Source organism: Macaca thibetana, chromosome 16, assembly GCF_024542745.1.
Source record: "Macaca thibetana thibetana isolate TM-01 chromosome 16, ASM2454274v1, whole genome shotgun sequence".
In the NCBI taxonomy this organism is placed as follows: domain Eukaryota; kingdom Metazoa; phylum Chordata; class Mammalia; order Primates; family Cercopithecidae; genus Macaca; species Macaca thibetana.
This window is the reverse complement of record NC_065593.1, coordinates 44,904,300-44,972,558: the sequence shown is the minus strand read 5'-3', so window position 1 is coordinate 44,972,558 and position 68,259 is coordinate 44,904,300. Positions and strand designations below refer to the sequence as shown.

General features: G+C 55.4%; 3 protein-coding genes and 1 pseudogene across 6 annotated transcripts in view; 1 reads left to right on the top strand and 3 right to left on the bottom strand.

The window, feature by feature from the left end:
* The window catches only part of PPP1R9B (protein phosphatase 1 regulatory subunit 9B), a 17,524-nt gene extending 13,614 nt beyond the window's left edge, over window positions 1-3,910 (bottom strand). Inside the window, exon 1 of the mRNA XM_050765658.1 lies at window positions 2,139-3,910. Within this exon, the coding sequence (XP_050621615.1) occupies window positions 2,139-3,512 (1,374 nt within the window). The 5' untranslated portion in view covers window positions 3,513-3,910. The remainder of the gene's footprint in view (window positions 1-2,138) is intronic.
* A 14,852-nt stretch (window positions 3,911-18,762) lies between these two features.
* Window positions 18,763-31,103, top strand: SGCA (sarcoglycan alpha). Of its 2 annotated transcripts, XM_050765677.1 has the most exons (10): window positions 18,763-18,835; window positions 21,429-21,548; window positions 21,643-21,797; window positions 22,007-22,079; window positions 22,433-22,631; window positions 23,150-23,312; window positions 24,207-24,415; window positions 24,704-24,730; window positions 30,432-30,624; window positions 30,887-31,103. In XM_050765677.1, exons 1-9 carry the CDS (start codon window positions 18,799-18,801, stop codon window positions 30,610-30,612), a joined length of 1,164 nt encoding a protein of 387 aa, XP_050621634.1. In that variant the 5' UTR covers window positions 18,763-18,798; the 3' UTR covers window positions 30,613-30,624; window positions 30,887-31,103. The 2 variants fall into 2 exon arrangements, with proteins under 2 accessions (XP_050621634.1, XP_050621636.1); XM_050765679.1 differs by lacking the exon at window positions 21,429-21,548 and having other exon boundaries at window positions 18,777-18,835.
* Window positions 25,601-26,565, bottom strand: LOC126939899 (putative spermatid-specific linker histone H1-like protein; annotated as a pseudogene).
* An 8,082-nt stretch (window positions 31,104-39,185) lies between the features above and the next one.
* On the bottom strand, window positions 39,186-56,804 carry COL1A1 (collagen type I alpha 1 chain). Of its 3 annotated transcripts, XM_050765654.1 has the most exons (51): window positions 56,563-56,793; window positions 54,878-55,072; window positions 54,668-54,702; window positions 54,530-54,565; window positions 54,337-54,438; window positions 53,543-53,614; window positions 53,271-53,315; window positions 53,056-53,109; window positions 52,839-52,892; window positions 52,287-52,340; window positions 52,117-52,170; window positions 51,725-51,778; window positions 51,592-51,636; window positions 51,423-51,476; window positions 51,264-51,308; window positions 51,032-51,085; window positions 50,676-50,774; window positions 50,543-50,587; window positions 50,344-50,442; window positions 50,165-50,218; window positions 49,849-49,956; window positions 49,701-49,754; window positions 49,477-49,575; window positions 49,258-49,311; window positions 49,072-49,170; window positions 48,084-48,137; window positions 47,852-47,905; window positions 47,695-47,748; window positions 47,530-47,583; window positions 47,021-47,065; window positions 46,829-46,927; window positions 46,419-46,526; window positions 45,853-45,960; window positions 45,579-45,632; window positions 45,363-45,416; window positions 45,038-45,145; window positions 44,897-44,950; window positions 44,718-44,771; window positions 44,416-44,577; window positions 44,207-44,314; window positions 43,942-44,049; window positions 43,781-43,834; window positions 43,569-43,676; window positions 43,136-43,189; window positions 42,944-43,051; window positions 42,553-42,606; window positions 42,083-42,190; window positions 41,708-41,990; window positions 41,385-41,575; window positions 40,849-41,091; window positions 39,186-40,719 (listed from the first exon to the last, which is right to left on the bottom strand). In XM_050765654.1, exons 1-51 carry the CDS (start codon window positions 56,663-56,665, stop codon window positions 40,573-40,575), a joined length of 4,395 nt encoding a protein of 1,464 aa, XP_050621611.1. In that variant the 5' UTR covers window positions 56,666-56,793; the 3' UTR covers window positions 39,186-40,572. The 3 variants fall into 3 exon arrangements, with proteins under 3 accessions (XP_050621611.1, XP_050621610.1, XP_050621612.1); XM_050765653.1 differs by having other exon boundaries at window positions 54,530-54,702; window positions 56,563-56,804; XM_050765655.1 differs by lacking the exons at window positions 49,701-49,754; window positions 49,849-49,956; window positions 50,165-50,218; ... (5 more) ...; window positions 51,423-51,476; window positions 51,592-51,636 and having other exon boundaries at window positions 54,530-54,702.
* Window positions 56,805-68,259: the final 11,455 nt, after the last annotated feature.

Here is a 68,259-nt window from a genome sequence, read left to right as displayed (position 1 = left end):
AACCAACCCCTCCCTGACAAACAGGGTCACACATACCCACTGTGACCTCTAAAACACACCCTCACAGCCTGTCCTGGGCTGCACCCTGCCCTCTTCTCTCAGCCTATCAAATCCTGTTCCCTTTCTGGTTCTGCCCCCTGCAGGAATCCCAGGCCTGGGCTCAGAAGCCCCAGACCACCTCCTACCCCTCCTCGGGTTGCCCACCATGATATGCCGGTCTAACAGAGGGCCCTACGTGAAGTCCCACCTCCCCCAGGCCAATCTGGAATTAGGTTCTCTGCCCTCAGCAGAGGCCTCCACCTCCAGAAGGGGAACAACTGGGTCATCCATGGGGCCCGGGACCCTGGACTTGGCATCAAGGCAGGGGCAGGAAGAAGAAAAAGTGGGGCCCCTGTGCCAGGGTGGGGAGGAGGAAATCCCCAGTGAGGCTGAAAGCCAGCCACACCGGGCCCGCCACACACCCTGGCTCTCACACAGGGCGGGCCAGCTCCAGAGTCACCAGGGAGCCGGGAAGCACTGCTCCAAATCATGTGCTATTTTTTACCAAAAAATCAGGGTAAGGCGTCAAATATAGACAGTCAGAGGCCCAGACCACACTCCATCTCCGAGGGCATCCGGCTGCTCGAAGAATTAGTGGGGGTGGGGTGGGGGGATCCAGACTCTGCTTCAGAGTCCCAAGAAACAGTACAGTCCCCCATTTTCTTCAGAACCCCACTGCCTTCAGGAGGGGAAAGCGGTTGGGAGAGGACCCCCCAGGACCCAGCCTAGGGGAGGGACTGGCCTGGGAGGGGAAGAGCAGCCACTCACTTTTAACCTTTCAGGCCTCCTGCTGGGGTGGGAGGTGGGAGAGAGGCAGAGAGAGGCTAATATTCCGGTCGAGTGAGAGGAAAGTTGGGCAGCTTCAGAGTCCAGGAGTAGTTATGGAAACGGCAAGCAAAAAGATGGTGGTTTGGCTAGGGAAGGGTAAAGGCCGGGCAGGGTCCAGGCCAAGGAGAGTCCAGGGACCTGGACACTTCCATGGGGCGGACCTGGGGCCGGGTGCAGCTGAGCCTGGGGTGGTGAGAAAGAACCCTGCAGGCTGAATGTGCCAGCCAAGAGTGGAGGGTGGTGGGAAGTGGGGGGAGGGGTGGCCTGGGGTTTTTGATTCCCCCCAGGGGATGTCCCCTCCCCATCGGCGCTGTTCTGAGGGCCTCCAAGCTCTGGCATAACCCACAAACCAACCACCAATAGTGGCAGCGGGGATGAGACTCCCAAAGGGGCAGCTCCCATCCCTCTTTCAGGGCTCCTAGAGAATGTGGCAAGAACACTTGGGGCCTGCCAAGGCCCTGGGAGTCTGTCCTATTGAGCAGCCAAGAGCAAAGGCATGCCCATTACTGCCAGGCACCCAGGGGGATCCTAGCCCCACCTCCTCCCCTCCATGCCTGCAGAAGGCCTCTCCCCATCAAGGACCACACAAAGTGCCCCTCCCTGTGCAACCAGGATGGGGCAGCTGGCCTGCAGGGACCCCCAGGGAACACGGCGCCAGCCAGTCACATGGCCACAGACCAGCTCACCCTCACGATCTGCTTCCCTCTTTCACTTCTGCAAACTTGGGGTGGGGTGCAAACAGAATGGAGGAAGGGCTGCCGTCCCCTGCAGCTTCGTTTTGAGAAGTTCCTGGCTTTCCCCTTTCTCACCCCATCCAGCTCCCATACAGGAGGAGAGCACCCCTAGCCCCCCTCTACCCAGTGAAGGGCAAATATCTCTCCTGAGGACACACACACCCCTTTCACGCTACCCAAGCCCCAGCCTCTGGCAGCCTCTGGAGTAAGGAATGTCTGGGCGAGGAAGGCAAAGCAGGTGTCCCAGAACCTGCGTGGGGCAGGACGGGTTCTGCGAAGTGGCGGGGCGGGGCGGGGCAGCAGGCGGAGGAACCTGAGGGCAGGTCGGGGCAGGCCACCCCCCTCGCACACCTGAAAATCCCTCTCTGACAAACAGCTGGAACTCCCCCACGCCCCCCTGAGGGTGGGAACTTCTGGGAAGGGGGCTGGGTGGCAGGGGCTGACTCAGCCTGCCAAACCCGGCTGGCTGGCGAGCCGGGGGCGGCCGCGTGCACGTGGCAGGGGCGGCGCGGGGGCGGGGAGGGGGGGCTCACTTACTTGGATGGGCGCCGTGCTGAAATGGATCTTCCGGCTCGGGGCTGGGTCCTCCTCCTCCGACAGCCCCGGGATCTCCACGCACCCCGACTCGGGCTCGTAGGGGGGCTCCCCATCCTCCTCGTCTTCTTCGTCGTCCTCCTCTAGGGCACTGCCCCCAGAGTCCTCCCCGAGCCCACTGTAGGCGCTCACGTCCACCAAGTCCGCCTCCGAGAAGTCCTCCTTCTTGGATTCATCTACTTCCTCAGGGGCCACGTCCGGGGCCCGGCCATTGCCCACCCCCCTCTCTGGCGGCGCTACCGCCGCCGCCTCCTTCTCCGGGGCCACTTGGGCCTTTGGCTGCTCGGGCGCGGGGCTGGCTGCGGTTGCCGCGGTGCTGCCATTCTCCAGGGCCGCGTGGACCGTAACCTCGGCCTGGATCACCTCCCCGGGCGCCGACTCGGCCTCCGACTCCCCGCTCTCCTCCACCTCCACCGGCTTAATCTTGCGCACCTCCCGGGGCTTGGGGGGCGGCCGGGCAGGGGCCACTCGGTGCTGCGGGGGCTGCTGCCCTCCGGGGCAGCGCTCTTTCTCCGCCGGAGCATCCCCCGACGGGGCGGGCGGCGGCGGCGGCGGCGGGGGCTGGAACACCCGGGACCGCTTGCTGACCAGCTTCGAGTTGACCTGGGGAGCCCCTGCGGCCCTGGGGAGCCCGGGCCCGCGGTGGAGGCCGGTCCTCGAGTCGGCCTTCTCGAAGACGGCGCTGAGCTGGCTGACCGTCGGCGACACGGCGTCAGCGTCCAGCTTGTCCAGCGCCTCAGTGCTGCCGTTGAAGCGCACCACGACGTCCAGCTTCCGGTCCTGCAGGCCGGCGCGCTCCTGCCTCAGCAGCCGCCGCGCCGCGGCCTCCTTGTCGCCGCCTGCGGCCGCCGGGGCGCTCCGTTCGAACAGCTTCCGCGTCTCCTGCAGCCGGGACGGCGGGTGCGGCGGCGGCGCAGGCTGCGCGGAGGGCGCGGGCTTGGAGTCGAAGCGGCTCACGCGCTCCGACACGCTGGTGCCCAGCTTCAGCAGGGCGCTGTGGTCCACGTTCTCGTTCAGGCTGCTGGCCCGCGGCAGCGACAGGCGCACGCCGCGATCGGACGCCCGCGGGGCCTCGGCCAGGCCCGCGCCGCCGCCCGCCTCGCCCGAGGGCCCCGCCGTCGTGCCCATCTGCAGGAACATACTTTTGATGCGGTGGACGTTGGAGCCATATTTCTTGTGGTGGGCCCCCTTGGGTGCCTCGTCGGGCCCGGGCGCGTCGGGCGGCTTCAGCGCCTGGATGCCCGCCTCGTAGGCGCTGCGGTGCGGGGAGGCGCTCCGGAGGGGACCCCCGGGCCCCCGTGGCTCCGTCTTCATCATGGTGGGGGGAGCCGGGTTCGCATCCCCTTGCTCCCCGCTCCCCCCCTTCAACAGGCGGCTGGCCAAGTCGGGACCACCGCCCCCTCCCCCCGATAAAAGAAACCCCAGAAGGCCTTTTTTAGGGTCCCCCCAAAACCGCTGCCAAAAACAGTTAATCCCGCTTTTTTAAAAAAATGAAAAAAAAAAAAATCTCCAAGCGCCCTGTGTGTGGGTCGCCTCCCCCAGTCAAGCTGCCGAAGACAGCCAGCCCCGCTTCAAAAGCCCAAGCGGCCTGGTACGGTCGCCCCCACCCAAATTAGCAAAGCGGCGTCTGGGGCCGGTGGGAGCGCGCGCCCTGCCCGCGAAGCAGCCGCGGCGTCGCCGGCTCACATCGTCCGAGGCGGTGTCAGTGGGGCTGGCAGCCCGGGCGTCCCCCAGTCCGGCCGGAGGCCTCGGCTCTCGGGGGGCCCGGCACCCCAGCGCCCATGGCTGCTCTGCCGGCCCGGGCCGCTCCGCCGCCGCGCCTCCCTCCCTCCCTCCCTCCCCCCCGTGCCCCGAGCCTCGGTCTTTCTCTGGCTCTGCCCGAGCGGCGGCTGCCGGAGACCGAGCGGCTGCCCTTCTCGCCGCCGCCGCTGGGGGACTGGCACCTCTGGGTCCTAAAGGGATCGGATTTCCGGGGCCGGAGCCTGTGAGCCCTCCCCTTCCCCTCCACCCGAACGGATCCCCTCCCCTCCCCAGCCTTCGCTGAGAGCCTTCCTCTGCCCCCGGACATTGGCCAGCCGTCTTCAACCCTTCCATCACAACCTCTGACTGCGGCTTATCACAACCCACAGAACCGCACCCCCATGAAATATTGGGCGGAGGCAGTACATCCACGATGGTCTCAATGTGAGGGGAGGGGGGTCTGTGGGGAGGGGCAGAGGTTCATTCTTCAGGGTCCTCGGAGCTAGCTCTTCGGTGTGCTTCAAGGCTTTAGCATCAGAATCGCTGGGCGCTTGGTAAAAATACAGATTTCTGAGCTCTCCCTCGAACCTTGTGTAGGAGAATCTCAGAGGCTGAACCCAGGAATCTGCATTTTAACACTTCACTACAGGGACTCTTTGGCACCCTTGGAGGTGTGAAACCTTGGCCCAGTGCTGGTGACCTTTCGATGGTGGGGGAGGGGTCGTGAAGAAAGGAGGTGGACCCCGTCATCCAAGTAGCAGGGGATCATCAAAACTGCCCCTTTAGACGTCTGGAGAGGATGTCCTGTCGCCTGTCTGCTGTGCACCCGTCTTCAGGCCCCTACCCTGGCACTCCTGCCTCTCAAACCGGAAGGAAGGGTTTGGGAGCAGGAATTCTAGAGGCCTGGGGCCAAAGTTTTCCCAGTGAGAGCTCTAACTTGGGTCTCTGATTTAAAGGATCCTGGCGACTGTGTTCCGGTGGGGGTGGGGGGTGGGGAGGGTGACAGTGACCTACACATCCCCTGTCCTGGCAACCCAGAAAGCTGTTTGATGCTCTCTGCACCCCCCGCATACACACCTAAGGTGCTGGTGCTTCCTGGGCCCTGGGTGTGAGGGTCCACCCTCTGGACAGGTCCAGGTGAGCGGGTTCAGTCCACACATCCCAGAAACTGGTGAACACAATGGGCCCTAGGACCCAGAGAACAACTCAGGCACAAAGCCTCCCCCCACTCCCAGCTGCTTCCTGCATCTCAGGCCTTTCTGCGGCCTCTGCCTCCTCCCCCGCCCTCTTCCCCTCCATCCTCTTCCTCCTTTTCCTAATCTCCCACTCTCTCCCCCCTGGCCTGGAAGGGCTGGCAAAGGGAGCCCTCTTACCGCTCCACTGCAGGGGTGTGTGTGGGTTTTGTGGGATATTAACGCGTTACCATGTGCAAAAGAGCTTAGAGTACAGCGTGGGGGATGGGGTGTGGGGAAGCCGCCTGGGAACCCTGGATATTGGGATCGGGAGGGGCCAGGAACGGCAGGACTGATCCTGAGGCTGGTGCTAAGGAGGAGGGAAGAGCTAGGTTGTGAGCTGGAGCTGGAAATGAACCCAGACCTCAGACTTTCCAAATGCCACCTGCATCTTTGCCCAGCTGTCCAGGAAAATTCCCCCTCCGCAGTTGTGCACTTTGGGATGGGCAGGGTGAAGAAGCCTCTTTCCTAACCCTTCTTAGAAGGCCTTGTCAGGAGCAAGCTTTGGGACTTGGATTTCCAAACTCAAGATGGGGTCTTGAAAACCCCTCCCCACAGGCCCCCCAACCCCAATATAGAAGTCCAGAGAAGACAGAAACCTCACCCAGCTGGGGTTTGGAAGTTTGGACAATGTCCTCAGAAGCTCTTGTGTGGATTGGAGGAGGGCGCAGGCCCCTGTGTTCTGCCCAGAATCTCCCACACCCTTGGTGGTGAGTCATCTTAACTGGTCCCAGCACAAGGGGTCTGTGCCCACGCTTCTGGCCAGGTGGGGAAGCCCCCAGTTTCTGAGGGTGGGAGGAGGAGCTGAGGCCCAGCTGCTAGGCCCAGAGACCCTCGGACCTCCAGCATTTCCGGTAGCAGCTTAGAGCAAACTGGAATTACGGGGATTCTCTTGGGTCTCCCTTGTCCAAAGGTTTATGAGTCTCTGGACAAACCCCTTTAACAAATCCCTCTAGGGGGTTTGGCTTCAAGAGGGTGGAGCTAGCCAGAGCTTGGGGGACTGAGGCTAATCAGTGGGATTATTATTTCATGGGCTCCTGGTTAGCAGAGCAACACCCCGGCCAGAATTCCCAAAGATGCTTTTATGGAGCAATAAGTGCTTCACCGTCACTTGTTCTCTGGTGTCAGGCACCAAGCTGGCTGGCCTGTGAGATGGGTGAAGAATGGGGTATCATTCCCTCCATCCCTTCTCTGCCTGTCTGGAGCAGTAATGGCACCTGATAGGAACAAGGAGGGTTTGAGAGGGTTACCATCCAAACTGAAGGCTTTAAATCGAATTTTCATTTACTGGGCTGTCATCTTCACCTGCTTCCTCCGGTGAGGAAGCACTCCAGGATAATTTCACCATCCTTTCTCTTTCCTTTGTCTTCATGGAAGAGACTTTGATGGCCAAGTTGCCTGGTGGTCTTTGGATGGAAGTTCCTTCCTTACGTTTGCCTTGGCATAGCGTGGTTGACCTAGGAGCCAGGCTGCCAGCGTTCAAATCTTGGTTCCACTGCTTACTGGCTGTGTGACCTTGGACAAGTCACTTATCCTCCTCTGTGCTCTGGGAGGATAAAAGAAGGCCCAGAAAGAGACAGAGTGGCTCAGACACGGAAGAGAGGGTGTGGGGGAGGAGATGCCTTTCCCAGCCCGTGCTAAAAAGGCCAGAGGCTGCAATAGGCAGAGATAATTCACCCCCAACTCTCCTCCTGGTAACCGCCCCCGCCATGGCTTTCCCACACACCCCCAAATCTGATGAGGGCCCTTGGGAAGATGCTCTGTTAGGATTCTTCCCCAAGGCTTGCTAGTTTTAAACACCAGGTGTAACTGCAAAGATGGTGATGAAGGCAGGGAGAGGCCTGATGAGTGATAAGTCCCGAGCCCTCAGCGCCCTGGGCACAGGCCCAGGCTGGGTGCCAAGGCTGGCTTCTCTTTCCAGCCCTGGGGCCTTGAGACTCAGCTTCTAAAAGCGGTTTTTCCTTGGCCACGGTCATCTAAGCAGAGGCTGGCCTAGACCCTGCACTTGGATCCTTGTGTGGTGAGCCAGTGGTCCCCACCCAGTTGCTCTCCCTCATGGGTTGTCCTCTGCCAGGGATTTGGGCTGCTTCTAGGATGCTGGAAAGGTATGCTTGTGTGTGTACACCTCAAATCCAGGATGTCAGTGTTGGAGGGGCCTTTAGTGACCCTTGGCTGACTTCTTCACAGGGAGAATGACGAAAGCTGAGGAGTGACATACCTAGTTTTAGAGGAAACAGACCAGGCTAGGGTTCATGAGGTCTGAATTGAGTCCTAGCTGCCCTCATTTGCTGAATGACTGTGGATTGGTCATGTCCCCTCCCAAAGCCTAAGTTTCCTCAAAAAACTCAACTTGACTGTCTCCTGAGCATAGATAACCGTAGGTGTCCCCTCACTTTTGTGCATGGAGCACAGCAGAACACAGGCCTTGAAGTCAGGCCATCTTTGTTAGAATCTCCAACTTGCCATTCCCCGGCTAAGGGACTTCAACAAATTCCTTCTATAAGATGGAGATAATATACCAACTTCATAGAGTTGTCGTGAAGAATAAATGGGTCCTCAATGCATAAGGCACTAAAAGGGGGCTCAGAGTGTTGGCTGTTACTGATTGCAGGGTATGCAGGCACATGTAGGGGTGTGCGCCTGCATGCATGTGCGGGCAGGTGTGGCTTAGGATGTGTATTTCTATGTGTGTCTTCACAGGACTTTGGGGCTCTCTTTTTTTAAGGTTCATTATGTGAAATTCTGAAATATAAACACCCCTTGCCTACAGCTTCTCCAAATCTTTGGGGGTCACTCTTGGGTTGACCTCTCTTCTCTACTTCCCAAAGGGTTTTTCACTCCTGCCTGTGGGTGCCTCAAGCCCCTCATTGTCCCTGCAGGGAGAGGGGTCCCTTAGGGTGCTCTCACAGCCAGGAGACTGCCTTGCTGCTGGTTCCCTGTGCTGTACCCGGTTTCTTTCTATCACTCTCCACACTTGCTCCAGTGGCTCTTGGAAAGTTCAGATACATCTTGGAGACTGGGGAGGAAGACTCGGTAGGAGGAGTCAGGGTGTGTGTGTTGGGGGGCGGGGGAAGGGGTGGGACAGAGGAAAGATTTCTCCAAATCATCAGTTGCTTTAAAAGAAAGCCTATATTTAGTTGGGCTTAGAGGGCCTGTAAATATGTATTTTGCAAGGCAGACAGCCCGTAGCCGTGGGAGCTCCAGAGATATGCAGGGAGGTCAAAGAAAAAAAAATAATCAGAAAGATTAGGCAATATATTTTGTCATCAGCAAATTCAAAGAACTCTTTCTACTGCCTGCTCTCACTGCTAATAATACACATTTCTGTGTTTGGATGGTTCCTGTGTTTCATCTGCTCTCCAGATCTTGTGCAGTGGGTGCCTGAGAAGGCGACTGGCTCTCGGAGACACCTTTTCCTGCCAGCCTTTGCCTCATCTGCCCTGGGTCAAGGGAAACAGCATCCCGCCATCTCCATCCCCACTAGCCCGCCAGGCTCTGCCTGGCACAGGTGCAGCCTCCAGAACACCAGCTCTCAGGTCTCCCACACTCAGTGCCCAGTACGCAGGTGGCTTTGGGGTGAGGTGTGGGGTAAGAAATCCTGCACTTCAGGGCAGTTCTACTTCAGAGACCTCTTTTTTCTACAAAAATGTTCATTTATTATTCTTACTTTTTTACTTTTACTTTGAAAGTTTCTTTAACAGTAAGAAGCCTTCAAAGAACCATGTGACAGAATTTACAAATGCTAGCAATGTGTCATTTTTGCTTTGGGTTTTTACATATAAAATAGAATATTTGGCTGGGCCCGGTGGCTCACGCCTGTAATCCCAGCAGTTTGGGAGGCCGAGGGGGCCAGATCACAAGGTCAGGAGATCGAGACCATCCTGGCTAACACAGTGAAACCCAGTCTCTACTAAAAGTGCAAAAAAAATTTGCTGGGCATGGTGGCAGGCGCCTGTAGTCCCAGCTACTCGGGAGGCTGAGGCAGGAGAATGGCATGAACCTGGGAGGCGGAGCTTGCAGTGGGCCGAGATCGCACCACTACACTCCAGCCTGGGCAACAGAGCTAGACTCTGTCTCAAAAAAAAAAAAATTGTCAAGCCCCCTCTTCTTTCTCCCCAGTTCCATTGTCCACCTCCCCCAACACTGGCACACTTGGAATACAGCTTTTCTAGACCATAATTTTTGCATTACTATATTTTAATTGTAGCAAACTAGAGATATAAAATTCACCATTTTATGTGTACAGGTCATTGGCATTAAGTATAACCACATTGTTGTGCAACCACCACCACCATCCATCTCTAGAACTTACTTTCATCTTCCGGAGCTGAAACTCCATACCCATATAAGTCCCCATTCCCCTCTTCTGCCTCTCGGGTTCAAGCAATTCTCCTGCCGGAGCCTCCTGAGTAGCTAGGATTACAGGCCTGTGCCACCATGCCCGGCTAATTTTTGTATTTTTAGTAGAGGCAGGGTTTCATCATGTTGGCCACACTGGTCTCGAACTCCTGACCTCAAGTAATCTGCCCACCTCAGCCTCCCAAAGTGCTGGGATTACAGGCATGAGCCACTGTGCCTGGCCTAGAATCATGTATTTTAAAACTTTATGTAACAAGGGCAGGTACAGGGTCTCATGCCTATAATCTCAGCACTTTGGGAGGCTGAGGTGGGAGGATCACTCGAGGCCAGGATTTCAAGCCCATCCTGGGCAACATGGCAAGACCCCGTCTCTACAAAAAAATAAAAAAGTAGCCAGGTGTGCACTTATAGTCCTGACTACTCAGGAGACTGAAGTGGGAGAATCACTTGAGCCCAGGAGTTCCAGGCTGCAGTGAGCTATGACTGTACTTCTGCACTCCAGCCTGGGTGACAAAGCAAGACCCTGAAAAAAAAAAAAAAAATTTATGCAATGGCCATCGTACTATGTGTACCATTTTTCCAGTCAACATGATTTTTACAATGTAGCCACATTTGTTCATTTGATTTGTTCATTTTAACTTCTGTTGGTTATTTTATCAGGAGAATAAGCCACAATGTATTTATCAATTGGGTGTTTAGGTTTCTATGTTTTGCTATTATAGCTATTTATTTATTTATTTATTTATTTTTGAGATGGAGTCTCGCTCTGTCTCTCAGGCTGGAGTACAATGGCGCAATCTTGGCTCACTGCAACCTCTGCCTCCCAGGTTCAAGCGATTCTCCTACCTCAGCCCCCCGAGTAGCAGGGATTACAGGCACTTGCCACTGTGCCCAGCTAATTTTTGTATTTTTCGCAGAGACGGGGTTTCACCATGTTGGCCAGGCTGGTCTCAAACTCCTGAGCTCAAGTGATCTGCCCGCCTCGGCCTCCCATAAAGTGCTGGGATTCCAGGCATGAGCCATTGTGCCTGGCCTGTTTTGCTATTATATAAACAGGGCTTCAATTAACATGCTTGGACTTTTCTCTGAACCCATTATTAGGGCATATACTTAGAATTAGAAAGCTAGGCTTGTGGGGCAGGCACACTTTGAAGTTGACTAGTACTGCCAAACTGCTCTCTACAGTGGCTGAACCAATTGATCCTTTCACCACCAGCGTTTGTATAAGACATCCTGTTTGACCACTCCTTGCCAACTTTTGCTCTTGTTAGACTTATGTTTGCCAATCTGATGGGCATGAAGTGGCATCTCATTTGCAGCTGCATTCCCTGCCTATGAGGTTGAGCATCTTATTCTCATTGACCATGTGGGTTTCCTCCAGGCAAATCACTTATGTTCATATCCTTTGCTATCCTATTGTAGTTTTTGGTGCAAGTTACAACAGAAAGCCCAACTAGAAGGGGTTTAAGCAAAAAGGAATGTTTATTAGCTCACATAACAAGAAGTCCTGGGGGTGGTTAATTCAGAGGCCCCGCTGTGACATCAAGGACCAGGTTCTTTTTGTCTTTTTCCAACACCCTCTCATTGTGTTGATTTGTCTCTTAGACCGGCCCCCTCGTGGTCCCAAGATGGCTGCCTTTCTTGTGCAGACAACAACGTCAGAGACAGAAGAAACTGGATGCTTTCTTATTAGTCTCTTTTCCAGGGGTCCCCAGCAGGAGACCTTCCAGAATTGCATAAACGTTCACACCTAAACTAATCATTGACCTGAGGAACTAAATTATCATGCTATATTTAGACCAATCATCATTCACCTGATGGGGCTGAGGAAGGCCAAGCCTCCCACAAAGTCCAAACCCCTGAATCAGAATGCGGTTCTGATTATCAAGGAAGAAGGAAGGGATGCTATTTGGAGTGGCACAAAAAATGTCTGTCCTTACTACTTGATGAGTACCGTGAAGGAAAAAAGATAGGCCAGGTGTGGATGCTCACACCTGTAATCTTGGCATTTTGGGAGGCCAAGATGGGAAGATTGCTTGAGCCCAGGAGTTTGAGACAAGGCTGAGCAACATGGTGAAACCCCATCTCTACCAAAAAAAAATACATATATATTTTATATATTACTTATTATATATATTAAATATATATGTTTTAGACACACACACACACATATATATATAAGCTGGGCATGGTGGCATGTGCCTGTAGTCACAGCTACTTGGGAGGCTGATGTGGAAGGATCACTTGAGCCTGGAGGGGCAGAGGTTGCAGTGAGCCGAGGTTGTGTCACTGCATTCCAGCCTGGGTGACAGTGCGAGACCCTGTTTCAAAAAAAAAGAAGAAGAAGAAATAAAAATAAAATAAAACTTCTGTCTTTTCCATATTGACTCCTAGGAAGTCTTTTTTTCTTTATTTCTTTCTTTTTAAGATAGAGTTTTGCTCTTGTTGCCCAGGCTAGAGTGCGATGGCGCAATCTTGGCTCACTATAACCTCTGCCTCCCAGGTTCAAGTGATTCTCCTGCCTCAGCCTCCCACATAGCTGGGATTACAGGTGCACACCACCATGCCCAGCTAATTTTGTAGATTCCTAGGAGGTCTTTATATTATGAATGCTAACCCTTTATCTGTTGTGTATGCTGTCACCATTGCCACCCAGGCTGCTCCTTGTCTCTTAACTTTATTCGTAATGTCATTTTCATAGCAGAGGGCTTTTGGGGGGTAATGTAATAAAAATCGGCCGATCTTTTTTGAGTGTGTCTCTTGTCTAAGAAATGCTTTCCTACCCTTAGGTCTCCTACATTTTCTCCTAATGATTTTAAAGTTTTGTTTTTCACTTTTAGGTCTTTAATCCATCTAGAATTCATATTTATGGATGGTGTGAAGATTTTTCATAGGAAAAGCCAATTGTCACAACACGTTTTATTGAAGCCTATTTTCTCTCACTGAGTTGCAGTGCTGCCACTATCATAAATCACATTCCCACATATACTTGGATCTGTTTCTGGGCGCTCTATTCTATTGATCCCTTTGTCTAGCCCGACACCAATACCACATTGTTTTAATTATTATCGCTTTCAAAAAAGTCTTGGTATTTGTTAGGGCCAGGTCTGTTTCCTTATTCTTTTTCAGAATTGTCTACTTTTTTCTTGGGTCTTTGCTCTTCTCTATGAATTTTAGAATCAGTTTGCCTAGCTCTGTGAAAAATCCTGTTGGGATATTTATTGGACCTGCAATGAATCAACAGATTAATGTGGAGAGAATCGGCTTCATAACATTGAGGCGTCTCATCCCTAACCTAATACTTCTCTACGGCTCTCCATTTATTACTATTGTAGCCTATGTTTTACTTCCTAAATATCTTGCGATGTATTTTGTAATTTTTTTCTGGGTTCTGTACAATTTTAATTTTATTGTGAATGATTTATTTTTGAAAAGATACTATGATTTCTAATAAATTATTGCTAGTGCATAGAAACACTGCTGAATTTTATATGGTTTTTTGCATTTGGATGTTGACCTTTGTCCAGCATGACTTCACTTAATCACTCTAATAATATGCCTGTAGAATCTCTTGATTTTCTGCATAAATAATCATTCAGTCTACAGAAGATGTCAGAGACATTTGCCTCTTATTTTCCTAATCCTTCTTTTTTTAAACTTTTTTTTGAGATGGAGCCTCGCTCTGTCACCCAGGCTGGAGTGCAATGGCACGCTCTCAGCTCACTGCAACCTCTGCCTCCCGGGTTCAATAGACTTTCCTGCCTCAGCCTCCTGATTACCTGGGATTACAGGCGCCCACCACCACGTCGGGCTAATTATTTTTAGAAGAGATGGGGTTTCCACCGTGTTGGCCAGGCTGGTCTGGAACTCCTGATCTCGGGATCTGCCCACCTCGGCCTCCCAAAGTGCTGGGATTACAGGCGTGAGCCACCGTGCCTGGCCTTATTTTCCCAATCCTTCTATCAGTGAATGGTGACTTCTAAATCTGACTTTAGATTTGGGCTTGGGCTTTGCCTGTGGGCTGGCCCTGGGCAGCTATTACCTTGCACTGTCAGTTATAAATAAATAAAACACCCTTACTTTCTCCAGAGCTTTACAGTTAGCAAAGCCCTTTCGCTTCCATTATCTCATTGATCCTTCTTACCCCCGCTTGATGGAGTGGGAGCGTCTGGGTGGAAACGGCCCAGGGCTCCGTGTGCAGAGATCCAGCTGTGCAGGCATAGTGCCGAGGCACCTCGGACAGTCCCTCCTCTTCTCTCTTTCTCCTGTAAGCTAACGTTTGGCCGGGAATGGTCCCTGGCATTCCAACTCATGTGATGGATTTGGGCAGTCAGAGGCTCACGGAACCCTTTGAGGGCTGAAATTCACCGATAAAAAGGCGGGAGATTCTGGGTACATTTAGGTCTCCAGGCTGGTATCCCAAAATGTCTGGGGGGGATATAGAAATGTCCTTGGAAGTCGGAGGCTTAATACAGATGGTGGGATGGGTGGAGGTGGGACCGGGAAGAGATCATTATGTCCAGCCCCCTGCCTCCGTGCGGGTTCTTGTCCCCCTATAGATTAGAGCGTCTTCTGGATCAGGAAGGGGAGGACGAGATGGAGCTCGTGGCCTTGGGTTCCCTCCTGCGTCGCCCCCTGTAACTGCGGCGCCCGGCACGCACTGCTGACGCGCATCCCCAGCCCCGGCGGTGCGCTCCGCAGGCATCCCGCCCCCGACTCCCGCTCCGCCCCAACATCGCGCAGGCGCAAGACCGGGCAGGCACCAGCGAATGCGCCCTCTCGTGGCTGACTGGCCGGGTCGCAGTCTTTGTTGCTGCGCTGGAGGCGGTGAACGGGACGGGGAAGAAAGATGTGGGTGGAGTCTGGGAGGCAGATGCGAGAATCAGATCACAATGACGAGAAGCCCTTTCCTTTGTCCCTCACGGCAACGTATAGATGCAGATAAAGAAAACACGGCCTCAGACCTCAAGAGATTTAGAGACAGGTGCACAGAGACTGAAGCTGAATGAGACACACTGGATAGCATTCATTCATTCGTTCGTTCATTCAGCAAATATTCACTGGGATGGGGAGATACAGGGACAAAGGACCAGAGGGCTTACATTTAGGCACTGGTGGGCAGAGACGGGGCAGAGAGCTGGAGAGACGGATGCGGATGTCAAAAAGGCGAGGACAGAGAAGCGACTAGCTCAGGGCAGGGCTGGGCCGCAGGAGTGAGGCAGAGGCCGGGGAAGTCCCGGTGGAGCCTGCAGCACGGCACAGGCACCAGCTGTGCAAGGCGGGGTGTGAGCCCCGACCCTTCCAGCTACCCCGACCGACGCCCCAACTGGGGAGGACAAAATGGAGAGCTAAAGATAGATAATATGAGCACCAGAAGGGACCCTAGTTTCAATGAACTGAAGCAATCAGATCAGTGTAAACCATGTATTCATCATTCTACTACTACCAAAATAGATCGGACTGGCCAGAGTTTGGAGGATGCTAGGGAGTCAGCTCTTTATTCTGAAACTGTTTAATACAGGTAGAGTCCAGCGTTTCTCTTGTCTTTCTTATACGAACTTTCCCACTCAGTAACCAAATCTCAAGGGGCAGTTTCTGTCTATAGTTATTCCAGCTAATAAAGGAAGGCGTGATCAGAGTGATCAAATTTGAATATCACTATTCTGCACACACACACAAAATAAAAAGCTAATGGCGGAGGCACTGACACTGCCAAGACCACAGAAACGCATGATGTGCCTTCAAATGGAAGAACACTATCACTACCTATGAAGTGGTCTCAACGAAGGAAATTGAACGTAAACCTTATGAGGCCTCTAGATCCAACTACGATTTACAGGAGATAACAATGTACAGGAAATGCAACGTACAGGAAGTATGGAGGTGGGAGGAACATGTTAAAGATCACCGTAGAGGTGCAATCAGCAAAATCCAGAGGACAAAAAACTACAGAAGAAATTATCTGGCTCCTTCAAGGAAAGAGAGAGAGGAGGGAAGGAAGGAAGGAAGGAAGGAAGGAAGGAAGGAGGAGGAAGGAGGGAAGAAAGGAAGAAAGGAAGGAAGGAGGAGAGAGGCAGGGAAGGAAGAAAGCAGGGAGAAAGGGAAGGAAAGGAAGGAAGGAAGGAAGGAAGGAAGGAGGAGGAAGGAGGGAAGAAAGGAAGAAAGGAAGGAAGGAGGAGAGAGGCAGGGAAGGAAGAAAGCAGGGAGAAAGGGAAGGGAAGGAAGGAAGGAAGGAAGGAAGGAAGGAAGGAAGGAAGGAAAAAAGAAAGAGAGAGAAAGATGTATGGGAACCTACAGATTTGAAGAAATTTAAAAGAGCCGTGTCTGGGCACAGTGGCTCACACCCATAATCTCAGCACTTTGTGAGGCCCAGGTGGGTGGATCACTTGAGGTCAGGAGTTTGAGACCAGCTTGGCCAACATGGTGAAACTCCGTCTCTACTGAAAATACAAAAATTAGCTGGGTGTGGTGGCATGTGCCTGTAATCCCAGCTACTTGGGAGACCGAGGTAGAATTGCTTGAACCTGGGAGGCAGCGGTGGCAGTGAGCCGAGATCATGCCACTGCACCCCAGCCTGGGTGACAGAGCGAGACTCTGTCTCAAAAAAAAAAAAAAAAAAGAAAGAAAAAGAGCCCTATCAATCATCAATCAGTTGCAATGTGTGTACCTTCTTTGTATCCTGATTCAAACAAATACACTGTAAAAAATATATATATATTTACGAGAAATTGGAAATTTGAACACTAGAAGTTTGATATTAAGGAATTTTATTGATGATGTTAATAACTGAACATGTTATGTAATTATGTTAAAAAGACTCATTATCATTTAAAGATACACACTGAAATATTGATGGATGAAATTAATCAGGAGGGGTATAGATGAAACTAGATTGGCCCTGAGTTGATAATTGTTGAAGCATGGTGACAGATACATGGGGGCTTATGACAGTATGCTGTAAATTTTTCAAACTAAGAAGTTTAAAGACCCTGTGACCTCCCTTCCCACCCCTAGACCCAACAGACAGAAGGTGCTGTGTGTGTTACAAGCAGCAGGCTGCAAACCAGACAGCTCTGAGTGGGAAGGTCCTCTGGTGGCTGAGGGGTCTGAGGAGGGTTTCTGGGGACTTTCTGGCTTGTGGGACAGTCCCTGGCTCCCCTGAATTGGGCAAGGAAGATCCGATGGGGAAGTGGCTGCAGCTTTTCATTAAGGAAGGCTGGCCTCCAAGGGCCTGGTGACACTGGGGCCAAGCACTGCTACCTTAAGACAGCTGAGTGGGTGGCTCCAAAAATAGTTAGGGGGACAGTGGGGGGCGGGGAGTCACATGGAGAGGCTCAGGGGTGAGGCTGGGCAGGTGCCCGGGTGCTGGCACTTCTGCCTGCTCCCCCAGAGCCCTCAGACTCTCCCTCTGCATCCAGAGCCTTTCTTCCTCCCTCCCTCTGTCTCTGAGAAGACAGAGAGATAGCCAGGTGATGCTGGGACAAATGCCACCTTGCCCGAGGGGACGCTGACTCTGGAATTTGGTGACTCTCCAGGGATGAGCAGGTCAGTCGGGTGGAGAGAGAGAGAGAGGAAGGGACAAGGACTGAGTAACCTGCCTACCAGTCACCCCATCTGCAGGCCAACACCTGTGCCCTTAGGCTGGACCCAAGCGATCCTTGCCTGGAGTATTTTGTTGTCATCTTGAGGCCCCGGAGGAGCGCTCACACAGGCACCAAGGATTTGGGAACCCTGGCAGCCATAGGTCCCTGCTCCCTTCTCAGGGCACCTGGGGAGAGTGCCCCTGTGCCTGCCCTAAGTAGGAGACCTGGGGAGAGGACACCCTGCCCCATCACCCCTGGACTGAGATCCTTTGGCAGAGGCAGGAAGGAAGGGCAAGCGGGGCCGGCAAGTACATCGGCAGTTGTCATTGACTGAGTCAGGCACTGGGCTAAGCCATCTGCCTGCATTCTACTCATCAGCAATGTGGCCTTGGGGAAGGTATACACCCCTGTGCCTCAGTTTTATCATCTGTTAAATGGGCACAGTAATAATACCTGCCTCATGGAACTGCTGAGGGGGTGGAATGAGGTAATATAGGTAGATATATGTAAGACTCTCAGCACAGTAACTGGCAGGGCTAGCTGGTATTACCCACTGGCAGGTGACCTCCACGTGGGCAGAGGTTTGCCTACCTCTGCAACTTCAATGTCTGATACATAGCAGGTGTTCCATAAATATGCACTGCATTCATTACTTTGTGGAGTCCTCACAACGATGCCAAGAGGCAAGCACTATTCTTGCCAGTTTATAGTTGTGGAAATGGGCTAGAGGGCAAATGGCACACTCAAGGCTGCATCCCCAGCAAGTGGCCAAGGTGGGACTCGTGCCCACCTCCAGGCTTCCGAGTCTGTGCACTGAGCCCTGACTCCATGGGCCAGAGAAGGCGCCTCCTCCGCTCAGCTGTCTCTACCTGGCTGGTCCTGTCCCGGGTTTGCTAGACTTCCAACTGAAGTGCTTGGACTGGGGATAAAGGCTGGGTGGATGGCACCTACATTTGCTGTTAAGGAAACTGCCACCAGCCGGCTACACCTACTAGTTTCCAGGCCCTGTGCCAGGCCCAAGGATACAAACATGACAAGATCCTAGTCTTCGAGGAGCTTGGAGCAGTGTTGTGCGGTGGGATTGTGCCCAGGAAAGCACGCAGGGGCTGAGGGGTCACCCAGCTTGGCCTAACAGAGGAAGGGAGGTCAGAAAGGCTTCAGAGAGGAGAGGACATCTGTGCAGAGTCTGGAAAGGTGACTGGAAGGTTGCTGCTTGAATCAAGATGGGAAGGGAACTGCAGGCAGAGGGAACAGCCTGGGTGATGGCATGGAGACTTGAGAGAGTCTGCCAAGCTAGGCAGGAGCAGAGTGAGGCTGGGCAGGGGCCTGGGGTTGGGAAGGTGGGGGCAGAGGATGGGATTCTAGACCAACTGGCCAGTTTCAGGACGGGCCAGAAAGCCACCAACTGGGGATGAGCTGGGAACTCAGGGGCCATGAGAAGCATTAGAGTTTTAAGGAAGGATGGAGGTGGCCAGCTTGGTGGTTTAGAAAACACTGTGGCCACTGGAGGGGACGATCGGAGGGACAATGAATGTGACGAGCGTGTCTATCCCAGATTCAGTGCCTGCTCCAGGCAGGGAGGGGAGGCTGATGCTGGCACCCAGCTGCCCCAAGCCACCTCCCTCCTTCCCTCCTCTCCTCCCTGCCCCCTGTCTCTGTCACTCATGGGGCGGGCCAGGCCGGGCAGCCATGGCTGTGACACTCTTCTGGACTCCTCTCCTCGTGGGCAAGTTGGGGCCTTGCTCAAGGGGGAGGCCTGGGCTGAGGGGGTAGGATTTAGGGGTGGTAAGATGGAGGTATGGAGGGCCCGCAGAACAGGGATCTGGGTTGGGTGAGGCAGGGGCCAGAAGGGCTTTGGGGTGTTAATGCCATGGCCGGCTGGGGTTCCAGGGAATGGGGCTGGGAGCTGGGCTCTGGGATGAGGGGGCTGGGAGCTCTGAGAGCTGGAGGTGTCCTAGGGCGGGGGTGAGTTTGACAGCGCAAGCCCAGAGGGTCGCGGACCCTTTAATGAGCTGGCTGGGCAGCAGCTTCTGAGCCCAGAGGCTAAATTTGGCCCTGGGAGGGAGGGTGGAGCTGGCGGCCAAGTCCTCTGCTCCTCTCCTGGGCTTAGGATTCCTTTTGCTCAGCTCCTACTGGCCTCTAGGGCAGGCCTTTTCCTTCCCTGTATTTCAGGGGAGGAAGGTGGGGTCTCCAGGCACAGAATGGCTACCCTTCCCCTTCTGTAGGCTCCGGGCCCCCTCTTCCTCTCCTCCGGGCTCTTGGGCATTTAGCATGGGATTCTTTTCCCAGTGCCTTTCACACCCTCACACACACACCCCCCACACACACCCTCACACACACCCTCACACATCCTCTCACACACCCTCACACACTCCCCCCATCTTCACACACCTTCACACACACATCCTCACACACACCCTCACACACACCTTCACACACCCTCACACACTCCCCCCACACCTTCACACACCCTCTCACACACACCCTCACACACCCTCACACACCCTCACACACGCACCTTCACTCACACACACACACACCCCCACACACCCTCACACACCACCTTCACTCACACACACCCTCACACACCCCTACACACTCTCACACACCCTCACACACCCTCACATACCCTCACACACACCCTCCCTCACACACATCCTCACACACACACACCCTCACACACCCTCACACACCCTCACACACACCCTCCCTCACACACACCCTCACACACACCCTCCCTCACACACACGCTCACACACTCACTCCACACACACCCTCAAACACCCTCACCCTCACACACCCCCTTACACCTTCACACACACCTTCACACACCCTCACACACGCCCTCACATGCACACCCACACATCACACACCCTCACACACCCTCACACACACCCACACACCCTCACACACCCCGACATGCACACCTTCACACACCCTCTCACATCCTCACACGCCCTCACACTACACCCTCACTCACACCCTCACACATCCTCACACACACCCTCACACCCTCACACACCCCCTCACATGCACACCTTCACACACCCGCACTCACACACCCTCACACCACACACCCACACACACCCTCACACCACACACCCACACACACCCCCCCACACCTTCCCACACACCTTCACACAGCCTCACACACCCTCACACACACCTTCACACACCCTCACACACACCCTCTCATACACCCTCGCACACACCTTCACACACCCACACTCACACACCCTCACACACCCTTGCACATACCCGCTTCACACACCCTTGCACACACCTTCACACACCCACACTCATGCACACCCTCACATTCTCGCACACACCTTCACACACCTTCACACACATCCGCACTCACACCCTCACACATCCTCGCACACACCCTTGCACACACCTTCACACACCCTCACACACACACCCTCCCTCACACATACCCTCACACACCATCACACACCTTCACACACTCTCTCACACACCCTCGCACACACCCTTACACACATCCACACTCACACACAGCCTCACACACACACACACACACTCATGCCCTCACACACCCTCACACACCCTCACACACGATCACACACACCTTCACACACCCTCACACACCCTCACACACACCTTCACACACCCTCACATACACACACCCTCACACTCCCTCACACACAACCTTCACACACCCTCACACACATCCTCACACACCCTCACACACACCCTCACACACCCTCACACACACACCCTCACACATACCCTCCCTCACACACACCCACACACCCTTCACACACCCTCACACACACCCACACACACCCTCACTCACACAAACCCTCACACACCCTCACACACCCTCACATACACACCCCCAAACACACCCTCTCACTCTTACCCACACACCCTCACACACACCCACACACTCTCACACAGACCCTCATACACACACACCCCCACACACCCCCTCACACATACCCACCCTCTCACACACACCCTCACACACACACACACCCTCACATACACACACACCCTCACACACACACTTCCCAAACATCAGTCCCTGCCCACTGCACCATTAATAGGGGCCTGAAACAAGGAATGGAAGGTTGTGGGAGAGGCTCTCCCACGAATCCCACAACCCAGACATTTAAAATGTCTAACCCAGCAGGGCCTGCTCCCTCACCCCCACCCCAATCCCTTCCTGGGAGGCAGCAAAGGAAGCGCTTCTCTTGGTCCCTTAGGGGCTCCAAGGACTTGGTGGGGAAGGGATCTTATCCCCTGCCCAGGACTGAGGCTGGCCTGTGTGTTTGGGACTTGTGGGGTCCCCACAGTTCTCCTGGCAGGACTGGGGGACTGCGAGGCCCAGCAGACCACGCTATACCCACTTGTGGGCCGTGTCTTTGTGCACACCTTGGACCATGAGACCTTTCTGAGCCTTCCTGAGCACGTCGGTGAGCGGCCTGACAGGCACCCAGGCGGGAGGGCTGGGGTGGACCCCGGAGGGCTCCTGCTGTGACTCTAATCCCCTCTCCTTGCTTCCACCAGCTGTCCCACCGGCTGTCCACATCACCTACCACGCCCACCTCCAGGGACACCCAGACCTGCCCCGGTGGCTCCGCTACACCCAGCGCAGCCCGCACCACCCTGGCTTCCTCTACGGCTCTGCCACTCCAGAAGATCGTGGGCGCCAGGTCATTGAGGTGCCGTCAGGGACCCTGAGAAAATCATAGGGGTGGGCCAGCGTGGCCTCCTAGGAGCAGCCCTACCAGTCGGATTGGGTGTTCCTTCACAGTCATTTACATATAATTTACATACCTCTAATTTGGTATCTGAGTCCTCTCCTGCCAGGCCCCCACTGTGCCACGTTTCTCCCCTAATCCACCTCTCAGGTGTCTATCCCATCCCCCAGGTCACAGCCTACAATCGGGACAGCTTTGATACCACTCAGCAGAGGCTGGTGCTGGAGATTGGGGACTCGGAAGGTACCTCTAGCTGTGCCCCATCCTTTCCTCACCAATGCCAGTCTTGGGGGACCTCCCCTGGAAAGGGAGGGGGCTGTGGATGGGAGAGGCTTGGAGAGGAGTGGAGCAGGGCATCCTGGAAAGTGGGGACAAGGCCTTAGAGAATGGATGCTGGGCTGGGGTTCCAGGCTCTGGAGTTCTGTTACCGGTTGCGTTGCAGAGACTACGGGGCCTTGGCTCGTTGGGGTCTGTGATGGATGGGACACTGAGGGGCCTGAAGGGGTGTGCGGGGATGTGAGGAGGAGCTTCGGGGAGACTTCGCGGGGCAGAGCTGGGTCTGGGTGCAGCCTGAGGTGTCCACCTGGCCTTCCCAGGCCCCCTGCTGCCGTACCAAGCTGAGTTCCTGGTGCGCAGCCATGATGTGGAGGAGGTGCTGCCCTCAGCCCCTGCCAGCCGCTTCCTCTCAGCCTTGGGGGGACTCTGGGAGCCGGGAGAGCTTCAGCTGCTCAACATCACTTCTGCCTTGGACCGTGGGGGCCGTGTCCCCCTTCCCATTGAGGGCCGAAAAGAAGGGTAGGTGTGCAACCCTAGAGGACTTCCTGGAAGAGGATGCTGCTGCTTGTGGCGGGCATAGAACAAGGGTCTCCCTAATTTCCAGGTGGGGCTTTACCATGCACATCTCCACCTCCCAGCGTCACACCACTCTCCACTCCCCTCTGGCTACCCCCCCATCTCCTTGTCCTTCCAGAGCCCAGACCCTAGTTACCTTGAACTCTGTACTTCCCGGTGCCTCATGAGGACATACCAGATCCATCCATTAAAAGACATTCCTTAGTGGGGAGGGTAAGGCCCCCTAGAAGAATGGGTTGCTCTGGGTACTCTCACCATGACCTCAGATCTCTGGGAGGACTGTGACTCCTGCCAGACCCCAGCTGTGCCATGTTCCTCCCTTAATCCTCCCTCCTAGCCGTCTCCCCCATCCCATCCCCAGGTCATAGCCTACAATCAGGACGGTTTCAACAATCCCTGGAGAGTGGTGCCTGGTGCCCCCTGCCCCCACTCTGCTGACAGTGACTTCTATCTGGTCCCAGGGTGTACATTAAGGTGGGTTCTGCCTCACCTTTCTCTACTTGCCTGAAGATGGTGGCATCCCCCGATAGCCACGCCCGCTGTGCCCAGGGCCAGCCTCCACTTCTGTCTTGCTACGACACCTTGGCTCCCCACTTCCGCGTTGACTGGTGCAATGTGACCCTGGTGAGGAGGGATCCTGGGTCCAGGCGTGGGTTGGGGCATGGTCCCCCATCACCGTCCCCCTTCCCTCCCATGCCTCTTCCTACCTCCGTCTCTCTGATTGCTCCAGTCCCCATTTCTTTCTCTGATGCTCTCAGTATTGCCCACAGGCTTAGTCTGATGATACACACACACACACACACACACACACACACACACACCGCCTGAAGTTCTATCTTACTCCCACAAGAGGGCGACAGAGTCCGCAATCCACATGTGGGGTCTCCAACTCCCGCGCTCCAGATCCGCCCAGGCCAACAGCTATGTCATAGTCTGGTTCCCAAACCCTTTCCCTACCAAGGGCCTCTGCGTGACAGCTCTGTCTGATTTTCTCTAAGGTTCTACCTAGCAAACCCACTTACAACAAGGATCTGAGAACTCTTCACACTATAAACCAAAGATGCTCACAACAGCTTTTTGGATACTGAGCTGAGGTTCACAGGATCCCACTGCTGGTGTACTCTGTTCCTGTGAATTGACCAACAGAGCAGGGACTCATTCAGGGTCCACAGCCAGTGACTGGTAATTGACAACATTCTTGAGCCCTTGCTATGTGCTGGGCACTGTCCCATCAACATATTTTATGCTCACCACCACTCCAGGAGACAGGTGCTACTATTATCCTTCTGACTTTAGAGGTGACGAAACAGAGGCACATAATCATCCTAGCTAAGCACTTGTCTGAGTCTCGATTCAAACCAGGAGGTCAGACCCTAGAGCTGTGCATTAACCAGTGCACTGTCCTGCCTCTGCTGGACTTTGTGTCTCCTGCCCCCTAGTCCTGGCCCCTGCCCTGTTTCTGGGGACCTCTGTGTCCAGCCAGCCACTTCCTGCATCAGCCCTGAGCTCTCTGTGCAGGTGGATAAGTCAGTCCCGGAGCCTGCAGATGAGATGCCCACCCCAGGCGATGGGATCCTGGAGCATGACCCGTTCTTCTGCCCACCCACTGAGGCCCCAGACCGTGACTTCTTGGTGGATGCTCTGGTCACCCTCCTGGTGCCCCTGCTGGTGGCCCTGCTTCTCACCTTGCTGCTGGCCTACGTCATGTGCTGCCGGCGGGAGGGAAGGTGAGTGTGGGCATGAAGGGCAGGGCAGTACCTGCTGGAGCTCACACCCATGGGACTCCTGGTGGCACCTGTGCTGTGTGGGACCCAGACGCCCTGGGAATGGGGTTCTCAGGCACAAAAGGAGTGTGGGGCCCCTTTGTAGGCAACTTAGGGCTTGAGACCTGCCTGGCCTGGCACCAGGAGGGCATTGTGGATAATTGCACACTGACCTCCACACACACTGGAGCCCTGGGGCACCTTGGGGTGAAGCCCAGAGCTGGGCTAACCCTCCCCTTCACTTTCCCACAGGCTGAAGAGAGACCTGGCTACCTCTGAGTGAGTAAAGGAAAGCAGGGGGTGGGGTGGGAGCCCACCTAGACAGTTGTTGGACCCCCACCCCCAAACTATGCCATGAACAGCAGAGACAAAATAAATCATTCTGGGGTGACCTCTGAGTCCTAGCCCCGGGCTGGCTGGATGCTGGGCCTGATCTTTCCTGACTCTGCCTTCTTATCTGCTGGTGTCCATAGAAGAGTTTCTAGTGAGCTGGGTGTGGTGGCTCATGCCTGTAATCCCAGCACTTTGGGAGGCTGAGGTGGGAGGATTGGTTGAGCCCAGAAGTTTGAGGCCAGCCTGGGCAACACAGTGAGACCCCATCTCAACAAAATTTTTTTTTAATTAGCCAGGCATGGTGGAGCATGCCTGTGGTCCCAGCTACTTGGGAGGCTGAGATAGGAGAATCGCTTGAGCCTGGGAGGTTGAGGCTGCAGTGAGCCGTAATTGTGCCACTGCACTCCAGCCTGGGCAACAGAGTGAGACTCTTTTCCCCAAAAAAGAAGAGCCTGTTGTGGCACAGGGGAATGGGAGCTACTGCCACTCTGGGGGAAAGGGCTTGAGAAGCAACTTAAGAGACTTCCAGTATCAGTATGAGTCAGACACCTGCGGTCCAGGCCGGGCCCTGCCACACAATTACTCCGTGACCCTTCTTTCTGGCTTCAGATGCTCCACCTGCAAGACCACGCAGTTGGACTAGCTGGTGTCTATGAATGCTTCCAACTCTGCCAGCCTTTCCCAAATCCTTCCTCTCTTATTTTGGCCTGGTTTCTCCTACTCATGGCCTTACCCCTCCTCTGTGCCCCCAGCCCTTTTCCTCTCCCACTCCCCTGAACCCCAGATTCCAGGAGGCAGATGTGAAATGTTAGCTTCCTTTTATTCTCACTGCACTGAGCCAATGGCGGGCTTGGCAACCCTGACTGCTTGCCCGGCCTGCCTCGTTAATTGCAGTGGCACTTGGCGATCCTTTGAACCCTCTTGACAAGTCACTTGTGCCCCTGTTTGGAGCCCAGTAGTAACCTGCGCTGTCCAAAAGGGCACTGCCCAGAGCGGCACTGCCCAGAGAGGCACTGCCCAGAGCGCCTCCTCTGCTGCTGTTGTCTCTTGACCTTGAGCTTGGACTTGGAGGCCTGCTTCTTGCCCAGGGTGAAGGAGCCAGAGGCCCCCTGCCGGTCACCTGCTGAGCATGCCCTTGTCCACCAGCCCCTTGAGCACACGCTTGAAGTGATAGGCATTTCGGGCCATGTCGTAGCCCGCGGTGGAAACAGCCTTCTTCAGGGTGGCCATGGACACATACTTGCAGGTCCCCTTGTCTGCCACAGCCCTCAGGATCACCTTGGATATGCTGGGCTTCTGGCAGGCTTTGGCACAGGTGCGTTGCCCAGTCGCTTTCTTGCTAGGGACACGCTGCCCTGCTGGCCTCCACTCAAGGCAGTATTTGAGGTCAAGGGCACTGACAGGGACAGTGGCGAAGTGCCTTTCGGCTTCTCTCCCTGGGGTAGGTGAAATATCTTGGGTGCAAGGACCTCCAGGGCAGCTGGCAGTCTCCACTGGGCTGCTCTTTGCATGATGGCTGAGGTGCGTCCTGGTTCCTGGTCCTCCCCGAGGCTTCCTCTTGGGCTCCAGCCCTCGCCTTTCCCTGGGTGGCCAGAGAGAGGATCAAGGATGGTCACCCATGGCTGGCTTCCACAGACTTGTGCTCCTGGTGCAGGGGGTGGTGAGGTTATCTCTGTGGTGACCTCAGAGGCTACCAGAATTCTGTGTGGGTCACAGTAGCCTCATTGTTTCCTCCAGGGAGGGGTGGACCAGAGATGCCAGATGGTGGAGGCATGTAACATGCCAGGTGTCCTGGGGAGGAAGGCTGCTCTTATGGGCCAAACAGTGGGCCTGCATGGTGCGTGCGCATATGCATGTGTGTGTGCACATGCCTGGGCTGATTTTATTTTGTTTTATTTTATTATTATTATTATTATTATTATTATTATTATTTTTTGAAACAGGGTTTCACTCTCTTGCCCAGGCTAGAGTGAAGTGGCGCGATCTCGGCTCACTGCAAGCTCTGCCTCCTGGGTTCACGCCATTCTCCTGCCTCAGCCTCCCGAGTAGCTGGGACTACAGGCACCTGCCACCATGCCTGGCTAATTTTTTGTATTTTTAGTAGAGACGGGGTTTCACCGTGTTAGCCAGGATGGTCTCGTCTCGATCTCCTGACCTCGTGATCCACCCACCTTGGTCTCCCTAAGTGCTGGGATTACAGGCGTGAGCCACCACACCTGGCCTATTTTTAAAACAATTTTTAGAGAGGATCTCACTCTGAGGCTGGGCGCGGTGGCTCACGCCTGTAATCCCAGCACTTTGGGAGGCCGAGGCAGGTGGATCACAAGGTCAGGAGATCAAGACCATCCTGGCTGACACGGTGAAACTCCGTCTCTACTAAAAATACAAAAAATTAGCCGGGCGTGGTGGCGGGCGCCTGTAGTCCCAGCTACTTGGGAGGCTGAGGCAGGAGAATGGCGTGAACCCGGGAGGTGGAGCTTGCAGTGAGCCGAGATCGTGCCACTGCACTCCAGTCTGGGAGACACAGCGAGACCCCATCTCAAAAAAAAAAAAAAAAAAAGAGGGTCTCACTCTGTCACCCAAGCTGGAGTGCAGTGGCATGATCGTAGCTCACTGCAACCTCGAACTCCCTGGGCTCAGCGATCCTCCCATCTCAGCTTCCTGAGTAGCTGGGACTAAAGCTACTGCACCTGGCATGGCCCTCAGTTTTAAACTCACCATTTTGACCCCACCATCTTGACCTACTGGGTTTTTGAGCCACTGGGTTGAGGAATACAAGCTTTGCAGGCATCAGGGCTATACCAACATTTATGAATTTTTTATAGGGAATATATTTTCCAGAGTGAACAGAGATGTCATTCCTTGATCTATGCTGAGTTGACTTAATTCCTCAAGCAACTTTCTATACAAAGCAGTTAAAAGGCTTTGCTTTTATTTTCTGTTTTCATTTTTGTAGAATTTTTTCCCCATGGGGATCAGTGATTTTTCATGTACATTTCACTGGGAAGATTTTATTCCCCAATTTTTTTGGACTGTGCCAAATGTAATCACTAACATCTACTACCACTGAGGATATTCTCTTGTGACCAGTATTTCCTCCACATCCAGCTTTCCCTGGGTCAACTCTGTAGCTCTGATGTTGTCAGAAAAATCTGCTGCCTCCGTCCATTTGAAATCAATAACCATTTTACCATGTGCAACATTAGCCTTGGCTGGTTTGGATTTTGTGTTGATGAATTTCTACAAAATCCAGTTTTTCACTTGTTCAATGTCTGCCACTTTTCAGATTATCCACAAGTTATGATTCTGCTGTCTGCTTTTCACCTAGATCAGATTTCAGTGATTGCACAGAGTCCTCCAGGTCCCATGACCCTCTCCTGGGGATTTCTGTGCCAGAGGCAGTGCTTTCGGGACTGTGTGTTGGTGGTGGAGTGGGAGTGGGTGAGACCCGGGCCGCGTGTGTGTGTGTGTGCCTGAGTGTGTAGGAATGCCTGCCGTTTGTCTGTCTGCCCAAGTGCTGATGTGGAAGGAACGTGGGGAAGCCACTGCGGGGTCTGGCTTCTGCTCTTGCTCTAGAAAAACATCCCCAGCACATATTTCCACCTGCGTGTTGCCAGAGTAATGAGGCCCAGATGTGGGACTGGGAGTAAGGAGGGGACCCACTGACTGAGGCCTTCCTCTGCCAGGGCCTCACCTGCCCAGCTGTCTCCATCTCAGCATCCACACACTGGTTGCTGTCTTTCCCCTCAGTCTCCCCTTGCCTGGGAATAGAAAATTGTGTTTCGGATAACTCAGCTCACCAAATTCCAGACTCAAGAGCTCATCTTGCCCCTCCCCTGGCCTTAGATGGTGACTCCACCTCTTCCTGCTGGCCAGACAGGACTTGGTCCCACGCCCCGCAGGAGGAGCGTGGCCCATTCGGTGTGAAGCTAGGTCTTTTCTGTGGTCTAAACTGTCAGGCTCTAACTGGAGTCTGTGTCCACTAATTGGGACCTGAACATGGGTGGTGATCACTTCTCCTCTCTCATCTCATCAGTAACCAAGTGGCAAGTGGGGTTGCTTCATCCCTGCCTGGGACCCCAGCTCCTCTAAGAAAACCAATTCTTGGCTGGGTGTGGTGGCTCATGCCTGTAATCCCAGCACTTTGGGAGGCAGAGGCAGGAGGGTCTCTTGAGGCCAGGAGTTCAAGACCAGCCTGGACAACATAGTAAGACACCTGTCTCTACAAAAAAAATTTTTTCTTTTTTTTTTTGAGACGGAGTCTCGCTCTGTTGCCCAGGCTGGAGTGCAGTGGCGTGATCTCGGCTCACTGCAAGCTCCGCCTCCCGGGTTCATGCCATTCTCCTGCCTCAGCCTCCCGAGTAGCTGGGACTACAGGTGCCTGCCACCACGCCCGGCTAATTTTTTTGTATTTTTAGTAGAGATGGGGTTTCACCGTGTTAGCCAGGATGGTCTTGATCTCCTGACCTCGTGATCTGCCCGTCTCGGCCTCCCAAAGTGCTGGGATTACAGGCGTGAGCCACTGCGCCTGGCCAAAAATATTTTTAAAAACTAGCCGAGCATGGTGATTTGCACTTATAGTCCCAGTTACTCAGGAGGCTGAGGCAGGAGGATCGCTTGAGCCCAGGAGGTGGAGGCTGCAGTGAGCTATGACTGTGCCACTGCACTGAAGTTGGTAACAAAGTGAGACCCCATCTCTTAAAAATAAATAAATAAATAATATAAATAAACAATATAAAGCTCAGCAAATACTGGCTTCTGGAAGAATATGGCCCCTGTGGATGTCTGTTCATGTCTCTGTATCTTGTGAGCGCTTACCACGTGGTGAGCACTGTTCTAAACACTAAGCTGCATTTTCTCTTTTAATCTTCACAGCAGTCCTAGGAGGTAGGTTTTTTTTTTTTTTTTAATAGAGATGTAGTTTCACCATGTTGGTCAGGCTGGCCTTGAACTCTTGGCCTCAGGTGATCCATCTCCTTCAGCCTCCCAAAGTGCTGGGATTACAGGCATGAGCCACTGCGCCCAGCCTGGTGGTAGGTGCTATTATCTCCATTTGGCAGTTGAGCAAACTAAGGCATGAAGTGGTTAAGCAACTTGCCCAAGACACACAGCCTTGAACCCAGGCTGCCTACACCCACAGCCCATGTCTCGACCACTGGACACTGAACAGGCACCATAGAGCTTTCTCTTTCCTTTTTTTCCTTGAGATGGAGTCTCTCTCATCCAGGCTGGAGTGCAGTGGCGTGATCTCGGCTCACTGCAACCTCCGCCTCCCAGGTTCAAGTGATTCTCCTGTCTCAGCCTCCTGAGTAGCTGGGATTACAGGTGCCCACCACCATGCCTGGCTAATTTTTTATTTTTATTTTTTGTAGCAACAGGGTTTCACCATGTTGGCCATGGTTATCTCAAACTCCTGACCTCAAGTGATCTGCCTGCCTCAGCCTCCCAAAGTGCTGGGATTACAGGCGTGAGCCACCGCGCCCAGCCCTGTAGAGCTTTCTGTTTATTTTCTGCCCCTGCACCATGTGTTTGAGTCTCTCCCCACGTAAGTGGTGGGGAGGACTGCAGGGTGACTCAGAGGCAGTGCCAGGCTGCACTTCAGGGCAGCTGACTCCCAGAGCTGACGACTCCCAACTTGTGCCTCCAGCATCCAGATGGTCCACCACTGCACCATCCACGGGAACACAGAGGAGCTGCGGCAGATGGCGGCCAACCGCGAGGTGCCCCGGCCACTCTCCACCCTGCCCATGTTCAATGTGCGCACGGGCGAGCGGCTGCCTCCCCGTGTGGACAGCGCCCAGGTGCCCCTCATTCTGGACCAGCACTGAGGGCTCGGCCAGGTGGGTCTGATGGGCGATGTCAGCCTTATTTCTGGGAACAAGATGGCCTTTATCTCAAGGCTGGGGCAAATGGTGGGGTCTGGGAGAGTTCAGGGCAACAGGCACATAGACTTGCCTGCCCCTCTGAGGCAGCTGCTGGGGGTACCCACCAGTGCCAGGGCTGTGACCCCAATGCCAAGCACTCAGGGTTGGAGGGTCAGGGTGGGGAAGGCAGGAGAACCGGCATCTGGCCCTCTCAGCCTTCCACTCTCTCTTCCCATAGTGGTTCCAGGTCCAGCCCTGACTTCATCCTCCCTTCTGTGTCCACTCGGCAAGCAGCACATCCCACCTGCTGATTCCAGCTCCTGGCCCGCCTGGAACCCAGGCTCTAAACAAGCAGGGAGAGGGAGTGGGGCGGGGTGAGAGTGTGTGGAGTAAGGACATTCAGAATAAATACCTGCTGCTCTGCTCACCTATTGCTGCTGGCAGCCTCCCCAGTCCTCACTGGCTCTGTTTCCCTTTGTGCTTTCTGGGAGGCCCCACAGGCAGCCAGTGCCTGCCAGCCTGCCCTTTGGACTCTTGGCATTTTGCCTTTTTCTCAAATTCTCCGGAAGAAAGAGGGAAGGACCTGCTACCTGCAGCCCTCCCATGAACCTGGTAGTGAGGGATGCCTGGATCATCATTCCCATTTCATAGAGGAGGAAACAGAGACCAAGGGAGAGTCAATGACTTACCCAAGGTTACAGAGCAAGCAAGTGGCAAAGCTTGGATTTGACCCTGGCATGTCTGCCTTCATCCTGCCTTCTACAGTGTTGAGGGGTTCTAGAAGCAGGAAATCCAGGCCCTTACCTGCAGATTCTGTTGGCACCTCAAGATTCCCTGGAGGGAGAGTCCCTCTGTCTGTTGTGTTTGGAGAGAAGCTAATCTAGATATGGAGAGTGGGGCCGGGCGCAGTGGCTCACACCTGTAATCCCAACACTTTGGGAGGCCAAAACAGGCAGATCACTTGAGGTCAGGAGTTCGAGACCAGTCTGGCCAACATGGTGAAACCCCATCTCTACTAAAAATACAAAAATTAGCCAGGCATGGTGGCACGTACCTGTAATCACAGCTACTTGGGAGGCTGAGGCAGGAGAATCACTTGAACCCAGGAGGTGGAGGTTGCAGATCACACCACTGTACTCCAGCCTGGGCGACAGAGCAAAACTCTGTAAAAAACAAAACAAAACAAACAAACAAACAAAAAGATATCAAAAGGAGGTTGGAATGCGGGTCCCGAATGCCCTAGGCTCAAGGACTCCCCACCTTGCTGAGCTCCTCCAGAGATGGGCAGGGGTGCAGAGGACACAGCACAGCCTGGGACCCTTGTTGGGCTGAATGGCACTAGCACAGCTTGACCCCACATGAGCTCAGAAGAGCTCAGCTGGCCATGAGGAGGCCTGAACCTGTTTTTCCCAGGTGGCTACAACCAAATTGGACCAGTTCTCCCCTGATCACTGCCACCTGGCCACATCCAGGCTCATATACTCCTGCGTGAAGACAGGCCTGAGACGGGCCTGGCTAAAAGAGGGACAGCTGGCAAGGCCCTCCCCTAGTGGCAACTCCGAGAGAACCCAGACAAGGGCTGGCATCGCCACTCCAGCCTCCTTCTCCTTTTCCTCTGCTGGGAGCCCCTGGCTCCCACATCCACACAACTAGCCCCTCACTGCAGGTTCTGTCGTTGCCCAAAGGGCACCTCCTCAGAGAGGCCTTCCCTGTCCCCACTGTGGTCCCACCGCCTGCCCTGCGAGGACTTCCTGCTCTCTGAGAGGATTTGTGCTGTCTGGGCTCACGTATTCCGAGTCCTCTTCCGCCCTAGAACATACGATTCTTTCAGCCTGCAGCAGGTGCAGTGCCTGCACACAGTGAGTGCTCAGGAAGGATGTTCTGAAGGGAGGCATGAAGGGACACCATGTATATGGGTTTGCTCAGCATTCTTTCTTTCTTTTAGAGCCAGGGTCTCACTACGTTGCCCAGGCTTGTCCCGAACTCCTGGCCTCAAGCGATCCTCTTGCCTCAGCCTCCTGAGAAGCTGGGATGACCTCCGTGAGCCACCATGCCTGTGCTCAGCGTTCTTAAGGAGGTTGCTCCCCTTCTCAGGGGACAGGGGGTGAGCAAGGCCATGGCTAAAGGTTCTTCCATTATCTCCTGTGCCTCCCTGTACCCATTAGTTAGTCAATCAACTCGTCAAACATTGGTTTCATGAGCATCTGCTGAGGCAGGCCGAGGTGCAGTGTACTGCTTAATGATTGCCTGTTGAATGACTAGCTCTTTAGGTGCCCACGCCATAACCAAATGGGTTCTTTGACTAGCGGGTGCCTCTGGCTTATCATTGGCTATTTCTTTCTTTCTCCTGAAGGAAACCAGGAGTTGCGCAGACTGGAGGCTCCAGCAGCCAGCCTGCTGTCTGGGGTAGCTCCTCCTTGATCCCTGCTCCCTTGAGGGGGAGGCTGCCCACCCCTCATCTCTGGGCTCGCCCCCTGCAGCCAGGCAGCTCTTGGGCCTCCAGTGCTCTTCCTGTGCCGGCCAGGGCTGGGAGAGTGCAAGGCCAGCTCTTCACTTCCCAGCTTTGCCTTGGGGTCTTGGCAGCGCCTTTCTCCCTGCTCAGCTCCAAAGAGCACACGGGAGCCTGGCTGCCGGCCTGAGAGGAAGTGGCCCAGACAAGTAGCTGGGAGGATGGCGTGCCTGCAGAGGACGCCAAGCCCTGCCTGGGCACACACATCCAGAGGTCCCCGGCAGCACGCTGGGAAGGCACAGACACACTTAGTTCCTCCCCACTGGGCAACAGCCCCTCCCTGGCGTGCAAGATTCCAACCAGCAGTCACGCTCCACTCCCCACAGCCAAGGACAAAGAAGGGCAGCTGCCCCCACAGCCACCTCCATCGGGAGACGGCCTGCTGCACACTCTGCTCCACCCCTGTCTCCTCCAGTCCCATGATGGTATCGCCCCTGTGGCCCAGTGGGTGGCCTCCACCTTCCTTCTAAAGACAGCACCCACACGTGGCCTGACGCTCAGACATTCCCTCACCACCTCTCTATCGGCCAGACCTGGCGACTGAAGGCGCCACCTAGGGCCGGCCTCAGCCCCCTGCTGCACACTGCCCGGGAGCAGGACTGGAATCATGATCCTGCCACACAACAGCTGGCTCAGCCAGCTGAGGGTTAGTTTACTCATAAGATGATCGTCATAACCACCTTGGGGCTGTTGTGAGAATTTGTGGGAACTGGACACTCTGGCAACTCCCAAGGATGGAGACATTATTGCATACAAGCACACACACAATCCCCCAAGGCCAGAGGTCCCTGGGGTCTCCCTGGCCCCTAAGATCCAGGCTAAATGAACTCCATTTCCAGCTGTGCCTTGTAAAAAGTTCAGTCTCTCCCTGTGAATTGGGGGTGGCAGCCTAAATTCATATGATCTTTGGCATGGATCTGCTGCCTAGAGCTGCGCCATCCAGTCCAACAGCCTCAGGCCACGTGGCTACTGAGCACTTAAGCTGTGGCTAGTCCAAACTGAGAAGTACTGTCAGTGTAATTGTGAAATGATCAGATTTGGGGATACATTAGGTTAAATAAAAGACATTGCTAAAATTAGTTTTACCTGTAGTTACTTATTTATTCTTTTGAGATGAAGTCTCACTATGTTGCCCAGGCTGGAGTGCAGTGGCATGATCATAGCTTACTGTTACCTCAAACTCAAGTGGCCTCAGCCACCAAGTAGCTAGGATTACAGGCACTCACCACCACATCTGGCTAATTTTTAAAATTTTTTTGTAGAGAGAGGGTCTCACTATGTTGTCCAGGCTGGTCTCAAACTCCTGGCCTCAAGGGATCCTCCTGCCTCAGCCTCCTGAGTAGCTAGGACATGCACTACGGCACCAGCCTTTTTATTTTTTATTTTTTATTTTTTTTGAGATGGAGTCTCGCTCCATTGCCCAAGCTGGAGTGCAGTGGCACTATCTCGGCTCACTGCAACCTCCACCTCCCTGATTCAAGCAATTCCCCTGCCTCAACCTCCCAAGTAGCTGGGATTACAGGCGCACACCGCCAGGCCCAGCTAATGTTTTCTTGTATTTTTTGTGGAGGCGGGGTTTCACCATGTTGGCTAGACTGGTCACTATCTCCTGACCTCAGGCAATACACCCACCTCGGCCTCCCAAAGTGCGGGGATTACAGGCGTGAGCCACCACCCTCGACCCTTTTTATCTTTAAATGGCTGCTAGAAAATGAAAAATTTCATCTGTGCCTTGGGTTGTATCTTTATTGGGCTGCGCTGGTTTCATGGCTCTTCCCGTATCTCCATCCCAGATTAACTTACACCCGGAACTCAGCCCTTTACCCTGCTTTCTGCAGAACACCTGCTCTCGTAGGCCCCTGTTCACTCAGCAGCGAAGCCCTGGCGTGCGGGCAGTTTGCCCCACAGCAGTGAATTCATCCAGAATTTGAACATGTGTGTGGCCGCCCTCTCTAAAATGTCTTAGTCCCCATCATGGTTCTCTGTACCTTCTCATTCAGTACCCCTTTCCCAGTTCCTCCCATTGTCTTTTGCAGAGAAAATCCCACTTTCTCCAGCACTAGCGTGTGCCAGACTCACCTCCCTCCTGGCCTTGCCTTGCACATTCTCTGCGAAGGGTTGAAATCTCTGCATGGGGAGGGCCTGCCACCCTACTGGACAAGACCCCTCCTGCTTCCAGGATCTTGCCTCCCTGTCTGTGGACATGCCCTCAGCCTGACTTGATACCCTCTAGAGCGCACACAGGGGAAGGGGACAGGGAGACACACCCTTCCCAGCACCAGGGCTCCCGCTGGCTGGGGGACATCAGGAGAGTGGTCTCCTCCCACACCCACTGATTTTTCCCACACTCCTCTTTGCTCCCCTGCCCCACTCATCCATATCACACAGACAGACCCTCCTATGCCCTCTGTCACGCTCATGTACAATATGTCCCAAATGCCATCGTCCATGTGTTCTCACAGTTCACACAGGGTTGCTTTCACTGCCTCACGTGTGGGGGAGCTGCCCTCATCACGCACAGATGCCCGCCCACCCCAACCCACACACATGCATGTGTATAGGGCCCCTGTGAACACAGATGCATTTATTTGTGCACAGATAGGTGGGCACAGAGAGTGAGACACATGCTCATCACCAGGCACCCCCAGGAGACGGGGCACTCACCTCGCTCCCTCAAATGCCTCTTCGTGTGGACGCTGGTCTTGACGGCAGCCTCACATTCTCTCCCACGCCGCCCACGCTCACGCCTGCTCCACACACAGTCTCCTCGCCCCAGCCAGCAAGCTCTCTCGAAACCCCTCCCCTCCTCCACCCACCCAGCTCTGTCACTGGAGAAAGTCTGGAAAGCTGAGAGTTAAGGTGCTGAGAAAAAAAAAAAAAGGAGGGAAAATCCACTGTATTCTGGTGATAGAAACTCCTGCCGGGAGATGGGCTCAAGTCCCAAAAGGGACCCAGGAGTCTGAGATTACAGCTGAAATTAAAAATCCAAATGAAGCCTCCTCCCTTTCTAGAATTTACCATCTGGGTTTGACTGAAAAGTCAACCACAGGAGCCTGGTCCTTCTCACAGAGAAGACAAAGGTGAGTCTGACAGAGCGGCAGGCTCTGTGACACCCTGCAGGGGATAGTGAGGGTCTCGGGGAGCGGGTCTGGGTGGCTGTATTTAGGGCAGCTGTGATGTCAGCGGAAAGGAGGGTTTGAGTTGGGAATATGGCACAATGGCCCCTTTGTCCCCCTCCCCTCCTGTCCTGTACACACTGAAACCACACACCAGCCCCATACCACGTGATACAGGCTCTGAGCTGCCCATGGGGCACTGCCACAAAAGGCTGCCCCCATTGCAGCCCTGACCCACAGTGTGTGTGTCCACATACATGCCCACGCATGTACACACACACTCACATACCCACATGTAGATTTGTACAGAGGTGACAAGAGGCATATTCACTCCTTTGCCTACAGCTCTGCTGCCCCATGCGGTAACCCTTATCCCACATAGAGTTAGTAAAATTAATTGCAATTCAGTAAAAGTGGAAACTGCATTCCTCAGTCACACTAGCTGCATCTCACATGCTCAACAGCTGCATGTGGTTAGCGGCTACCGTACAGGGCAGTGCAGCTCTAGGACATGTCTGTTGCTGCAGAAAGGCCTGCCCTGCACCCTCCATTGCTGTCCACTCCCCCATGGGCCTGACTTTCACTTGCTCTTCCTCTCACACTTGCTCACTCCGGTGCACAAAGCACACACAGCGCCATGCTCTCACCTAATGGGTGGCCTCTCTAGCTCAGTCTCTCTTTTTAGTCTCGCCAGTACCTAAGCGCAGACTCTGCCTAGCCCTGCATCGCAACACCTGGCCTCTAGTCTGGAGAGAATAACAGGATGGAAACATGACCACATCCACAATCCTAGGGTGAAGGACCGAGGGGAGCTATGTGGATGTGGAGAGCTTTGGAAACTCAGAGGGGCTGAGCTCAGGCTGGGTTGGGCAGGGAAATGGGAGGAGAATGACACATTTGAACATGGCCCAGACAGTAGGGCATTGAACATGCAGAGAGAAAGGACATCTAGGAAGGCCTGGAAGTGGGGAAATGCAGTGCATTTGTGGAAACTATGGCCACCCTTTTTGGTTGGTGTGACACATGTGGGCAGGGGAGGGGACAGTGAGCCTGGGCAGGTGGGTAGTGACCAGGTAGAGCCTTGGATGCCAGGCTCAGGATGTCCCTGGGTCCCCCATGAGGGCAGATGGGGATGTGGCCTGGACAGCCAGGGTCCTTAAGTCCCAGAGGTCCAGGTAGACAGGGTTTCTGCCAGCATGGCAGGCATCACCAAACAAGCAACACATTGATCAAGAGCTGGAGCCCAGCACTGTGGCTCATGTCCTTAATTCCAGCACTTTGGGAGGCTGAGGCAGGCAGATCACTTGAGGCCAGGAGTTCGAGACCAGCCTGGCTAACATGGTAAAATCCTAACTCTACTAAAAATATAAAAATTAGCTGGGTGTGGTAGTGCATGGCTGTCATCCCAGTTACTTGGGAGGCTGAGGCACGAGAATCGCTTGAACCTGGGAGGCGGAGGCTGCAGTGAGCTGAGACTGTGCCACCGCACTCCAGCCTGGGCCACAGAGTGAGACTCTGTCTCAAAAAAAGAGAAAAAGAGAGTTGGATGGGCATCATACAACTTTGGGTAATTTGCATGTGAATAAACCTTCATTTATATGCCATCATTCTTATCCTCTGTATACCTATTCCCTTTCCACACTGTCCTAAGTGTGGTAGAAGTGCTAATGATGAATTATTAAAGGCCATAATGAATGGCCATGAATACTTAATGACACCACGATATTAGTATTGCCGATGAATATCTACAGACTTGACCATCTCTCTGGGGACCTTAGGGAGGAGCGTGGGCTTTTTGTTTCTTTCGGGTTTAGACCTGAGACGGGGTGAGAGAGGTGACCAGCTGTCGTCTCGCTGTCTCCCTGGCTCCGGGTGCCTGGTTCTCTCCGGACTTCTGACGCCCTGGATTCTCTGTCCCCCGCTGACCACACTTGCAGTCTCCCCTACCTGCGATGGGGGAGCCGAACAGTCAGTCACCTTCCCTCCCGGCCTCGGCTTCTCAGGCAGGTGGGAAGGAGCAGGCAGAAGGTGAAGGAAAAAAGAAGGGAGGGAGAAGAGGAAGGAAGAGGAAGCAAGAATTTAAGAAAAAAAAAAAAGAAAAAGCTTCAAAAGGAGTAGGCAGGAGGCAGGGGCACAATGGCTCCCCAGGCCACCCCAGCCCAGGGGTGTTGTGGTCTGGGGATTCAGGAGGTTGAGGCACCCAGTCCGTGGTGAGCAGGGCCGGGCCTCCTTCCTTCCTGAGAGCACTGTGCAAGCGCCTTCCCCACAGCTCTCCCACGCATCTGTCTCCCTCACTCCCCCAGGGCCAGGACAGCGAGCAGGGATCCCGCCTTCCTCCTGGTCCTTCCCAGACCCTCGCCAGGCTCAGCAGACCCCTCTCCCGTTGCATTGCTCCTTTGGCAGGAGCTCAGCATGGGTGTGGAGGGAGCAGAGGCCAGACGACCCTTCATGTCAGTCCAGGGAGAGGCCCCCAGGTCCTCCTCACGGGTTCCACTCCCCTCACCCTCCCAGTATCCGTGAGCATCCCACCGCCACCAACTGCAGGGCGTCCAGGGCGGTGGAGAGTGAATGGGCTTGAAGGGGAGTGGGCATAAGGTTTGGACATCCCCAGGTGTGAAGGGTGTGTGTGTGTTGTGCACGTGGATTGCCTGTATGGTATTGCAGGGGAGAAGAGAATTTGGAAACGGTGCAAGGGAATTGCAAGAGATAGAAAATAAAAGAGGAAATAAAAAGGTTTGAGGTATAAGAAGGGTGAGAGAAACGGGAGCAGGCCTATGGAGGGATCTAGAAGAAAATAGTGGGGAGAGAAAGGGCAGGAATGGAAGGCAAGCCCACCACCCCAAAGTCCCTTCCCCATATCTCCCCCTCCCCCAACTCCAAAGAAGGAAATTAGGAGGCCACTGCGGATTATGTTTGGGTCATTTCCACATGCTTTATTCCAGCAATCAAAATAATTAAAAACATCTCAAATTATTATACACATACAAAATAGGTACAGAGTCTTTTGCTTCCTCCCACCCCTAGGGGGAAAAACTGCTTTGTGCTTTGGGAAGTTGTCTCTGAAACCCGGGGAGAGAGGACGCAGGACAGACTAGGAGAGAGCCGGGAGGATGGGCTGCAGCTGTGGAGGAGGGTTTCAGAGGAGAGCGGTCAGAGAGCAGAGGCCTGAGAAGCCAGAAGCGGGTAGAGAGAGGGTGGAAAGTGAGCAACGGGCTGGGCTGGAGCCGCACACGCTCTCCTCCCATGTTAAATAGCACCTTTAGAAAAATTCACAAGTCCCCATCCACAAAAAAAAAAAAAAAGAAAAATATCAAGGAATAAAAATAGACTTTGAACAAAAAGGAACATTTGCTGGCCTGGGGGGGCATCTCAATTTCTATAGCACCAGTGATTCCCTCCCCACCCCATCACATAGATGTAGCACCTTTGGTATAAAATGGGGAGCCGCTTCCACCCTGCCCCCATCCCCGCCCCCAGGCAGTTGCCCCGGTGACACATCAAGACAAGAACGAGGTAGTCTTTCAGCAACACAGTTACACAAGGAACAGAACAGTCTCTCCCGCCCAGCCCTGCGGCACGAGGGATTGACGCGTTCCCCAAATCCGATGTTTCTGCTTTGTCGTGGCCCTTCCTGACTCTCCTCCGAACCCAGTGAGGGGCTGGTGGCTCCCCCGGCATGACCCCCTCAAAAACGAAGGGGAGATGTTGCAAGAGCCATGGGAGTGCCAGATGGCAAGGCTTCTTTGGCAGTCTGAGAACCCCAGGTCTCCCCAGGGTCTGGGGGTGCTGGGCGGGCAGGAGCGGGCTGAGGGTGGGGACCACTTGGGTGTTTCAGCATTGCCTTTGGTTGCTGGGCAGACAATGCATTGTTTCCTGTGTCTTCTGGGGAGACAGATTTGGGAAGGAGTGGAGGGGAGGCCCCAAGAGGGGATGGAGAAAGGAGCAGAAAGGGCAGCGTTGGGGTTTCATAAGCCCAACGGGCAGAAAGGGACTTACCCCCGCATGGGTCTTCAAGCAAGTGGACCAAGCTTCCTTTTTTAAAAAGTTATTTATTTATTCTTTTTTTTTTTTTTTGGTAAGGTTGAATGCACTTTTGGTTTTTGGTCATGTTCGGTTGGTCAAAGATAAAAACTAAGTTTGAGAGATGAATGCAAAGGAAAAAAAATATTTTCCAAAGTCCATGTGAAATTGTCTCCCATTTTTTGGCTTTTGAGGGGTTCAGTTTGGGTTGCTTGTCTGTTTCCGGGTTGGGGGGAAAGTTGGTTGGGTGGGAGGGAGCCAGGTTGGGATGGAGGGAGTTTACAGGAAGCAGACAGGGCCAACGTCGAAGCCGAATTCCTGGTCTGGGGCACCAACGTCCAAGGGGGCCACATCGATGATGGGCAGGCGGGAGGTCTTGGTGGTTTTGTATTCGATCACTGTCTTGCCCCAGGCTCCGGTGTGACTCTGGGGTGGGGCGGAGACAATGGGAGGGGGCATTACCACGTGGGAGTGATGGAAAGAGGACACTATGGCCTGCCCAAAAAGCCCAAGGCCAGAGAGGTGGGGCCCTGCCTGAGGATTCTGGCCACTCACCGTGCAGCCATCGACAGTGACGCTGTAGGTGAAGCGACTGTTGCCCTCGGCGCGGATCTCGATCTCGTTGGAGCCCTGGAGGAGCAGTGCCTTCTTGAGGTTGCCAGTCTGCTGGTCCATGTAGGCCACGCTGTTCTTGCAGTGGTAGGTGATGTTCTGGGAGGCCTCGGTGGACATCAGGCGCAGGAAGGTCAGCTGGATGGCCACGTCGGCAGGGTCGGAGCCCTCGCCGCCATACTCGAACTGCAGGGGAGGGGAGAGAGGGAAGAGTGAGCAGCTATGCAGGAACCTCTAGTCCTGCCTGGCCTCCCTGTCCAGGGTCCTCAGAGAGCGGCCCAATACACCCTTATATCAAGAGGGGCCACCTGCCCATAGGCAGCCTGTGTCTGAACCACTATCAGGGACCTGGGACCCCTGCCTCCCAGCCCAGCTCTGTCCATCACCCTTAGCAGAGACCTACTCCAGGACTTCATGTCCCTTCTGAGCACTGGGCTAGCCCATCTCCTAACACTGGCTCTGAGGTCCAGCTCACGCACCTGGAATCCGTCGGTCATGCTCTCGCCGAACCAGACGTGCCTCTTGTCCTTGGGGTTCTTGCTGATGTACCAGTTCTTCTGGGCCACACTGGGCTGAGTGGGGTACACGCAGGTCTCACCAGTCTCCATGTTGCAGAAGACTTTGATGGCATCCAGGTTGCAGCCTTGGTTGGGGTCAATCCAGTACTCTCCTGTGGTAGGGCAGGGCAAGGTGGAGTCAGGGAAGTGGAGCAGCCAGCACCATATGGTAGGGGCACATATGGGCATGGGGACCCTGGCATGGCAGAAGTAGGAGGGAGGGGGAGGCTAGGGCAGGCCCTCACCGCTCTTCCAGTCAGAGTGGCACATCTTGAGGTCGCGGCAGGTGCGGGCGGGGTTCTTGCGGCTGCCCTCGGGGCTCCGGATGTTCTCGATCTGCTGGCTCAGGCTCTTGAGGGTGGTGTCCACCTCGAGGTCACGGTCACGAACCACATTGGCATCATCAGCCCGGTAGTAGCGGCCGCCATCGTGAGCCTTCTCTTGAGGTGGCTGGGGCAGGAAGCTGAAGTCGAAACCACCGCTGGGAGGACCAGGGGGACCGGGAGGGCCAGGAGGGCCAGGGGGACCCTGCACAGAGAGGGAGGAGACTGGGGATTACCGGCTTCCAAGTGCTTTGGGGGCTGGAGGGCCATGAGCAGAGGGGATGAGGGGCTACATACAACAGGACCAGCATCACCAGTGCGACCGCGAGGACCAGGGGGCCCAATGGGGCCAGGGAGGCCGTTGAGTCCATCTTTGCCAGGAGTACCAGCAGAGCCAGGGGGACCCTGGAGTGGGGGAAATGGTTTGAGAAAGGCTGCCAGAAGCCCCAACAACCCCAGCTCTGGAGGAGAAGCCCACCACCCTCCCTGCTGGCTCTGGCTCCACGGCCTCATAGAGCCAGTTTCAGCCTCTTTCCATAGGACATGCCATAGCTCGCTCCAGCCGCTGAGCCAGGGGAGGACGGACTGGGGAGCAGAGAGGCCAAAGCTAAATCAGATTGCTTGTTCAGGATTCTTCTTCTCTTTGTCCACTCCCTGTCCCTTAACCCTTCTCCAGAGAGGCAAAGGGTGCCTGGGTCCCTGGCAAGGGTCCCCAAGGTGAGCCTGGGCTTGGGACTCAGGAAGAGAAGAGAGAAGGCATGACTTACTCGGGGACCAGCAGGACCAGAGGCTCCAGAGGGACCTTGTTCGCCAGGAGAGCCCTGAAGGACAGATAAAAAGGCAATTCAGGCCCAGTGAGGGTCAAATGTAGCCTGAGGGCCTTGCTGGAGAGACGAGGGCAGCGTGGGCAGCCCATGCCCCTTCATTATTCTGGAAATCTAGCCCCAGGGTGTCCATAGGCAGAGACCTCTCCCATAATCCCTCTCTGTGTACCCCTCACCCTCTCAGAAGCTACTTGGACATGCCCATAAATCTTCAGACCCCAGTCCTCACTAGGGAGGGGTAAGAGTGACTATCCAGAGGGGGAAACCGAGGCAAAGCTCCCCCTTCTATCATACAGCACAGCATGAGGACTGGGGAGGGGCTGAGCATACTCACAGGAGGGCCAGGGGGACCCTGGAGGCCAGAGAAGCCACGGTGACCCTTTATGCCTCTGTCGCCTTGTTCGCCTGTCTCACCCTTGTCACCACGGGGGCCTTGGGGTCCCTAGAAGAGAGACGGGGCATCAAGTGGGGCACTGTCCGCATCTGTAGGGTTCTGAAGGTGTGGGAGACACAGCAGGGAACTTACAGCGGGGCCACGGGCGCCAACAGGGCCGACAGGACCAGCGGGACCGGCAGGACCCTGAGGAGAGCAAGGAGAGCATGAGATCTTGGCCAGGGGAGGCTGAGGCTGGGGCTGCAGGATGAGGCCTCCCCCTGCTGCATATCTCTCTCCTCAGCCCCTTCCCACTGTGGCCATCTCTCCCAACTCCCAGGGAAACCTCCCCACTGCAATCTTCATGAGAGCTGGGGCCAGCTCAAGGGAGAGGGGGTCCTGTCTGGGAGAGGGGACTTGAGGCTGAGCTTTAACTCAGTTTTTTGGATTAAGGCCCCGACATCTTGCAGGATCTCCTTTCCTCCCCCTGCCTGGGTGAAGTCCGACACCCATCCCCAGGCCTCTAAGGAGGCCTGGAGAGTCCCTGGCCTGACCAGACACAGGGAACTGGAGCCCAGCTACTTACAGTCTCACCACGATCACCACTCTTGCCAGCAGGGCCAACGGGGCCAGGGGCACCAGGAGCACCAGGAGCACCAGGAGGTCCAGCGGGGCCAGTCTCACCACGGTCACCCTGGCGGGGAGAGCAGAGGAATATGGGCCAGCTCCAGCTGAATGGCCAGGATGGGGCAGGGAAGCAGCAGACAAGGCTGTGGTCATGGAGTGTCACCATCTTACCTTGGGGCCAGGAGAACCATCTCGTCCAGGGGAACCTTCGGCACCAGGAGCTCCCTGCAGAGAGAGAGAGAGAGAAGTGAGAGTCAGCCAGAGAAGAGGACTTAGGCAAGGCCACAGTGGCCATGCTGAGGGTACTGGCATGGGGGCTGGGGACTGCTCACCTCACGTCCAGATTCACCAGGGGGTCCGGCCAATCCAGGGGGGCCCATGGGACCAGGGGGACCACGTTCGCCACTTGCTCCAGAGGGACCTTGTTTGCCAGGTTCACCCTAAGGGAGAAGAAAGAGTCAGGCCAGCGACAGGGTCTGAGAGGACCCATGAGTCCCCTGAGGTCATCTCTACCAAATCTGTTCTCCTTGGCTCCACCCCACTCCAAGTCCTGTGATGGTTTTTCTCAGGGTCCCCCAAGGTGAGGGGGGCACTTACAGAGGGGCCAGGAAGACCAGGGAAGCCTCTTTCTCCTCTCTGACCAGGCAGGCCGACCACGCCACGCTGTCCAGCAATACCTTGAGGCCCGGGAGTGCCAGGAGCACCCTGTGGGAGGCAAACAGGGGTGAGGTGCGGGACAGCAGCACAGGGACCCCTCCCCAGCTCTGGACACCTCTGGAGCTGCAGAGATCTGAGCTGGCACTTACAGCAGGCCCATCAGCACCAGGGGATCCTTTCTCGCCAGCGGGGCCAGGGGGACCAGGGGGACCAACTTCACCAGGACGTCCAGCAGGGCCAGTCTCACCACGGGGACCTTTGCCACCTTCTTTGCCAGCAGGACCAGGAGGGCCAGGGGGTCCAGCATTTCCCTGGATGGGGATAGGAGCGGCCGTCAGACTCCAGGGGGCTCTGGTGCATCATTGGTTCCTCAGTCGGACCCACCATCCTTCTGGCAGCCCGCACCCACCACCCCCAACCTAGAGCAGTGGACTCCACTGCAGAGACTTACAGAGGGGCCAGGAGGACCGACTCGGCCAGCAGCACCAGGGAAACCAGTAGCACCCTGGAAGGGAGAACAAAGGAACCGTCAGAGGGAGAACAGCCAAGTCATCCTATTCAGCTGCCCTCACCTGCCACCGCTGCCTGGGGAGAGGGGAGAGGCTCAGCAGAGAGGCAGGTGATACTCACAGGGGGACCAGCGCTGCCACGAGCACCTTTGGGTCCAGGAGCACCAACATTACCCTGTAGGAGAGTACAGAGGCATCAAGCCTGGACCTGTCCTGAGTCCTAGGACACCAGCATCACAGGCACAGAGGGCAAGCCACTCACAATGGGGCCAGGGGGTCCAGCGGGTCCGGCAGGGCCAGGGGGACCAGCATCGCCTTTAGCACCAGCATCACCAGGTTCGCCTTTAGCACCGGGTTGGCCATCAGCACCCTGGGGGAGGAAGCAGGGCCGTGAGTGCAGAGAGGCAGGCAGGAGTTTCCACCGGCGGGGCAATGGGCAGTAATGGAGGCAGGAAGATGCTTGGGTGGGAAACAATCCCGTCTCCACCCTTCTCCCCAGAGGAGGGCTGACGCCTTTGTCCTCATTCTGTCCCTCGAGGTCCCAGGTCCCAGTCGGTGATGAAAAATGAGGGGGTCTTGGTACTCACAGGGGGGCCAGCGAAGCCAGCAGGGCCGGGGGGACCAGGCTCACCACGGTCTCCCTAGAAGAAAAGGTGGCAGATTGGAGAGATGCGCTGACATGAGGGAAGGCGGAGATGGAGTGAGGGGAAAGGCAAGAGGTGGAGGCACAGACAGGGCCAGGAGTGCTATGTGAAGGGAGGGAAGGGCCAAGTGTGGGGTCTTAACAGGTCTTCTATACTTACGGGGGCACCACGAGCTCCAGTGGGACCAGCAGGGCCGCTGGGACCAGTTTCACCCTGAGAGCAAGGAACAAGAGGCTCAGGGTCAGGGCCTCCCCTGAATATTCCTGGTAGATGACCCCAGGAGAGCCTCCCCTCCCTCTGGTCCCTCCAGGTTCCCGGGTTGACAGCTCAGTTTGACAGGACCTGCTTTCCCAACCCAACCCCATGGAACCGTGCCCAGGCCTGCTGGGGAGGCTATGTGTTAGGGCAGAAGGTGGGGAAGCAGCCACCTCACCTTGTCACCAGGGGCACCAGCAGGACCAGGAGGACCAATGGGGCCAGTCAGACCACGGACGCCATCTTTGCCAGGAGAGCCATCAGCACCTTTGGGACCAGCATCACCCTAAAGACATGGATAAGCTTGAGATTTCCAGTGTGGGGCAAGGAGATGACCTGTAGTGTTCTGCTTGTGTCTGGCTTTCCTGAGAGGCCCTCTCCTGCTCTGCCCTGCCTCCACCTGGGGCAAGGACTCAAAGGTCCTTTCAGGAAAAAGGGTGCCTGCCTGGAGACTCAGGTAGAACTGAGGTTAAGAGGCCCCTGACTTGTGTAGGGGGATGAATAAGGGAGTCTCCATCAAGGAGATGCCCCCACCTCTCATCACCATGGTAACTCATGGGGAGAGACAGGCCTGGACCACCAGGAGAGGATTCATCAGCAAAGAGGCCAGAGCAGAAAGGGGAAGAGGGGAGGATTAGTGAGAAGAGGAACAGATCCCAGGGAGAAGGAGAGATGATGAGGGATTCACAGTAGGCAGAGATGGGAGCCATGTAGGGCTCAGGGGAGAGGGAAGGTTGAACTTACTCTGTCACCCTTAGGCCCTGGAAGACCAGCTGCACCACGTTCACCAGGCATTCCCTGAAGGCCAGGGGCGCCCTGGCTACCGGGAGCTCCAGGGGCACCAGCATCACCCTATGTGACAACCAAGAAGACTGAAGTGAGGCGTGGGGTCCCAAGAGTGGGTCATAGCCCTAAGCCCTGCTTGGTATCTCACAGGCTTAGTTCCAAGGCCAATGACAGGCCTTGAGAAAAGATGAAAAGAAAAGACTCACAGCCCAGACTCCAGGCTGTTTGTGGGCCCCTACCCTGGTTTTTTCCCCCCACCTTGCACCCTATCTCCATGGCTTTGGTCATAGCCAGCCATCCCCTGCTGCAGGAGGGGTGAGACCTGGTCCCCGGGCTGCTTGCCAGAGACCCTTCCACGCTGCCCTCACCTTAGCACCATCATTGCCGGGAGCACCATTGGCCCCTCGGGGACCAGCAGGACCAGGGGGACCTTGCACACCACGCTCGCCAGGGAATCCTCTCTCGCCCTAGAAGGGAAGGACAGGGCATGTGACAGCTGTTCTGGAGACAGGGCCACGTACAAGGCACCTTGATGGATGCAGCGAGAGAGGCCTACTTACTCTTGCTCCAGAGGGGCCGGGGGCACCAAGGTCTCCAGGAACACCCTGAGGGGGAGGGAGGGAGGGAGGAACAGACAGTGAGCAAAATCTACCTGGGGCCACTCTGCTGCAAAGCACTGTCCCTCCTCCTGGGGTATGGCCGTGATGAGAGAGGAGCCCCTTCTCAGCACTGAAGTGGAATTATCCCAGACAGCCCCTCTCTTCCTCCTGGAGATGTGTCAAAGGCCTCCCCGCTCCCCAAACTATGGACCAAAATGTATCAATAGAAGGGTTGAGGGAAAGTCACAGCATATCCCAGCAGCTCTTAAAAGAAGTCACCCAGGCTAGCAATCATGCAGCCCCCACTTCCCTCTGTGATGCTCCCTCCATGGTAGGAAGTTCTTTCTGGCGTCTGATCTCAATCCCTCTAGCTGATGGCTGTCTGATGAACTAGGAGCAGCGGCCTGTCCCTCTGGATTCCCTGCATCTCCCACCCTTCTGGCCCGCTGCTCCCAGCTGCTCCCTCTTACCTGTTCACCAGGTTTGCCTGCTTCACCGGGAGGACCAGCGGGGCCGGGGAGACCCTGTGAGTGGGAAATGGGGGAAGGAGGAAGGGAAGGTTTAGAATCTGGAAGAGACCAAAGAGCTGTTTCCCACCCCTACCTCCCAGCACCCTGACAGCCATGAGGCCTCACCTGGAAGCCGGGGGAGCCAGCAGGGCCTTGTTCACCTCTCTCGCCAGCGGGACCCTGCACAGAGAGAACAATGCGGTCACGGAGAGGCCCAGGAGACGAGGGGCTGAGGGTGTTTCCCCTTTCCTGCTCCCCAGATCTCCCTATCAGCGACACTCACAGCAGGGCCAGGGGGTCCCTGAGCTCCAGCCTCTCCATCTTTGCCAGCAGGACCCTGTGGGGAGAGAGCGAAGGGGAACTCAGGGTTGGGAGGCCCTGAGCAGGCTCTGAGCAGCCAACTCAGGTTGGGAGCAGCCAAGGACTGTGGCCTCTAGCACCGATCCTGCAGGGAGGAGAAAGTGCTGGGGCAGCAACCGGAAGCGGGTAGGGAGGGACGGAAAGGAGATACTTACGACAGCACCAGGGGGTCCGGGAACACCTCGCTCTCCAGCCTTGCCGGGCTCTCCCTGTGGAGAAAGGGAGTTAGGGTTGAGGGGGCTGAAGTAAGAAGCCAGGGCCTCCTAGGGACTCTCATTTACTCTGAGTGGGACTTTTTAAGGGACTTTCTTTTCAAAAGACTCTGCTGTTTGGCCCCCAGGGAATGCCCCTGCAGGCGCTTCTTGCTGGGCCCCTTCGAGCCCACTCCTCCTAAGATGCCCTTCCAGGCTCCTCCTCCTGCACCCTCTCCCCTGCCTTTTCGCTGTTAGATGCCCGCTGTGGCCTGCACTGCAAAGGGCTTTCCTCTCCTCTGCTATCTCCTTTTGGACCTTGAAGAATCCACCAAGACTGGGGGTGCCTACCGTATCAAAGGACTGTCCTATCCCCACATGTAGGGGGTGGAGGGCCACCAACAACACTTATTTCCAGCACAGAGCAGTGGTCATGGAGCCTGGAGAAGTCTTTCATTTTTTCTTTTCTCTCTCTCTTTTTTTTTTTTTTTCTGTTTTTTTGTTTTTTTGAGACGGAGTCTCACACGGTTGCCCAGGCTGGAGTGCAATGCAGTGAGTGCAGGCTCACTGCAACTTCCGCCTCCCAGGTTCATGCAATTCTTCTGCCTCAGCCTCCTGAGTAGCTGGGATTACAGGTGCACACCACCACACCCAGCTAATTTTTTGTATTTTTAGTAGAGACGTGGTTTCACTATGTTGGCCAGACTGGTCTCAAACTCCTGACCTCATGACCCACCTGCCTCAGCCTCCCAACATGTTGGGATTACAGGCATGAGACACCACACTCAGCCGAGAAGTCTTTCATTTTACAGATCAGGAGACTGAGGTCCAGAAAGCGAGAGTGAGTGGCCACACAGCAGGTAGCGCCAGAGCTGAGCCCAGAGCTCAGGACTCCTTTGAGTCTCAGGTGTGTCTGTCCCTGGCTCTTCATGGATCCTCACTGAATACTCACAGCAGCACCTTTAGGTCCAGGGAATCCCATCACACCAGCCTGACCACGGGCACCAGGGGGGCCTGGGGGTCCGGGGCGACCATCTTGACCGGCGGGACCCTAAGGATGGGAGGCACGAAAGCAGCAGTGAGGATAGTGAGGAGGTAGACAGGACAGTGGCAGGGGGTCAGGGGGAGTGATACTTACAGGGGGGCCAGTTTTGCCATCAGGACCAGGGCTGCCAGGGCTTCCAGTCAGACCCTAGGGCGGCAGAGAGGTATGAGTGGGTTTGGGGGAGAAGCATGATGGAGGTGGGGGAGGACTCCGGAGGGCAGATCCCTGGGCCTGCTCCAGAACGCCTCATCCCAGACCCCACATGGTATGGTCAGGGCCTGGCCAAGCCAGGCTGAAGGACTGGGGCCTCACCTTGGCACCAGGCAGACCAGCTTCACCAGGACGACCAGCTTCACCAGGAGATCCTTTGGGGCCAGCAGGGCCAGGAGAACCACGTTCACCAGCGGGACCCTGGTTGGGAGAAGTCACAGGAACAGTTAGGGTCTCAAGTTTGTGGCTCTTTGCCATGGGCCAAAAGAGGAAGACGATGCCCAGGGAGCAGCAGGGACAGTCCCCCGGCCTCAAGGAGAGGTTACCTTGGGACCAGCAACACCATCTGCACCAGGGAAACCACGGCTACCAGGTCCACCCTGCAGGAGGAGAGGAGGCCAGTTAACTCAGAGACACGTGGGCACCAGCCAGGCACTGAGGGTGGAGTGGGAGGGGGCGGGCAGGGGCACTTACACGCTCGCCAGGGGGTCCGGGCAGGCCAGTGGGTCCGGGTTCACCTCGAGCTCCTCGCTTTCCTTCCTCTCCAGCAGGGCCAGGAGGTCCTTGAACACCAACGGGGCCCTGGAGAGAGCCAAGAGGAGGGGGCGGCCTATGGTGAGGGGCCATCCTATGCCAGTCTTAGAGCTGGCTGAGGCTGGGCTTCCAGCATCAGGGGTGGGGCAGGGGCTCCCCCAGAAGGCTAGGGGTTCCTCTTCCTTTCTGGATCTCCCTCAGGGGGCTTCCAGGGCAAGGTGGGCTGGGCTGCAAGAAGAATGACAGGGAGACTTACGGGTTCTCCCTTAGCACCAGTGTCTCCTTTGCTGCCAGGAGCACCAGGTTCACCCTGCAAGGGGGGAGAAGAGGATGAGCTGAGAGTTGGGGGCGCTCAGTTGGCCTGCATCTTCCTGCTCCCCAGATGAGAGCCGCACTGGAGCCAGTGCATGGGGCGGGCAGAATTTTGGTACTCACGCTGTTACCCTTGGGACCGGGAGGGCCGCCGGGGCCCTGGGGTCCAGAGGGGCCTCGGGCACCAGGGAAGCCAGGAGCACCAGCAATACCAGGAGCACCCTGTGGGAAGCAGACAGCCAGGTGAGCCTAGGAGCAGAGGGAACGGGGCAGGCAGGCTGCAGGCAGCAGGGGTGGAACTGAAGCCTGGCAGGATACTTACATTGGCACCTTTAGCGCCAGGCTGTCCATCAGCACCAGGGTTTCCCTGTGGCACAGAGAAAGGAGTGTGAGCAACAGGCAAGGACTCTGAGGTTAGAAAGCGGCACAGGGGACACTGAGGCAGGGACACTTACAGCAGGGCCAGCAGCACCAGCAGGGCCAGGGGGGCCAGGCTCACCACGCACACCCTGGGGACCTTCAGAGCCTCGGGGACCTTGGGGACCAGCTTCGCCCTGGATCAGAAGAAAGGACATATCAGAAGCCACCCTAGGAAACCCAACCTTGCCTCTTGGGATGACAGGAGGAAGGGGAGACAGGGACAGGAAAGCAATGATCAGGACTCTAAGATCAGACACAGAGACCCTGGGACAAAGGTGTTAGTGAACGGGTTGCTCTCTTGCCATTCTGGGTCCCTTTGGTTTGGGGAACAAGGAGACGTGAACTGCTTGGCCCATGAGGGTCATGCTCAGAGGAGAGTGGGGGGTCTCACCTTAGCACCAACAGCACCAGGGAAGCCAGGAGGACCAGCGGGGCCAGTAGGACCCTGTGAATGAAATGGAGATCTTAACGAGAAGGAAGAGATGGCAGCTGCAAGTCACACCCTGGGACAGAAGAAGCCCTGGGGTTCAGACCAACACAACCTGCCCCCAGTGTCAGCTCCGAGAGCAGACACTGAGACTCCTCCCCACTCCCAGGCCCTGAGGCCTACAGGCCACACTCACAGGGGGTCCGGCAGCACCAGTAGCACCATCATTTCCGCGAGCACCCTGCAGGAGAGAGGGGAAGCCCCGTTAAGTCCACTGAGCACTGGTCAGTCCCTAGAGCTCCTGGGGAGCCCCTTTCAGAGCCCAGGGTTCCCCCAAGGGGCTAGGAGTACTTACAGCAGGGCCAGGGGCTCCAGGGCGACCTCTCTCACCAGGCAGACCACGGGGGCCCTGACAACCAAACCAAGAGAAGTCAAACGAGATGGGAGACAGCCTCGTTCCCCCAGGCCTCCATCTTGCCCCTGCCTCCTGCCCATCCCTGCCCTCTGGAACTGGGCACACTCACCATCTGACCAGGAGCTCCATTTTCACCAGGGCTGCCAGGCTCACCCTGTAGAACAGAGAATAATGAGTGAGAAATTCATTCATGGTGGGACTCTGGGGATGTGGAGAACCATGATGTTCAGACAGCCTCTTACCTTGGGACCAGCAGGACCAGCATCTCCCTTGGCACCATCCAAACCACTGAAACCCTAAAGCAGGAAAGAGGTAGAAGGTGAGGATCTGTGGAGATGGTGGAACAACCTTGACACCCACCTAGATCTGAGAAAGAGCCTTGAGAGGTCATCACCGCCATTCCCCTGTTTCTGAGCTAGACTAAACCTCAACTGGCTCAAGATCTCCCCCAGTTGTTTAATCGGGACTTCTTTCCCATGGAGGGAGGTGCTTTGGATGTCCACTCTCTGTCCCTCAGGGCTTCTGTAGCTGCCACCCACCATGATGCATCTCAAGATCTTTTGGGGAAGAGGCTGGGACTGGATGGGGGTATGCTGGGGACCTGGGGAGCTTAAATGACTCAAAGGGAACTCACTCTGTGTCCCTTCATTCCAGGGAGGCCAGCTGTTCCGGGCAATCCTCGAGCACCCTGGAGACAGATGAAGGCGGCGAGGAAGGGTCATTAGAACACACCACCATGGACCCAGCTCCTAAATGAAGCCCAAGTGCAGTGAAGCCCAGGTTCAGCCACAGTCCCCTGCTCACCTGAGGCCCAGGAGGCCCACGCTCACCAGGACGACCAGGTTTTCCAGCTTCCCCCTGAGAGGGAGAGAAAAGACCGTCAGGGCCCTGCCTCCCCACCACCGCCCAGGGGCTGGAAAAATGGGGAAGGTCTCAGTCTTCTCTGGGTTGTTGCAGGTCAGGTTTGGGGGCCCAGAATCTTATCTTTGAATCTAGAGCTCAGTTTAAATCTACAGTGAAACCTTCGTTTGGTGAAACCTGAGTGCCTCTAAAGGAATTTCTGTCTACTTCTGTCACCAGCATTTTAATCTCACCATCTGTGCGCCAGTTTCCCCAGAGGGATGGGGTTGGGGATTGCTCTAAGGTGGCTGGGGTGAGGAGAACTGTCACCTTGTTGGGGACATGGAATCATCTCACTAAGGGAAAGGATCATTGTTCAAGGGTAGTCCACGCATCAGAGGGGACTTGCCCTCCTTCCTCTGAGTATCGTTCCCAAAGGCGGTGGAGTGGAAATTGCAGGACCCAACCCACGGAGGCCATGGGGTCAGATGGTATCTTCTTGCTGGGGATACTTACATCATCTCCGTTCTTTCCAGGGGGGCCAGGGGGACCTCGGGGACCCATGGGACCCTAGAAAAGATAAAAGAGGTGGTTAGAATAAGGATAAGAAAAAAAGAAGGGGAAGGCTGGGATTGAAGGGAAGCGGCAAGGAAGACCCCAGGCCTGGGGGTTCTTCGATAGGAGAGTCTGTGTGTTTGTAGAGGGAGTGTGTATCTGTACAGAGAGTGCTTACTGAAGCTCCAGGCTCGCCAGGCTCACCAGGGGGACCTTGGAAGCCTTGAGGACCCTTGAGAAGAAGGAAAGAAAGATGGGGTTAGAAAGCAAGTCCCCGCCAACCTTCTCCAATCTTACCAAGAGATCTCTGAGCATCTCCCCTTCCCTCATCCCAATCTTCCCTCCAAAAAACCAAAGCCCAGGGAGGCATATGAATACGTCCTGGATACTCACAGGTGCACCAGGGGGGCCAGGGAGACCACGGGGACCAGAGGGACCCTATAGAAGGAGAAGAAAGGGGGGTCATGGTGATCCCTCTGTAGGAAAGCATGTGGATGTAGTCATTCATACCTGTTGGGACCACCCAGTCATCCTGCATCTTTTCTGGACTCTGAGGTCCCAAAGGTGATCTTGACCTCCCAAGCTGTCTATGCCAGCTGCCTATGCCCACCTTCTCTGGATACTCATTCTCTCTTCTGTCATCCCTGCTCCCCCTGCTGGCTCACCATGGGACCAGGCACAGAAATTCCTCCGGTTGATTTCTCATCATAGCCATAAGACAACTGGGGAGCGAAGTTCTAGAACAAACAAGAGAAGTCAGGGTCAGGATAGTGAATTGAAAGGCAGAAGACGGCACTGAGGATGGAAGAAACTGACATCATGCGCTTCCTGGTGTGATGTGCTGAGAAGAACAACATTGCTTGTAAGATATTCCTGCCAAACAGGCATCCTGCATCTAATCTAATCAGACAATCCCAAATTGAGGGACAGTCTGCAAAACAACTGGACTCTTCAAAACTCCCAGTGCCACGAAAGACAAAGAAAGTCTGAGGAATATTCCACATTTGTGGAAACTAGAAACATGATGATTAAGTGCAAAATCCATAATCCTGGACAAGATCCCAGGTGGGGTGGTGGGGGTGGAATCTATACAGGACGTTATTCGGACATGGGTGAACTTTGAATACGGACTGCACATTAGAGAGTGAATTTAATCACTGTGCTATGGTTAGTTAAGAGAATGATCTTGCTTTTAGGGAAAACACACCGAAGTATTTAGGCGCAAAGGAACCTGATGTTAGCAACTTACTCAAACAGTTCAGAAAAAAAAAGCTACATATACATAAACAGAAACTAATAAAGCACATGTCACAAACTGTGAAGGGCATGTGAGAGTTTCCTGTAGGATTCTTGCAACTTTTCTGTAAGTTTGAAATTGTTTCATAGTATAAAATCATGTCATCTGCCAAAAACAAAAACAAAACAGGGGAGAGTGGACACACAAGGCCTTTTCACTTACTCCTCCGAGGCCAGGGGGTCCGGGAGGTCCGGGGGGTCCGGGGGGTCCGGGAAGTCCAGGCTGTCCAGGGATGCCATCTCGGCCAGGGGGGCCTGCGGGTCCCTGCAGGGGGAGAGGGCGGGGCCGGTTGAGCGTGGGGCCAGGAGCCACGCCCACCTGCAGCTCCCCACAGCCCAGAGAGCGCAACGCTTACCCTTGGGCCTCGGGGGCCAGTGTCTCCCTTGGGTCCCTGTGGGATTGGGGAAGAAGAAACAAGAGGCCAGGTTAGAGAAGGGAGGACCGTGAGGAGGCACGGGCGGCGGAGGGACAAAAGTCGAGGGCAGGAGATTACCTCGACGCCGGTGGTTTCTTGGTCGGTGGGTGATTCTAGGGGGCGAAGAGACGCGCGTTAGAGCCAAGGTTTGCTAATGCCGCTCCTGGCGGCAGAGGCCTCCAGGCCGGAGGGCCAGCGAGCGCCGACCATCCCCATCCCCAGCCCCCAGCCCCAGCCCCAGGCCCCAGGCCCCAGGCCCCAGGCCCCAGGCCCCGAGCGCAGTCGCACCTGAGCCGTCGGGGCAGACGGGACAGCACTCGCCCTCGGGGACTTCGGCGCCGGGGCAGTTCTTGGTCTCGTCACAGATCACGTCATCGCACAACACCTTGCCGTTGTCGCAGACGCAGATCCGGCAGGGCTCGGGTTTCCACACGTCTCGGTCATGGTACCTGAGGCCGTTCTGTACGCAGGTGATTGGTGGGACTGGGACAGGCAGAGGAAGAGGGGCGTTGTCAGTAGTGCCTGCGACTCCCACCTTGGTGCTCCAAGACCCTCACCTTAACCACCTTTCCCCTGGGTCTAAGAGGCACACTTGGATTTTTCACTTCCCGCGCCTTCTCCCTGTTCCTCTTTCCTTAAATCCTTAAAAGTTCGCCTGCTCCTCATCAGCGCGGGTGACAGCGCCGAGGCGCCTGGCCAGGGAGGCTGTAACTCTTTCCAGTTCTCAGGAATTTAAACAAAGCTTTAGGCCGCGGTGGCTTCCAACTCCAACCTCAGCCCATTGGCGCTGAAGCCAAGTGAAATAAAAACCACAGGGTGGGAGGTGGGGGAGGGCAGGGGGAGAATAGGAGGGGCCCTATCGGGAGGGCAGGCTCGCGGGGAGTGGCTTGCGCGGTGGAGACAGGAGGAGTGCGCGGGAGGAGAGAAGGGAGGTCCAGTCCTCATCCCGCCTCCTTCCCTGGGCAGGTGGGGTGGCAGGGGCGGGGCTAGGAGAATGGGAGCGGCTGATCGGAGGGGAGGCCCCCCCAAGACTTGAAATATACCTCAAAATTAGGAGACACCCTAACCTCCAGGACCTAGACATCTTAAAAGCCCGCTCTCGGGGCCATCCCCAGTCCCCCAAAGCCAGCCAATGCCTCCGGGTCACTTTTAGCCAAAGAACCAAAAAGTCCACAAATAGTCCAGAAGTTAACTAACCACTCCCACCGCACTAGCGGCTCCCCAGACGGCCGCTAGGTGTCGGGCAACGCTAAGCAATGGGGCCGGGGCGGGGCCAGCCTCACCGGCCCGACTACCTCTTTAAGAAGCTTGGGCTGCCCCATCGCCGGCTTTACTTTCCAGATCTAGAGATGGGGTCCGCACCCAGCAATAACTCAGGTCTTCCCGCTCCGGCTCCTGCCCCAAGAAGCGTTGGACCGGGAGACGCAGTGCTCAGCACCGGTCAGAAGGGGGCGCAAGGATCCCGCCCCACCAGGTCCGCGCCAAAGTTTCTCATCCTCCACCCGCCCACGCTCCGCGCCCCCTCCGCCGCGGCCCAGCACCCCCACAGCTCCAGCAACAGTCTAGCCCGGAGAGAGGGCAATCTTTCCTTATGAATCATCCCACAGCCTTCCTGATTGCTTCTACATCTTGGGCTTCAAATCCCCCGCTCGGCGCCGCCATCCCATCTTCGACGTGCTTTCCTCACTCTGCACCCAGATCCCTACTTTCCCGGTTGTGCGCTCGGGATTCTCTCTCGCACCAGCTCACGCCGCGCTCCACCCTCACCTCCCGCTCCCGGGGCGCGTTCATCCCCAACCTCGCCCCAGGGTGAGCTCTGTCCTTTCTCAGGGCCCCGTGGAAGAGCCCTTATCATCTCCCTTCCATTCCCGAGTCTCCGGAGCATCCACGTCTCCGTTTAAGCCGCGGCCCCCAGGACCAAGCGCAAGGCGCGATATAGAGTATCCTTGCACTCCCAAAAGTTTGGGACTTACTGTCTTCGTCTTGGCCCTCGACTTGGCCTTCCTCTTGGCCGTGCGTCAGGAGGGCGGTGGCCGCTAAGAGGAGCAGGAGCCGGAGGTCCACAAAGCTGAACATGTCTAGACCCTAGACATGTAGACTCTTTGCGGCTGGGGAGGGGGTTAGCGTCCGCTCATGCGTGGCCTCACACTCCGCGTGCCTCCTGCTCCGACCCCAAGGAGAAACTCCCGTCTGCTCCGACGCCTGGCCCGGGCCTCTTTTATACTGTCCTGATGGAGAGCAGGGAGGAACCCTGCCCCTCAGAGAGGGGGAGCCGGCCGCCCGTCCCCCAGCCAATCAGAGCTGCCTGGCCCGGCCCCCAATTTGGGAGTTGGAATGGAGAGGGGGAGGAGGAGGGAAAGGAGTCCACCCCACATCTCCCCCCTTCGCAGCTCTGCCTCCCCAGCCCCCCAGCCCAGCCTGGGCCAGAGGTGCTGTGGCAGGGGTGCAGCTGGGTCCTCAGAATGGCATGGGCTAAGCCGTGGGTAGGGGTGCCCCTCTGCTCTCTTCCTGGGACCTCCAATCTAGAGGAAGTGGAACTGGGGAGCTGGGTGGGGAGACTTCCAAAGGTGGAAGGGTTGGGGGTGTTGGGGAGGGGGTCCTCCTGGCTGTACCCCACTCGCCCTCTGACTTTTCTGGCAAGAGCTAAGGGAGGGGCGTAAAAAGGCCAGCTGAGGACCTCTCCAAAACAGGGGAAGCTGGGAATTTAAAAGATGTGCCTGTTTGGGGGTGTCTTCTGGTGTGGCTAGGGAATGGAGCTTGGGAGTATTTGGGGGACAATTTACATATTCTTTTCTAGACATTAAGAACCAGATATCTGAGGGAAGGGTGCAGGCAAGGGAGTTTTAATTTTGAGGATGTCAATTCTTCTGCTGTGCTCCAGGACAGAATCAAATGCTTTCCTCCAAACCCTAGGCATGATTGAGAGATGGGGTGGGGAGGCTGAGGTGCACGGTGAGAAACATGACTAGGTGGTCTCTCCGGAAGAAAGCTTTGGTGTTGGGTGATGGAGCAGCCAGGTAGGGGTGGGGGATTCTAGGGACACAGAGGTGGGGATTGGGGCTTGCAATCCCCTAAAAATTCATTCCCCAAGCTCTTGTACCCCAGAGTTGGGAAGTATTTTTAGTGGGAGGCCTGTGATCATTGGTGACTTAGAGAAGAGTTTTGTTTGCTATGGCTGTGGCCAGGGGCTGCTTAGAGACCCTTCTACCCAACACAGTCAAACCAGGGAGCACCTGGGTGGAGGGAGGGAACTTAGCTAAAGAGATGTCTTTCTCGGAGCTGCGTAAAGCCCCTTCTCCAGTTGTACCTGGACTCAGTGTTGGGGATGTATGGGATATTTTGGGTGTCTGGGTGAAACTTGCCTTTGGGGTGTGGGATGAGCTGCAGAGGATGATTGACTTTACTTTAGGGGCTATTTCCCACTGCCTCATCTCTTTCCTGAAAATCCCCGTCACTGCTCTTTGCCTTAGGAACCAGAGAGAATCATCTGTACACTCTGAAAGGGGCTGGGGACCTGAAGGACAGCAGGCTATATCTAGGGAAGATGCCTCTAGAACTCCGTGTCCTTTCTTCCTCCAAGTCTGAATCCCCCAACAGGGCTCTGCCTCAACCCCAATCTACCTCGTCCTGACAAACTCTGTAAGGCTGAGAGAAGGCCTGGGGGTCTCCTTGCAGTGCCCTGTTCATTTCTCTCCCTCCTGTGCAGCTCCCCACCCCCGGTGCTCCAGAGCTGCAAACGTGGAAGCGGGGAGTCCCGCCTCCCCCAAACCATCCAAGATTCCATTGCCTCCCCCCGCCCCTCTCCACGCCCTCCCCCAGCTGGTTTTGTGCAACGAAGGCAAAGGGGAAAAAAAAGGAACAGAAGGGGAGGGAGCCACGTCGGCTGGCCGTGGGCAGCCAGGATGAGCGGTGCGGGTGGGGCAGCAAAGGGAGACTGCAGGGGCTATAATTAAAGGGAAAATATAGAGTTTCCAGAGAGGCAGGGCTGGAGACAGCAATGGAGGGACGGACCTTCATCAATTATCCCGACCATGTGGCAGCGACTTGTGGCCCAGGGTCTGCCCCCGCCTAGTGCCAGCGACTGCAGGGCAGGACTGGGGGGCTGAGGTGCTGAGATGGCAGTTCTTGAACCCACCAAAGTCCTGCCTTCTACTGTGGGTCAGTTCCAAGAGACCGCTTCCCTAATAGGGGACAGGGGTCCTGTTTTTGGAGGGAACAGACATTTGGAGTGGTGGTCTAGGGCGGGGTGTCACAGGACTTGGTGGTATGAGAGTTAGTGACCTGTCCACCTTGCTTCTTGGGTTTTTGTAGCGAGAAGGGCTCCTGCCTGCAGCTCCCCGCCCCTCCCCACATGTTCCCCATCCAGGCTTTCCCACGCCCATCTTAAAGAAGAGTTGAAACCTCCAAGGTGTGAACTGGGGGTTGCTACATCATGGGCCTGGGGTTCTGAAGGATATTTGGGGATCCCTGGTATTGGGGTTGTGTGTGCCTGGCGTGTGACAGCCACCACCCCAACGTCCAGTTCCAGGCCTTCCTCCCAGGGGCCAAGGCAGACAGTTTCCAAGCATCCTTTCCACGTGGCATGGAGCTGGGGCTCAAGGCCTCCCCTGCCACTCTTCGGCTTAAAGCGCTTGGCGGGTGCCCAGGCTGAAGATGTGTCTTTCATTTCTGCAGTATGACAGTGAGAGGAAGAATGTGCTTGGGGCCTCCTCCCAGCCTGGCTGGGCCTTCCTGGCCGGGATTGAGGGCTGCAGACTGGGGGGATGGGAAGTGGGAGGGGGACGGAGCTTGTGCCTGGGAGAGGAGGAGACGCCACCTCATCTCTAGGAAACTCTGAAGCTCTGGCTTCTTGTGGAATGTAAGACTTTGTCCGGCACTTAAAGTGGGGGGGAGCAAAAGCCAAAATCTCCTCCCCACACCCCCAAGAAATGGTAAAGTCATCAGCAGTGAGGGAAAAAAAATTCCTTAAGAAGAAAAACAGAAAGAGGAAAGTGCTGAGCTCTGAGTTCTCTCCTTCTCCAAATTTCCCCAAGTGTCCCCCGCAACACAAAGAAGGAGGGAAGAGGCTCCCACCCTCAGAGCTCCTCAGGTGCCCCATCTGGACTCCATGGTGTGGGACAAAGGAGAACACACCTGGAAGAGGTAGCCCAGGTGCTGTGCACCTGGTGGGGGGCATGTCCCCCTGCCCTGCACATCCGAGTCACCCTTTCCAGCTGCTGCAGCCTCCAGTTGAGGTTCTGTTGCCCTTCCCCCAACTCCGATTCTCCAGAACGCTTCTGTGTCTTCTTCTTCCCTTGCTTTAGCATTGCAGACTGAGCCCTTTGCTAATTCCTCGCTTCCTCTCCCATCCCTAGCCCCAGACTGGTAATAGAGAGGGAGTTCCTAGGAGAGGGGCTGAGGAGAGAGAAGGGCGGGGTCTAAGAGTGGGGTGCAGTGAAGACCCCAGAGAAGGGGAGGGGTTAAGAGTGGGGTCTGGGGACAGACCCCAGGTGAAGAAAGTGCGGAGTCTCTATCATGGAGCCCTGCACAGTTCCTGTTGAGGGAGCCTGGAGCAGAGTCTGGGGACCCTGGTGTGACGGGCCAACTGACCGTCATCGGAAGTCCGACACGCGGCGAAGGCTCATCTTTCCCACTGTCTGTCTTACCTTCTTACTCTTTAACGCTCATTTTCGTCCCCCTTCTCTTTTGTAGGAGCCCCAGTCCAAGATGGGCAACAACCAGAGCAAGCCGCTAGTTGGGGACCTCCCTGGTTGTGTGGACCCGGAAGCACTTGGTTTAATTCTTCCCTTGCTTTAGCATTGCATGGTCTGAGCCCTTTGCTAGGTTCCTCGGCTTCCAGGTACAGCTCTGCTCTTCTATGCCTTAGCCCGAAACCCAAGTCCTCCAGCCTCCTAGGATTTCCCTCTTTCTCTTCCTCCCTCCCTCCTTCCTTTCCAGGGTTAGGGGGAAGATGCTGAAGTAGCTTTTGTCCATGCTGAGTGTTTGAAGCCTGTGAGACATCCAATTAGAAATATGGAGGAAACCCTTGGGTGCCTGGGTCGGGAGTTCAGAGGAGAGACAAATGTGGGGCCCAGGACGATGGTAACTGAAGCTGGGGTTGTGGATGGTGTTGTCTCAGAGAAAGCATGGAGGGAAGAGTGTGGAGGGGCTAGCACTGAGCCTCGGGGACCCTCAGGGTGTAAGGGCTGGGTGGAGGAGGAGAGAGGAACAGGGGAGACAGGAAAGTGGAGGGGTCCCCATTGCGCTTCTTTGGTCGATACTGGGGCGGACGCCTCAGTCTGTCCAAAAACCAAACCAATTGGGAAAAATGTCTAAGAAAACATCCTGGGGTGCACGGGGCCACAGGCATCAAAAAATACTGACTTAGAAGAATGAAAAGTAGCAGACTCCATCAAAGGGACTTTGCAAAAGGGGGCCCCCCCCGAATGCAGGAAATTCTGTCACCTTAGATCAAAAGCAAAAGCCCCCCGATCAGGAAATTGACTCTTGGCTCCAGCGTTTCCCTGAAGCGTGGGCAGAAACTGGGGGCTTAGAGTGGCCAGAGAAGAAGGACTGGGTGAGAGGGATTGGGGGGTCATGAGTGCAGAGGAAAAAGATGGTGCCAGAAGGAAGGAGAGTTATATGCTGCAGAGAGAACTAGTATGGTAAGGAGTAAAACGTTCCCTGGACTTAGCAGAATGGTGGTGATTGATACCCCCCAGTGTGAGCTGCTGTGGCGGAGAGATGGGCAAGGAAGCTGGACTGGAGTGGGCTAAGGAGTGTGTGGGAGGTCAGGAAGCAAGGTCAGAGGGCAGCGACTGGGAGGAGGAGTCTGGCTGTGGCAGGAGTCTAGAAAGGCATCTGTCCCCTGCTCTTTTTCTTTCCACCCCCGATCCTGCCTTCCTTTCAGGTCCCTGCATCCCTCCTCTCCCTTCCGAGTTACCTCGCTGCTTTCTCCATCCCCCTCTGTCTCCAGAGCTCCTTTTCTGGATCACATTTGCCTCTTCTGCTCTCCTTCCCCCTTTCCTTTTCTTCCCAGGTGACCTGAGTCCTCAAATGTCCACAGCCAGGCCCAGCCTCCCACTCATTCTCCCCTAGAACAAGCCCTCATTCCAGACTCCTGAAGATGAGCCTTGTTTTCTAGTCCTGGATGGATTCCACCCCATTCTTTGCCCCCTGCCCCCAACACCCACACCCAAGTCCTAGACGGTGAACTTGGGAGCTGGAGAGACAAGGGCTGGGGGTATGGCCTGTCACGGGCCCGGGCTCCCAGGCCCTCTCCAGCCACCTCACCAGGTCCCAGCCAGGCCCCCGCTGAGAATAACGCACTGGAGGGGGGATGTTGTTGAGTTAGGGGACCCCAGTTCTCACTGCCACTCTCTGGTAGTCAGAAGTGAGGGGTCCCCCACTCGGAGCCAGGGTATAGGGGACGAATATAATTGTAATAAGAAAGTCTAACTATTGTAAAATCCTCAGGACTCGCTACCCGACACTGGGACTCCCAACATATTCACTTGGATAATAACAGATCAGGGGCACTCCCGGTGGACATCGCCCCAACATGGGGCAGTCTACTACGATGCCATCTTTCCTGCTGGAGTGAGCTCCTGGCTGGGTAGCTAGCAGCTTCTCTGTCACATCCCTTCCTGCTCCTGATGTCTGGAGACAGTGTAGTTCTTCTTAAAAGTTGGCTTGGCCAAGTGCAGTGGCTCACACCTGTAATCCCAACACTTTGGGAGGCTGAGGCAGGCGGATCACCTGAGGTCAAGAGTTTGAGACCAGCCTGGCCAACATGGTAAAACCTTACGGCTGAGAAAGGAGGTACCCTCATCAACAATTCACTACAGCCGCTAACAATTGGTGGAGCTCTTCAATGTTTTCCCTTCTGGCACCCCTTTAGGCCCCCTAATGTCTACTAAAATACCCTGTGTGGTAAAAAAAATTTTACAATTTGTCAGAGAGAAGGTTTGATACCATCCAACTAATGGTCCTCCCGTAGCCATCACCAGCCTCTCCTGCACCCAGAAAGTGAGGCTATATTATAAGACTCTGGAAATCCAAGATTGGACATCCAGTTACTTATGAGAAGGGGGAAATGAAAGGACACAAAGATAGATGTGCACCCGCCCCCCCCACCCGCTACACCCTTGTTCTGCTCTCTAATCTTTGCACATGGCACGTACCAGAGATTTTGTTTTGCACATACCAGAGATTTTGTAAGTTCTGAGGCAAGGTCACAAGACGTGTTTAAGTAAGATAAACTCTTGCTGCCATAAACCTGCTCTCCCGCCTCAAAGTTTGAACCAAAATATCAGAAATGGCGGGAACCAATCATAGTTAGCCAAATCGCCTTGTTCAAACACTAGCCAATCATATATCTGATTTGTATAATAACTCTATGCCCACCTTAGTAGTACACTGCTCGGAGTTACTTGGGAGACTGAGGCAGGAGAATCACTTGAACCCAGGAGGCGGAGGTTGCAGTGAACCGAGATCGTACCATTGCACTCCAGCCTGGGCACAAAAAAGGGAAACTCTCTTCCCAAAAAAAAAAAAAAAAAAAAAACCGAGATCGTACCATTGGAAAAAAAGAAAAGAAAAAAAGAAAAAGAAAAAGTTGGCCTCATGAATTGATTGAAGTTTTATTTACGCCTTTCTGGTTTGGTTCAATTCTGTGCCTGTTTTATCCCATTTACTTTTTTCCATTCCTTTCTTCCTTTGTTTTTCCTATTCATTTACCTTTTCTCTCCCCCTCCCCCTAACCTCTCTCCCTTCAAATTTTTCTCTTCATGCATTTTTCTTCCTTTTCTTCATTTTTTTTTCCTTTCCTTTTCTTTCCTCTGTCTTTGGCCCATTGTCCCACCCCTCCACCCACACACTCTTTTTTCTCCCTCCCTCTTTTCCTCTCTTATTCTCTTCCGGTATCTCCTCCTCCCCAGTCCTCGGTACTCTGGTGCCCATCCTGGGGGATGGCGCTCTGCCGGGTCTCCTCATGCTGTAGGCGGGCGCGCAGCCTTCGTGAGCTGCTCCAGGGGAGAAAGGGCAGCGGCCATAGGGGGTGTGGTCAGGGGGGCGGGTGGTGCAGGGCTTGCCTCACAGCCAGATGTCTGGATGTCGTGTTGTGTTTGGGAGATAAATGCCAGGGTTCCTTTGAATCCTGAATTTAAATAAAAGAAGCGGGGAGCTGAGGAGAAGCCTCTGTTGGGCAGAGGTACCTTCCAGATCTTGATCTCCTTCCTTGATACCCACCCCCCACAACCCCCACCCCAGGTAAGCCTTGGTCACCGATGTCTCCTGTCTTCTACTTCTGCCCCAGCCACCAGTCTTCCTCCTGGCAAACTTGAGATTCTGGAGATTCAGGGCAGGGTGTTGGGCAGGGGTCCTGGCAGAGGACCTCTTTGGACAGTCTGGCTCAGACACAGAAAGGATCCTGTAGGGATAACATGACCTTGCCTTCTTCCCAAAAGCCACCGCCACCTCATTTTGCTAAGGAGTTACATTCATTTGCTAATGAATTCATTCAACAATACTCACGTGCCAGGCATTCAATGGTGAGCAGCACAGACCCTGTGTTTGCCTGATGGAGTTTGTGTCTGGTAAAGACACAGCCAGCAATGAAATCACATGAATAAACATGGAGGTGCAACCATTAAGGTTACTAAGGAGAAGAATGCAGAGCTTTGAATGGGCAGACATGGCAGAGGGTCTGCTCTAGTCCTGGAGCCCTAGGAAGGCTTCCCTGGGTAGGCTGATGGGAAGAAGTAAGAGGCAGGCTGGGGAGTGATGGGACCACATATGCAAAGGCAAGTGGGAGCATGGCAAGTGCTGGATACCCAAGGAATTCAGGGAAGGCCAGTGAGGCCGGAGTACCACAGGAAAAGGTTGAACAGGCCAGAGAAGTCCCATCACGGTGTAGTTTGCCTCCTTTGAGCTATGGACCCCAGCAGAGGGCCTGAGGCAGGGGAGGGTCACAATCAGGTCTGCATTTGTAAAAGAACACCGGGGGCACTCGATGGAGTAGGTACCTGCGGGAGGAGGGCTGTGGGCGAAGGTGGAGGAGCAGCTGAGAGGCTGCTGCAGTTGTCCAGGTGAGGGGCTTGGACCCGGTAGGTGGGAATGGAGACAGAGAGAAGAGGATGGGCTTGAGAGCCCTTTATGAAGCAAAATTTACAGGTGCTGGGGTTGGATTGGATGTGGGGTGGGGGTGTTGAGGAACAGGGATGACCCTGGGCTTCTGGCTGGGCAAGGACCCTGCTTGGGGGAGAATATGCTGAGTTTGGTGCCTGTTGCTGACCCTCTAGTTGATCCTATTCACTAGGTGGTTACTTCAGGCCTTCTGGGGCCAGCCCTGTGCTGGGGAGAGCTCTGGGGACAATAGCTCCTATTCTGGGAGAGTGGGGAGCCAGGAAAAGAAAGAAAACACACACAAAAACGCCCTTCACTTGAGGCAGCACTGGCTGTGTGATTTTGAGTAAATGCTCCATCTCAGAACTTCATTTCCCCAGTCTGTGAACTGGGGTAGTAGTGAGACCACCTTGCTGGTCTATGTCTTGCTCAGTAAATGGAAGCCTCTAGACACAAAGGATGATGAGAGCGCCAATGAGAGATAAGGAAGGCTGCATGGAGGAGGCGGCTTTCCAGCCAGGCTTGGGAGGGTGGGTGACAGGGTTCAAATGCATGGTTTAAATGGGAGGAAAGGCACCGCCCAGCCTGGGAAGCTTGACACAGATTGAGTGAGAGACAGACAGAGAGAAAGAGGGATAAGGCCATGGGCAGAGGAAGATAAGGCTGGAAAGATAGGCTGGGGCCAACTTCTAGAGGTCCGGGGTTAGTTATACTCGGTGGTGGCCATGGGAGTTGGTGACTGCCTTTGAGAGGAGAATGGTTGTGATTCTTTTGCCGAGAACTCACCCAGAGGACTTATACCTTTGTGACAGCAGAAGGACTCAAGTTAGAAGGCCGGGGCCCTTCAATGGAGGGGAAGATTAGAGGAAAGTGTGGGTAGCTTGGGAGGAACTTGTGGAATTGGAGATGAACAAACAAATGGGGCCCGGGAGCAGGTAAAGAGGTAGACCAGATAACCCCTCCAGAGTTGTGGTTTGACCTCTGCTGAATCCCAGAGCTTTAGAGTCTCTAAGTGGAAATATCACAGAATAAGAGACGTTCTGCTGGAAGGAAACTTCGAGTTTATTCTGTCCTCCCCTCCTTGTACAGATTAGAAAACTGAGGCCCAGAGAAGGAAAGTAGCTGCCAGAGGTCACACAGCTGGGACTGAGGGATCAGAGGTAAGAACCCTGTGACACTTCAAGAGCCCAGGTGGTTGGGGCTGGGGAGCTGGCAGGGCCAGGGAAGTCACTGAGGATGGCAGTGACAGCATGACACAGGGATCCCACATAATCCCAGTTTGGTCCTGGGAGGACAGCCCAGTGAGCTGCTCCCCAACTCTCAGCTGAGCCATGTGGCCAGAGGGGGAAGGGAGCCTGGTGGGCAGGGAGGAACTGCCACATGGAAAAGCCTTGATGCGAACCATCTGGCCTGGGCGGGCGGAATGTGGGCTGCAGGGAGGGGAGGAGCAGGAGACGGGAAGGAGGCCGTGGTGGGCGGGTGGATGGCGGGTTTGGGCTGGGAGTGGCCTGACCCGGAGGCCCCTACCTTCCAGACTGCTGCAGCCCAGATGCCTTCGCAGCCGTGGTCTGGCCCATCCAACCCGCTGACCTCATTCCCAGCTCCCCTCCCTCGCAAGCTCCCCCCTTGCCTGCCACGTAGACTGGAGGCTTAGCTGCATCTTCGCTGGAGGGAGGAAGAGCAGAACACAGAGGCCCTGAGCCCAGAGCTCTGCTGGGTCAGGCTGGCCTGGGGAGAGCAGCTGTGTTCCTCAACACCCTCCATGACCAGGCTGGGCCTCAGTTTGCCCTCCTCAAACCTGAGGCCCAGGAAGTGGAGGGGACAGAGGTCATGGGAGAAGCATGACAATGAAGTGGGTTGGAGTGGGTGAGAATCAGGTGGGGGCTCTCTGGAGGTCATTGTAGCCATCCCCCTGCCTCCTCAGGGCAGGAGGGTGCTAGGATCAGACCCAGAAAGGGACGGGGCAGGACATTCCTCCTCTTTTCAAGCTGTTCACAAGAAGAGGAGTTCCATGGTCTAGGAGGGGGCCTCTATAAGAGCTAGTCTTCCTCCCCATGCTGTGTGAGGACCACGGTGTGTGGCTAGGATGAGGTGGGTGGTACACTGTCTTCCGTCTGTCAGCTGCTCTCAGGGACCTTCCCTTCAGTCCTGTCTCCAGGCTCTGCCTCTGACCCCTGCCTCCCCCTCGCTTCGCCTCCCTGCCCCCCAGGGTCCTGGGTCTCCAGCTGCCCCAGCTGAACAGGGGGCTGTCCCTGCCCCGCTCTCAAGGCGTTCCGGGGCTGTGAGTCATCGGGAATGTCAGCTCTGGCTGCAACTTCCCTCTCCTGACGTGGACCCTCTTTCTCCTCCTCCCCCGCACTCAGGGAGAGGGTGCCCCTCCCAGGCAGGGGGCTCTGAAGTGGGGGAGGAAGCCACAGGCAGGCCCGGGATGAGGTCTTGCTCCCCGATTGCCATTGGAAGGGGGCTTCGAAGACTTGCACGCCCCTCACCCAGATCCTTCCTTCCCACGGCAGATAGAATTCCTTGACTTTCTCCCATTTCCCAGGTGGGGACACTGAGGAGAGGTGGGGAGGGGAGGGCCTGAACTTGGGTGGGCCCAGGTTCACTCACTCCCTTTTAGGGCACAGCTTTGTCAGACTGGGAACCTGCCCAGGCGTCCTTCTGAAGGGCCCTCCCCACATTCGAGGCTGGATCTGGCAGAAAAGCTGGAGAGGCTCTGCTGCCCGCTCCAGGGATGACACGTCTCTGCTGGGTGGGGAGTCCACGTCCACAGAAAAGGGGGATGCCACGTGTCCAGACCCTTCCCACAGAGCCCCTGTGCCCTGCAAGTCTGCCTCCCACCCCTCTTCTCCTCTCCCTCCTCTCCCCAGCAGCCCTGCCTGCCCCCTCCCTCTGACCTCAAGAAATAGCTGGGGGGTAGGGGGAGGGGACACTGAAGGGAAGGCCAAGCTAGGAAAAGCTCCTTTTCGCCCCCTCCCAGCATGCCTGGGCATTTCACTCCCCATCAATGAGCCTCAGTTTCCTCAGCTGGAAAATAAGGGGGATGAACAGAAGAAGTCTCCACCCATGGGTGAGTCTATGATTCTGTCTCTGCACAGTCAGTCAGACTCGGGCACTCATAGCCACTCACTCAAACCCACCTCTTCTCTCACACACATTCATTCATTCACACATTCACTGATGCACACTTACACACACATCTACACGCACACGTAGCCCTTTGCCTATTTTGGGTACAGCAGATCCCCACAATTTCTGTTTCCTTCTTTCTGACAGCCCACCATTTCTTCTCTCATTCCAATCATACCTCCCCGAGCCCCCACCCCACCCGCTTTAGCCACCCACTTTACATTTTTCTACTCCTGGTTCTCCTCCTCGCGAGGTCACTGGCAGGGCAGTGAGATTTGAACTTCAGAGTATTAGACCTCTGACCTTGCCAAAGACCACTCTGACTATCCCCTGAGGCTCTTTCTGAGTTTTGGGTGGGAGGGAGTCTGAGTGGGGAGAGGGAATAGAGCTGAGAAAGGCTAGTTCTTTCCTACCCCGCTGGGGATCTGCAAAAGGGT

Excerpts from the sequence above, each read along its gene's own strand:
- COL1A1 (XM_050765653.1), bottom strand. The coding sequence starts at position 56,665 with ATGTTCAGCTTTGTGGACCTCCGGCTCCTGCTCCTCTTAGCGGCCACC. Across the intron at positions 52,341-52,838 it reads CTGGAAAGAACGGAGATGAT|GGGGAAGCTGGAAAACCTGG; the intron begins GTAAGTATCCCC and ends TCTCCCTCTCAG. Across the intron at positions 51,637-51,724 it reads CTGGTCCTGCTGGTCCCAAG|GGTGAGCCTGGCAGCCCTGG; the intron begins GTAAGAGGCTGT and ends TCTGTTCTACAG.
- SGCA (XM_050765677.1), top strand. The coding sequence starts at position 18,799 with ATGGCTGTGACACTCTTCTGGACTCCTCTCCTCGTGG. Across the intron at positions 24,416-24,703 it reads TGCTGCCGGCGGGAGGGAAG|GCTGAAGAGAGACCTGGCTA; the intron begins GTGAGTGTGGGC and ends ACTTTCCCACAG. Across the intron at positions 24,731-30,431 it reads AGAGACCTGGCTACCTCTGA|CATCCAGATGGTCCACCACT; the intron begins GTGAGTAAAGGA and ends TTGTGCCTCCAG.